Consider the following 60,869-nt stretch of genomic DNA (forward strand, 5'->3'; position numbering starts at 1 on the left):
CAGCACTTTGACTTTGGGCTTATTATGCCTTATTCTGTCCTTGCTTGGGCTTTGCTTTTGTTTCTTTTTTCCTTTCTTTTATTTTCTTGTTTTTTTTTCTCTACTCATGTCCTTTCTATCCTTATCGGGTATTTCTGATGTACTCTGTAGACGCAGCGAGGAATTGATTGGTAGCAACAGCTCCCCACTACAGCATCCGAATAGGCCTTGACACAGTGTCCATTCATGTATCTTAATGATCCAACATCAGCACGCCGAATAATCTCAGATTCCCTCTACGCACATGTCATGTTGATAAAAGTAGGAACATTCCTTTTCCACGCCAGCTTCATTGTTGGTGCGAGAAAACCATGACACCCTGCATTTTGGAGGGATCCGTGGGTAATATATATTAACAGGCTCAGGTCAACTGGAAACGGAACGGCTGAGATTAGCATGGCGAGATCTGCCACACGCTGAATCCTGCTCCCCCACTCTGCCGTTACTCTACTAACAGAGAAAACCACTTTCTTTTTTAAAAGAAGTAAACACGACACCAAGGAAGTAAACTACGTAGCACAATTTCAAATTGTATGTATAGTGTGGTCGCAGTTGATTGGTGAACCGTGGATGACTCATGCGGGAAAGACTTTCCCTTTCCAATTCCCACAATTCCCAAAAATCCCACCACGAATTTCCTTCCCTTCCCCGTCTCCAGACGCTCCAGGCCATTCGATTTTCTTTAATTCCTAGTAGGCCTCTTGGCGGCTTTTACAAATAACTCATCCCCATAATAATATGGCAGCCCAGATAACTCCACTGAGCGCATTTTTCAAACTGCGGTCCTGCGGGGCCCACGGGATTCCCGCGCGGGCCGCGGTGAGCGGTACCATGGGCGTGTTGCTTGGATTCCTTCGCGGCAAAGTCCACGATCCTTTCTCTGGGGACGTGCTTGCACCTGCTCGATAGTCTTGCAGCGAATGTGGAAACAAGTGCCGATTGGCAGCGGCAACTTCACCATGAAAGATCTGGCAGATCGGCGCGGATCCTCGGGCAACGTGTCAGTGCCCGAATCGAGCCTTTGGCCCGCCCTCGTGCGGATGCGAGTTGCAGGGAGTCCGTGCGGGCGCAAACACCCAGTGCCATCATCTTCCTTAGAAAACGGGCATTATTGAGGGCTCACTTGCTATGTTCGACATTGACTAACACGGAGTCATTTGTATTAGTTGCTTTCTGATATTTACAAGGAATCTTGATGTGTATTCTGAGCGGCGAGGGGAAAGGTCAAAACGGATGACTCACCTACTTATGACAGACTTTGCAAAAGAGTACATCAAAGAAGTCGGTATGCAGTAGGAAAGTACCCTGAAAATGGCATAACCCATCAGTGATTGATCGGATGCTGCAATTGTTAGTGTGACAACTTCCCCGCGAAACACGGTCTACCGGGAACTGACGATGCTTTAGCTTCGGCGAAGATCTCTACTCCTCCACAAACTTCCTCCTCGAGGGAATGGAATGCCGATGGTAATATATACGTCAATGATATCATACCAACCTTGGCCCTGTTATACCGCCATTGCCTCACGCAGTGGCTGTAATGAACTGGGATCACACCCGATCAAGTCGATCTGCCGCCTTCGATTCAATAGGAAGAGAAACCAGGCTGAATCAGCAGGAAAGAAGGGGGCGGGCTTGAATCGGTATGAGGTCTCGCAACCACGGTGTGGATAGCCTTGAGGCCTACACCACAAGTTCGCCCCATCGAGCCAGATGGGCATGATGATTCGGATATGAAAAGACCTCTGATGAAACACAGAAATGCCCCGATATATCTTCGCTTTCTAAAGAGTACCGCAGTCCGATCCAAATCACGTGCTTCACAGCTTGGATCTCGTGGGGAGCAGGGTTCTGGCGTTACTCCGTACATTGAAAGAGTCCCAGTTACACATAGATCTCCGGATCGCGATCAGTGTAATGTACAACGTTCCACGGCAGGATCTCACGGCAGGATCTTACGACAGGATCTCACGGCTATAGCCCGGCAGTCGTGTGACATGATCGTCGAGCGGCAAATCGTTTGGATCGGAGCTGGTAGGACAGCCGGGGCCTCGGAGACGGCTAGCTACCTTCGGGTATCTGAGCAGGCGAGCCAGCTATACTTTCCAGGAATGAATGGACCAGAGTCAGCACGCGGGCCCTGTGGGTGTTAGATGAGGGATGCGGCATTTGCCAAGCTTCTGGTGTCCACAGCCTATCTAAGGACCCTGACTCTACAGCCGCAATGCTGTAGGGAATGTCACCAAAGCTTGGATTGTCGGTTAAGGCCTATTTCGGCATCGGCGGCGGTGACAAATAAACTCCATCTGGTGCCTACGCTCGACCTTCGGAATATGGTGCATCCCGCAACTAGCCACAGCAAGTAATGGCCTAACTCCAGACATCCAATATGTCACTGACGCGGCTGCATCAATAGATTGGCTTCGCTTACTTGGCCCAATGTCATAGACCCAATACTCAATCTCGACAAGACGCGGCAGATATATCAAGGTAGAGAGGAGTACGAGCCATTGGAGCTATTCAAACTTTTCTAGCATGCAAAGTCTTGTCTCAGACGGGACAGCTTGTTCACGACGTTCACCATCGCAGCAGATGCGGAGGGATTTGACCAGAACTTCTGCGCAGGAGGGGACCAAGAAGCTGACATTTCAGTGGACCAAGGCACGTCAGTTCTACTGGTCACTGGGGCAATCCTCGAAAGCGTTGTAGGAAGCTGTCCCGCGCGGTTCAATGAGACGAAGCATTGCACTGCGGATATCATGGAGTTCATGGATTTGTCACCGTCGGGTTATCCCACCGAGGGAGCACGGGATGGTTTGGATTACGGATACCCATTGGTGACGCAGCACACGAGCTGTGGTGAATTGGAAAGGTTTGGAAATATCATTCCGACTGACCAGACCCTTCTCGACTTGCGGGAAACTCAGCCCTAAATTGCAGATGACACTAAGATTCTGCTGGAGGACACGGGAACCTTCCGAGTAGTTAGGGTCGGCTGTGTGTCAAACCGAACAGGGGTATGGTGGAGTGGTTCCCACGGGCGCAAAAGAAGGCGATGTCGTTGCTCGGAGATCTGGTGGGAAGGTTTCTTTCGGGCTGAGGAGTGACCATGAAACGTGGCATGTATCAGCTCGTCGAGGAGACTTACATTCATGGCGTTATGCATGGGGTGGCGTTTCAAGGATGCGAGGACCCTTTGTCTCTGTTGATAGATTTGATGGGAGACTATCGTTCTCACGGCTTGACCGCTTCTTGACTCGTATGCCTGCACAAGGCGGACGGGACGTCACTGGTTGTAGATTATATCTTCAATGACCTGTCAGAGCTCAAGAATCGAACCCCTGACCAAATGACCAGAAGGAGTTCTCGGATCCTGGTTGAGCTCTCGACCATTGATAAGATGGGGTCAGTGCTTATCGGACTACTCCAACGAGGGTCTCCAAAGGATGCGACGATCGGATCGCCTCCAACGGCGATAAGACGCAGATCAGCGCCCCGATTGGCGAGAGCTGACAGGGAATGCCTTCGTTATCGACTTCCCCCATTCCTGTCCAACAACGGCCGGGACATGCGTCAGATACCATCCGCTGCCATGATAAGCTTGTGCCGGGTTTATATCTGAGCCCTGGCCTTCTAGGATAGGATGCAGCCATATACCACGCTTTGGAATTCACCATGGCGAACGAGCTCCGGGTTCTTCCACCAGGTGCCGGTTATGGCATCGTCATCGGCATCGGGGGCATCTTTGCCCTGTTCATGCTCGGTATCTCCTGGCTACAGAATCGTTATACCCGGTTCTCCACCCATCGCGCAGAAGAGTTCAACACAGCATCACGATCTGTAAAGCCGGGCCTGATTTCCGCTGGCATTGTTTCATCCTGGACCTGGTCAGCTACACTCTTGACCAGTTCAACCTTTGCATACTCATATGGCGTGTGTGGGCCCATGTGGTATGGCGCCATCGGCACCCTGCAAATCTTACTCTTTGCTCTCATTGCCGTGAAGATCAAGGCCAACGCGCCCGGCGCACATACGATGCCCGAGATTGTCCTCGCTCGACACGGCAAAATTGCCCATCTCACATATTTGTATAATGGCTTCGCGACCAACATGTTGGTTAGTGCCTGCTTAGTCCTCGGTGGCGCGCAGGTGGTTGCAGCCTTGACCGGGATGAATGTCTATGCGGCCATCTTCCTCATCCCTGCTGTCGTTGCCGCATATGTCATTGTTGGAGGATTACGGGCAACCTTTATCGCCGACTATACCCACACGGTTATTCTGTTCGTCGCGATCTTGGTATTTGGCTTCTCAGTATCCGCGACGAGTGATCTGATCGGCAGCCCGGGCAAGCTGTATGACTTACTGCAGGAGGCATCGGAAAACATGCCCATCGATCGAAACACAGACGGATCTTATCTCGCATTCCGCTCTGTCGGCGGCCTCATATTCGCCGTGGACATCTTTGTCTCCGGTTTCAGCACCGTCTGGCTCGACCAAGCCTACTGGCAACGAGCGATTGCCTCGCGCCCCGAATCCTCCGTGAAAGCATACATCCTGGGCGGGATCGCATGGTACGGTGAGTATCACCTCATCCATCATCACCACCTCCAGCTAACATACAACCAGGCATCCCGTTCGGTTTCGCCACAGCAATGGGGCTAGGCTGCGCAGCCCTAACCAACAACCCATCGTTCCCGACATACCCCAATCCCCTCTCAGCCGAGCAAGTCGACGCCGGCCTTTCAGCCCCCGCCGCCGCAATCGCCCTACTCGGGAAAGGTGGCGCCGTCCTCATGCTCATCCTTCTCTTCATGGCCGTGACCAGCTCCACCTCTGCCGAACTCATCGCCGTCTCCAGCTTACTCACCTTCGATGTCTACAAGACCTATATCCGTCCCGACACTGACTCGGCCACCCTCGTCCGCGTCAGCCACTGGGGCATCGTCATCTACGCCCTCATCCTCGCCGCCTTCTGCTGCATTCTCAACGCCGCCGGAGTCAGCCTGACGTGGCTATTAACCGTCCTAGGCGTCATCGTCGGTGGAGCCGCCATTCCCGTGGGTCTCATCCTCCTCTGGGACCGCATGTCCACCGTCGCCGCCATCGCCGCACCCTGGATCGGATTCCTCCTCGGGGTCATCGTATGGTTCGTGACATCCTGGAAACGCTCAGGAGGAATCACCGTCGCAACGACAGGCGATGCAACCAACGCCGTAGCTGGGAACCTCGCCTCGTTTGGAATTGGCACCATCTCCGCCATCCTACTAAGTCTCCTCTTCCCGAGAAAGCACCCATCCAGACAAACATCCAACACCGAACGCCCACCCAGCATAACCGGCATTCCCATCACAAAAACCCCCACAAAAGACGCACCAACCAACAACGAAAAAGAACCCATCTCCTCAACCAACCCCACACAACCTCCTCCTCCTCCAGATCCCTCGCACCCGGAGAACGAAATAACATCCCCCCTCGAAACCGACACCATCGAACCCATGGACCCCGTTCAAGTCCACCAGGCAGAACGAATCGCCTGGACGGCGAATCTCATTTTCATTGCGATAGCGGTGATTCTCGTTCCGTTTACGTTGTTCGGGACGCGGTATGTATACACCAAGGAGTTTTTTACGGGGTGGGTGGTGGTTTCGTTGATTTGGGTTTGGGTCAGTGTGGGGGTTTGTGTGGTTTATCCGGTGGTGAGTATACAATCCTGGATTTAGAGAGGGGAGGTTACTGATGATGAGATAGGTCGAGAGTGCGGGTGCTTTGAATGAAATATGGCGGGGGGCGTGGAGGGACATTTGTGGGGGTGGGAGGAGTGAGGGGAAGGATGAAGGGGGAGAAAGGGGAGAGGTGGTTTGATAAGGATGTTGTCTTGGAATGCTAAATATAGACGATCCTGTATTGATCGGTTAGGACGCGCATAGGGTGATGGATAAAGCGTGTGACTTGGCCTGTTTATAGTGAAAGATGAGGCGGTCTTGGACATATCGTGTTTCTTTCTCGTTTACACAAAGACTGTTCCATGATGGCACTCACGAAGGTCAGAACAGGCCATACCGTTTGCTTGCGGTAATATGTGGCACGCTGCAATTGTCAACTGCCTACAGCACATAGCTGTGCGGTTAGCCGAGGATGGATCTAAGGATTCCGATAGGGAGGAATGTTAAATATAATTTATTCTGTCACTTAACAGAGGATCTAGAAACGTGACCCAAATGACATACATCTAAACCACAAGAGCAAGCTAAGAGAGGGTAGCTCGACCCCGAGATACTAAAGACAACGAGCAGGGCCTTCCTCTTGAGTGTGGATTTCCTTCGGAGAGGGAATGATATCTGCACTTGGCGTGGAGAATCTCGAGTACATTCACTCTGACAGGACCGGCTCACGGGATGGCTGCAGAACTTGTGACAGATGGCGATAGTGGGAGGGTGCCATTATGTATTCTTGTTCCTTTTGCAACAGTGTTGGAGGTCGGTTCCTACGAGACGGTGCACCGGGCTAGACAAAGAAATCCCGCGCTATTCCAAAAAAAAAAAAGAAAGAAAGAAAAGAAAAGAAAAGAAAAGAAAAGAAAAGAAAAGAAAAGAAAAGAAAAGAAAAGAAAAGAAAAAAGAAATTGTCGCAATTTCTTGCGAGGCAAAGACATTGGCTGTTAGGAGGTGGTGGAAGCCGCTGGTCGCCCGTTGTCCCTTCGCTGGTAAGACCCTTGTTGCAACCAGCATCAGGTCCCTCGGTCGCGGCAGCGATGTCATCTTCGAAGTAGCAGTTCCCAGTGATGCTACCGTCGCCACCACCCTAATCCCGTCGTATGATAACTGCCAGTTGTGTCGAACCGGGTTTTGTCTGCTGCGTTTCGGGTATCGGATATGGTGGAAGTGCTGGAGGCATTGAGCCACAAGGCTTCATCAAGTTCACCGGTGAGCATGGAGAGACAGCCATGGATGTGCCGACCTTGGCTTTTGGAGGAGATCAGTTGCGGTCAGAGGGTGGGGGGCACCTGCCATCGTCAGGGGGGTAGTCGAGCAATATGATGAACAAGTCTGAGCCATAACACTCACCGAAGCGAAGGCACTGCGGCATGAGTCCCTGGTCCGTGTGAGTTGAAGGTTTGATTGAAGGGTTGATTGAGGCTTGGCCCATGAAGTTAAATGGTTCTCGTGGGGGCGTCCCCTGTGACGTCGCCTGGGAGTTGTGGGAGGGGGGTCTCACGAAAATCATTGCAGCGTACAAGAGTCGTGCTGCATAAGAAGGCTGGCCATGCAAACGCTGTAGCGTCCGGCCTCGATCAGCGTCCGCTCCTACGCCGACGGACCAGACGTAACATGGCAACGCCTCTGTGTCCTGCGTGGCTGCTGTGAGTGACTGAGGGTCTCATGCACCCCCATTCCATGCAATCGCATTTGTTGAGGCTGGCCCTTGTGGGAGGCCTAGTTCCGTGGCCATTGCGGAGTAACCCGACACAACACATCCAGCTGAGCCTTCCGACAAGGGTTGAGCTAATAGGTACAACGCTGCGTGTCATACAAGGTCCCGACACTCCCAGAGGCGCGCAGCAAACAGAACCAACCGGGTTTTACCACCAGACATGAGACCTCAGTCTGTGTTGATGCAGCAGACATTCGGATGTCGTACTAGACTGTAGCTCAATGGTCTACCAGGGAGCTGATCCAACCGGGCGTTTTCCTGGTGGCACCAAGGCACGGCCCGAGGCTTACGCTCACCCTCGAGGCTACCATCCAGTATCACTCTCCAGCCTGTTGTACGGAGTACTATGTAGTACGGGTACTCCAGCGCGATTTTTCAGAGGCTGCTCGGTCGTCCCATTGACTGCAGCCACCGGGGGCTTCGCGGCAGTTTGCATCCACCCCCCACAGTGCAGAGTGCTGGACACTACCTAGATAGTAGTACCACGGTACTACTAGGAGGGTCCGTCAAACGGCCATCCCTCAGTTCGATCGCATCCTGCCGGTCCTCCGTCGGCACGTCAAGGAGGTCGTCCGTTGTAGTTACTGTTGAGGCGCCTGATTGGTCGGTAGGCGAGGATCACGTGCTCTGGTCACGTTGCCCACCATCACCACCATGCAAGCTGAATATTGATCGCCATCGACTGGGGAGATCATGGATCTCTGTAGATAAATTGGCTGCAAGGGCCCTCTGCGGACAGGCGAGACTGACCATTGCCTGTGCGTGGCATCTAGCACTAAATGGTAAGCCGCGGGACTACGTAAACCCGTATACTGACACCCCTCCCAGAACCAAGGGCCTGAACACAATCGGGTGCATCCGCATCCCTTCTGCCAAAGGGCCCAGCCCAGTGTACTCAACAAAAGTAGTCACTCATAAATGATGCATTTCACACTCACGCTCGGTTAACCGAGCTTATCTCCCAGATGTCCGGCGGGCAAGCTCACTCACGTTCTACCACGTGGGAGGTCACGTAAGGTTCTATCTTGTTGTGGTGGAGTCTTGCTCATTATGGCGCCTTGGAATATACAGGACCGGAGATTGAAGGAGCATGCAGTTCATCTCATACGAAATCACACTTCAGAAGACTTCCTCCACGTACCGGTCTCCTAGCCTCTCCTTCGGGTCTTCCCCGACAATCTCCCTGAGCTTGGCCCGAACTCCCTCCGTCATACTGGCACTTCCACATACATAGACATACCCCTCCTCCTCGACCAGTTTCGCCCGGATCTCATCGCGCTTGAGCCAGAGGAAGTCCTGAACTCTCTTCTTCTCCTTGTTACTGGGTACAAGGCACGATATGTCCAACACGCGGTGTGTCTCCGCCAGGGACGTTGTTGAACGGATAATATCCCCATCAATCGGTCGGAAGCCGGCAAATAGACTGATCGGAGACTTTTCGAACGGATGTGGCTTGCTGCTCTGCGTCGCTGACGTCTCTGCGATGTGGATGCGGTGTTGGAGGAGACTGCGGGCGGGTGCGAATCCGGAGCCGGTGGTGATAACAATGATCGGATTTTGCACACCTGGGAGTCCCGCAGCAGGGGCAGTGGGAACGAGAGAGTATCTGACCTTGTCGCCGGGTTGGACAGTGGCCAAATAGGTCTCACTGAAACGGCCTTGGCGGTGTGGTTTGATCAGGAGGTCGACTTTATTCGTCCCGACGTATTGAGAGGACGCAACAGAGAATGCTCGTGGTCGGAGCAGGGGCAGGTCGAGACAAATCGAGAGGCGGAGGACGTCGGAGAGTTGGGAAGGGTTGGCCACTGCTGCGAGTCGCTCCAGTGTTTCGAGGACAGTCTCGTCCTGTCGGCTTAGCTGAGTGGTCCAGCTTTGGGTCTTGAAACGATCCTCCAAGTCCACGAAACAGGTGAAGAACTCTTGGTAAGAGCACTGTTGCAGCTTCTCATCGCAAAACGGCACCGACTCTTGTGCATCCTCGATCCCCAAGGCGGCTAGTGCTCGAGCTACCTGTGACGAGGAATTGGTGGGTAAAAGCCGCAAGTGTTGCATCTCGGCATATTCGATGCCGTCAAGCGCCACAACAATGAGCCCTTCATTCTCTGCGGTTGTTGGTGATGACTTGGATATAAGAGTAGCGGCGTTGAACTGGCGTAGCATGACAGCATGCGCCATGAAGTCTTCCTCGGGATTCTCCCTCAACTCGCCAACTCCTCCCGTCAAAGAAGACTCGACCGCGTCCAACCAACGATTAAACAGACGCAATGGCAATGCCTCGGACGCTACGTCCGCCTTGATCAGGCCCCCAGCTATTGGCAAGATACCAAATTGCCTGAAGAAGTTGTACACGCCAATCGCCGCGGCGTTGAACCTTGGATAGGCGCTATCTCCTACGCCAAAGATGGAAACTCTCAGCCCCGAGAAATCAGCCGCCATGGTGTGGAGCATCTGGTCCATTGATCTCGCAAATTCATCACCGTTGGACGGGAAGGCACCGCTGCCAGTTGTCGCCGCTACCACAAGTATGACGTCCGACGGACCAACTTGATGCAGATCCAATGCATTCAACGACGTAAAACTAACATGGGACGTCTTCGCACATTTTTTCTTCACGCTGCGGTGCAATTTGTCGGCCAGAACGCGGGCTGTTGTCCCCTTGCTGCAATAACAGATGTGCACGGTGTTGGTCATTGCCTCTGGTAGTCGTTCATTCGCTGGATTGACATGGCGTTCGGACCAGCTTATTGGAAACGCACTCAAGATCTCTGTTGCCTGTACCGGGCCGACCCATCGATTAGCTGAATGAAGCAGGTCCCAGATTCTGGTCTTACCCAGCGATTCTCTCTGATCACAAGACGAACGGGCTCCGCGTCGGTGGCACTCTTCCGGCGTTGCCAGCACTTGACAGGATCGTAGCGATTCCGACAGATCATCGGTTTTGGTTGGTAATTTGGCGCACCCCCTCGGTGCCACACTGGAACGATGGACCCCTGGGGAGGGGAGATCCAGTAGGGGTCCGAATTTAGCCGGTAACCGTTTTTTGCAGCATGATCGTCGTCGTATTGGCACCAGTCCGATGATGCCGCGAGAGTTCCAACGCAAGTGACACCCTTCTTGAGGAACGACCACCGCACCGCGTAGTTTAGTTCTGCCTGGGCCCGGCTGAGCCAACGAAGCTGTTCATAATCGGGGAGATCCTCCATGGCTCGGACTTCGGAATATTCCTGCTTTTGGCGATACGAATCGATGTCGAACCCGATCGCCTTGGCCACGTCTGGCAAGGAGTCGTATCGAAACGTGTCGGCAAGGTTCCGCACGCCGATCTCTGCATCCATGTACCTGAGTGGTATGTCAGACCAAACTCCACCATGCGAGGGGGGAAAGGACTACCATCCCAAGAAGGGGGCAGCAGTGTACTGAACCCCTCCGATATCAAACCCCAGCCTGCTTAGAGCCGGAAACTGGTACCACTTGAGATTCAGCTTGCCAAAGCCTGGGTAGTCGGGATGCTCGATATCTATCAATCTGCGTAGCTTATCAGGGAGCTCCACCATTGCCGGGGCATCGTCCTCTGCCATCGCCACGACCGGGAGTAAATCCCACCGGGTCCTCGGGCTGGGAGGTGTCCAACCCAGGTCGATGATATCCTTGGTCAGCTGGACATTGCTCGGATCACCGAGGATTGAGCCATCATCGAGTTCATACTGTGTGCCGGTGGTTAGGTCTACCTGGGGTGGAAGATTCAGGGGACAAACGTACGGCAGCAAAGTTTAGTATCTGCTTGTTCCAGAACATGGGGCCATCACCATCCACGGATTTGGGCGGGAAGACAAACACTGCAAGAATCGCCTCAATCAGGGCCATCGTCCGATTCGGGTGAGTGGTGCCTACCTGTGGGCCTTATCTGACCGTCATTGAAGGACTTGGTGATCTCCTCGAGAAGTGCCGTGGCCATTCCAACGCTGGTTTGCACGTGTCGAAGATCGCACAACTCCAGCTCCTGGTACCGGGAGCGCATGATGCACTTGCGGGAATTCCGCCACGCCAGGCGCAGCCCATATTGGAGTTCCTCGAAGGTTTGCGTCCAGGTCGACGTTTTGCCAACTCTTTTGACCCCCTGGTTCCAGACGATTTTGTCCTTGGCCGACCGATCGATATCGGCCATGACTTGTGCCCGCCTTTCAGTGTAGTGGTCCTCCGTGTAGATTCCATCCTGCCAAAGCTGCCACAGGAATGCCGACGCCTCGTTCTGCACGATTTCGAGGGGACTGTTGTCTCCGATTTTTGGTTCATCGGTGTGGACCAGGCGCCCGGCTTGACAAAACTTGTCTGTGCAGCCGGTGGGGGCCAGGATTGGGTTCCTCTCGAGGATCTTCTCGTACTCGGCCAATGGACACCGTGATGACGGCACTGACTCTGCGTTAGGGCTGATCATGTTTGAAGGCATGTCGACTGTTCGGCCTGTTACACTGGTTCTGGGGTAGATCGCTGAGCCGCAGGGGAGTGAAGGAAGAATGAAGACACTGTGGCAGTCGAGCTTTTAAACCCATCTCTTCTCCCGACCGATGAGCACTTTATAGCAGTGAATTCACAGCACCGGCGGCCTGAACCCGCCAATTCACCTGGGAGCCAATTGTCCCTTTCCCATTAGTGACGGGACTTGCCATTGAAACTGGCTTACCTGGCCCGATTTCATGTTGGACCTGACCATTCTCAACCAGGTTTAGCGGCGGTCCCTATCCGTGAATGGGATGCACTTGACCGGACGGGCTGATCCTTCACTGCCATGGTAAGCAATGACAGTCGAGATTCCCGACCCAGTCACTAAGAAGTGAGCCTGGATCCTTCCGCGCTGCTGGCGTTGAGCCCATTCAGTCAGTTCAGCCTCCCCACTGGGCCAGGTATTTTACCGGGCCGTTGTTGCTTGTTGGCTGTCAGGCCCCCACAATGGTCTGATCCTGTGGCATCCGGCTTTCCTATCCCGGACTTTGTGAAGGGGACATCACTCTGGACCCCACAGAGGATAAGCACTAGCCGCGCGCTTGGAACCGCTGAGGGTAAATCAATAACCAACACCAACACCAACACCAACACCGACAACCTCGTCTCCTCACACGCCTTTGCTCCTTGTGCAGGGATGATTGGCTGAAATGGGTCGACTGAGGTCTTTGATCATGGCAGTGAGAAGATGGAGAGCTTTGCTTGCTTTGCACTTCAAGGTGATAACACAATTCAGCCCGATCAAATACTAGTGCCAACTAAGTTAAATGTCATCTTCCTCTTGGTTCTCCTGTTGGAGGCCTTATAATGAGTCCATCTCATGGAGCACAGTCCAGCGGTCAACCCCTGCAGCAGGGTCCTTTGATCTCTATATTTAGATCATGATGCCGCTCTCTTGGCTACACCCAGATATCTTCTGTAATAGCAACGTTGGCCTGACCAGGAAAGCGTCTCATTGATCATGATTCCTAAGGCTGGTGATCATGTCCGTGTGTTTTTCTTCATGAAGCTCACTGAATCCAACGTGATTGGACTGGTTGAGACTATGTCATCATCTTCTAGTGCGCTCCATGTATCTACGCACGTCCTTATGTGTTGGCCTCTTGTATCCGTCTCCTCCACTCCTCCTCGCCACACCCGAGCTCTATCAGAACCTGACTCAGGCGCTGGTCGAACCTCTGGACATATCGCAGGTTGAGTATGTTGCAATATGACCCTCACACTCAATAAATCAACATGCTCCCCCGATATGTCTTGCTACTGGCCCAGGAATCCCCCTATCCATCGGCCCTGGTCCCTACACACAGAGTGCAGCTGGACGGTGCCAATTGTATATTACTTCCGACCCATACAGCTTACCCCGATAACCCAAGGAGCAACTAACATTCAACGAGGGAGAGGTGCAGAGTTTATCCCCTATACAGACATTCTCCGTCAGCTGTTCGTCTCCCAAGTCAAGTATAGCCCGTTGGTCTGGGCTGGAAACCGCAAGTAGCCGGCCAAAACCTCTCGCGCGATACGCCTCCGTTACTTCCTCGGGCTGGGATTTGCTCCTGAGCTATCAGCCCCAGGAAGCGGGTCACTCAGATGGCACCTTGGGTCTAGTGCAGATGCTGCATGAGCGGAACGATATGACACGGGGTGGCTGGCTGCACAGAAGGCGACGACTTCCTCGTGGGCTTCGGCGCGCTTGGTGATATCGAAGACCACAGTTGTCCCAGCGAGTAAGTGGCCAGGGCAAAGGGCCTTTGGCAGGACCCGTGTCACGGGCTCGAAGGAGGAGGTGGCCATGTCGGCGATGCTACTGAAGGGTTGACGACCGTCAGGGGATACAGCGGGCGATCAGCCGCGGTGGGCGCCAGCAGGAGGAAGTTCCTCTCTTAGCTCCGCGCCGATCCGACCGTCGAGTTTTTACATTCTACTGCTCCGCCCAAGTACTCCTTCCTCGCATTCAAGATACCCCAGTCATCAGCTCTACGGCTGCAATTTCGAACAAGTGTTTATATCGGGTGGATTGGCTGTTCCGGCAGCAGGATCGTTTGGAGGCCACATTCGGGGTAGGTGATCTAGCCACGTTTGCATACGCCCGGGACGACTTGGAATTTCTCGGGGCTCGAAGGTCATACTTTGTATGCCGTTCCAGCATCGCTCTCACATGGGGATGTGACTCACGTGTAGCCGCGCGTCCGATCTGACCTTGCGTGATCAGCCTTCTAGCAGCATGCAGGCCTTGACAGGTTCCTTGTGTTGTATGGGCGGTCCAGGCGGACAGGGAGAGATTAATTGGCTTAGAACCCGCATGTATCAAGGTCTCAGGCCCGCCTTAGATAGTACACCCCCTGGCTAGTAAGTAAATCGAATCACTATCGACTAGTATCTCCCTGACCATCCGCTTTAACCTTGAAGATGAACTGGTGCACCCTACCATCCACCCTCCAGCATGCACCATTTCTCTCACACCTGGCTCTTATACACCTGCTTATACCTGTCGCCTGAATCTGTATTCCGTGGATCGTGACGCTGCACAACCAATAAGCACGTCATTGATGATTCGTACTGCACGTAATCTGATAGATGTATCCTCAACCCAATAGGCCCTACACAGACGCTCCAGAGACGTGGATAGTGATGGTGGAAGTAGCATGATTAACATCTCCGAGCCGAGGGTCTGTACCAGATGCAGATAAACATGAAGAACCACAACAGAAAATACCCATACCATCTATCACGGCTACAATGAACGAAGTTGAAACTACACAATAGATGAAAGAAAATAAAACTTCCACTGCATTCCATTCGTACGGGCACGTAAATATCGATTATCCATCCTTTCTCACCTTGGAATTACTATTGCTACAAGAACAGGACTAGATCAAGAAAATCACAATATTATATTAAGCAACTACCTAACGCGAACCCAGTGAACGGTGTTCGGGATCTATCTAGCCCATATACCTATCACATTCAACGACTAATCCAATAAGATGTCTGATCTACCAATCAGCACCTCGTACTCATCCTGAATCTAGACGCATCTTATACCCTGAGATATAGGACCACGTTCCCAGACGAAGCTCTAGTTGCTGGACCCAGAATCCGACCCATCAGTACCGCCGATCGCGACACACTATCATCATCGTAATCAGTTATTATTCCCCAAGCCGGAATAAATCCCAATAGAGAATCTCAATGCAAAACTCACAGTCGAATCCTTCCCCGGACAACAAGCGATGATATTCTGACACACCGGACCGTCAGGGGTATCTTTGACCAGGGCTATATCCCATTAGCATTCCCTCTCTCCCTCTCAGATAGCCCCATTCGAGCTAGAATGAATGGAGCTAAGACGGCAAGGTATACATACACAGCAGCCCCAACTCATCAATAAGATTCGTCGACGCACACGCCGACCCCTCATCATTCACCAGGCCGCTAATCACGCCCCATCCGAGGAGGCCATTCAACACGCCGTCGGTCTTGACGCTGTTGGACGGGTTGCAGCAGGAGATGTTCCCGACGTCGCATTTTCCGGCCGCGGCGTCTTTTAGGGCCGGCGAGTCGGAGAGGGTGGTTGCGGTGGCGGTGGCGGCCGCGAGGGCGAGGGTGAGGATGGTGAATTGCATTTTGGGGGTTGCTTGTTGGTTGGATGGTTTGGATGAGATGAGATGATGAGTGAATGGATGGGGATGGGGATGGAGTTGGGAGTGGTGATGTGTGCCCTTTTATAACTTCAAATGGAGCTCAGTTGTGCTTCTTGATTAACAAGGGTCTTGGGAAAGAGGATAGGACGATCCAACAATGCAACGTTCCTGAAGATGCGATGGATTTGCTTCTTCAGGAAACGATACCCTCATTCGATTCTATCTAAGAGTATGGGCTGGGCGCTGGGTGTTACCCCTGGAGAAGGGCAAAGTGGAACAGGTGGCTTCAGTAAGTCCGGAACCTGAACAGGAACTGGTTCAGTGTGAAGATCTTAGGAACGTAGGAGTGCTGGAATTCAGGTGGAAAATGGGACAAGGGCTTGAATCATCGAGTGGCCTGGATGTCAGCCGCAAACGGCATCTGTCTTGGTGGTGTAGTGCCATTCCCTCTCCTTCGGGGACAGTCCTCGAGGGATTCAGGAGATGTGGAGTAGTGGGCTTAGGTTGGAAGGGGGGGTGCTCAGGCATGGAAAGCAGGTGTCTTGAATGTAACCGGACATTGCAAGAGTAGTTAGACGGAGAGATGTAGGATTGGAGGTCCATTCCGGTAATGGGATGGCTATGTATGGTTGTTGTCAGGAGAATGGATGAACGATTGGTTTCGTAGACGCAGCGAAGTGTAGTAGTCAAGTAATCGGTTTTATTTTGGGTCAGTATGGGAACAGAAGGTCAGAAGCAGGGGAAAAACCCCCCCATTAGGTGCCGTAAGATGCACACGGCTGGCCAGTGGGTAACGAATACCCCATGGTAGGCATAGGGGCAAAGGCTCAGTAGGGATCATACAAGGGCACATTGTTGCCTACACTTAAACCTAGCTAAGATTGCACAATACCTTCAAGGAAAAAGTACGCAATGTGCGGAGTACACAATGCACTTGAGCCTGTCCACAGAAGCTAAGAAGGACGGGTATGGGGCGTAAACTCAAATGGCAGTTAGGGCACGCATGGACGGCGACATGACGGGGATGGATCTATCGGCGACATCGGCAAGGGCGTCACCAGCCCAATAAATGTAGTATTAGGCATGCTTCTGACCTGCAGGCCATCAAGGGAGAAGCCAACAGTTGTAAGCCCTAAGTCGCAGACAATGGACCAACCCAGGCCTTACCCTTTTGGACAGGACGCCTGACGGATCCAATCAGGGAGCTGCTGATTGGGGGGATACATCAGCCGGCTAGCAGCAGCCAATCAGAGCCGCAGACACACCTCGGTTATAGAGTTTCCCGCATTGTTCACATATTCCTTCCCCAAAACCCTATATTCAACCCTCCCATGTACTGCTCCAGGGCGACAAAACATCTAGCAGAGAAAATGAAGAGAAATCGGTGATTAAGAAAACTTAGTAGCATACAGGTTGAGGTCGAAATAAGTTTGTTACACTGCTGTCCGATCGTGTGGGGTGCCGATCTCGTCCCGGTGTGACAGTGACACATTCCATCTCCGCCAGGGGTGGATCCGGCCGTGCGCCGTGCGCCGTACACGCTGTGTAACCTGCATTTTTCAGAACCGGGAACGTACGGTAAATTACATGTCGCTCCAATGTACAGAGTACTTCGACTAATTAGATATAGAACATCGTGTCTTTGACGTTTTCGTGCAACGACAATTCCAACGGGTATGTATCTCCTCGGGATGGCTGACACAGCATCTCCTCCACATAGAACCGGGCGCGGAAGCACGCCAGGTCCGCGTAGACCACCGGGGGGCAGACGCTGGACGCTCTCATCGCTCGACCCGAGATGTAGCAGATGTTGTGGGTCAAGGCCTGGATGGCATTGGCCGGGTTGGGGTGCGCCTTGGACTGCGGAGGCTGGAAGATCTCATCGAGTAACACCACGTAATGACCAGGGCGAGCGATGCCCCGACTCGCCGTGTGGGACTGCAAGTAAAAGTCCCAGACCTTGCTGCTGTTGGCAGGACCTTGATCCACGACCGTGCCATTAGGAGGATTGGTATGTTGAGGACCGCCATGTCGCTGCCCTGGCCGAGGAGCTGTGAAGAACCGGGTATGATGTCGCTTGCCCACGACCACGATGGAAATCCGAGGCTCGGGTTGACCCATACTACCGTAGAGATCATTGCATGCTTCGCGCAGCCGAGGGAGCTCCACACTGAGGACGCTTCCATATTGAGTATCCGAAACCCCGTCTCGGTAGATGAGGATGTTTTCGGGAAGTTGTCCCCGGTTAAACCTGCGCCACACGTGCAACCTGGACGTGAGTAATGCGTCAATCTGGGTGACTAGCTCCTGGCGAGCGGGTTGGATACACAGCTCCGCCGGCCATTGCGCCAGAAAGCGGTCCACTGAGGCTACCATGGCCGCTACGCTGGGAGCCCGTGCAGGAAGGCTTCCGGATGTCGGATGCGTCACGTCCACTCCAACGACCATGGTCTTCCCGTTTCCTATGATGCCGAGGCTGTGGTCAGGCAACGTCTGGTTGATACCCCCCAGCTTCAGATTGAGCTTAAGGGCCACATTGGACAGGAACTGGTCATTGGAACGAAGAAATTTATCTTCAATGACGCAGACGTTCCGAATGCCTCTTTTGACGTCACAGAGATATTTGATTCGGCTATAGAGCCTCTCGGCCGCTTGCGGAAGGATGATCAGAAGAAATGATAACGATGCACCATCGATACTGTCAAGAGCATGAGCTAGACTGTCAGGGACACCTTCCATGGTTACAGAGCTATCCGTTAGAGATACTTTCATACCCGGCCGACGAGCATCGGGGATATTGATCCCAAGCATCTTCATACGGGTGCAAAATTTCTGGATAGCTTCCTCTATGCGGTATTTGTCCGGACGCGGTTGATGCGACTGACGGCCCATGGAAACCCACAAGTATGTCCACCGGGAAATACATGTGCTCTTTGCGAACCTCATCCCACGCAAGTTCCATCCGCCTCCTTGGACGGCAGCTTGTCGTCCTTGGCGATACTCGATAGAAGGGGGGTCCAGAACGCGGCCGGATACTTTTGCCATACCTGGAACAAGGGTAACACCAAAGGAGGTCTATTAATTCCCAAAGACAGGACTATCATCAGCGCTAGTCATTCGTATGAGATTTGAATACTTACCAAAGTCGCCCCGCCAGTCCTGGAGAGACCCAAGACGCTTGACAGCTCAGTCTCCATCGAGGCAAATCGGGAAGCGGGCGTGGCTTTTGGCCGTCGACGGTCTGGGCCACCGCGAGTGCCCTGTTGAAACTGAGCGGCACCGATGGCTGCAGGTACGGACTGACCCGGGAGCACCCGACAAACCTGAGCAGGCAGATACGAAGGATTCGCAACGGTTCCGACATTGACTACCGGGAGCCAAGAATCATCGATGGCGATGTTGTAGACTGGTTTAGCACCGATGTCATCAGTTCAAATTCCACGAATTCCAAGTCCTTAAATCCGGGTCCTTACCTGACTGGAAGTACTCCATGATGGTAACATATCCTTCTGACAAGGGCCGCTTTCTCTTCCGGCTTCCCAGAACAATCCCACTGTCAACCTCGTGGGCCGGAGACCGCGGCTCGCGGAAGAACTGGACATCTCTGGCCCCAGCCCCGAGCCACGGTATTCTGGGTGGGAATACCAGCCCATTCCCATCTCCGGGGGCGGCCAAACCACAGATCGTTTTGACCCGTGGGACAAAACTGCCTGCGCGTTTCCTCATGCCAAGGTGCGTCACTTGAACGCGGAGATTATGAACCAGTCCCGCGATTTTGTGCATGTCGGAGCCATTCTGACGCATGTACGCCAGGATGAGTCTGTCGAGAGGAACGTCGTCGTAACAGATTGCGATCTTGGGGGCTGCATTGACGAACAGTCGCCCTTGTGCCTCACGGGCAACGAGAAAGAGTCCGCGCAGCATATGTAACCCGGATCCCAGGCTCATGCGTGAGTCGAGGTCAAGGTAGGTTCCTGCCCCGGAGACTTTGATATCGGGCGAGAACTTGGGTTGATGTCCCAGGATGATGTTCAAGGCATGGATATGTGCCTCTGTTAGAGGATGATGTCGATTTTCAGCGGGTTCTTTTAGCAGCTGGTATATCTGAGAGAATTGCAGGACGCCCGCTGGCACCACCATGACTTGGTAGCAATGCTGCTGGTAGTCAACAAGATAAGGGGCGTCATGGAGAGGTAACTCGCAACGTGTGATCAGGTTCTTGTATCCGTCAGAGGCAATACCCCTCTGGTATACAGCAAGTTCGGTCCTCAATAGACGGAGGATGACCTGGGTCGCTACTTGTCTGCCCACAATCTCAAGGGTATCTTGGTTTGCATGCGTGATGCGCACTTCATACCAGTACAGAAGTAAGTCCGGATGAAACTTCAGCTCAAAGTAATTCGTGTGCAGGCTGATATGGCGACCCAGAGTGCCGTTGCCGGGTCGCTGACATGTTCTCATGCGTTGAAGGTCACTCATCCTGTCCATGTCAATGACAATTTGGGAAGGCACAGTGAAACTTCATCTTCTGCAGTCTTCGGAAGCAAAGGAGGGGCGATATGACAGTCACCCCAGATCGATCGGAGGCCCAGTGTTGGCTGCCTCCCATGCTTGGAGTTCGGGGCCTGTCACAAGCGTGTTGGGCAATTGCTTCTCCCAAGCATGGGGTATTCCCTTAATGGCATGCTAGGAGACGGCCTCTGCTGTGATCGATACAAGATTCAGTAATGATGGTAATACTAATGAGAAACGATACCGGTCGGGTTTGAAAGATTACCGCGTCCGAGCAAACCCCGACTGGTATGCAAGGCGTGGGGTGTGGCGGCGGCGGCGCATACGCCACATTGAAGCAGCCCTAATCGATTCTTTGTTCACCGACTGCAGGTCATTCCACAATTGAGACACAAATTTCGTATCAAAATTTCCAAGGGAGATACCTCTACAGACTACAGAGGTTGCTTTTTCGTCTCGGACGATAAATCTGGCTATGTTCATCGCCTCTTGATCCCAGACCTACTGCTTTCACCTCCATCTTAACATGCTACGACGGGCGATCGACTGACCTGCACACAGCTACAGTCACGTTCCTTATCCTTGATCCCAGGGGATAAACTTAATTTGATGCTGACCTGTCCAGAACATCGGGCTTTGAATCATTTGCCCCTGAGGCCTGAGGTCAGTGCACAATGTCCTGACATTCTGGTTGCGGCAGGAAACCTATCTGCTTGCGCTGTCATGTTAACAAGGTTTCTTCGCTATGCTTGGCATCCCTCTAGGTGATGTGAGGGTTTTTGGGCTGCATTAGGGCAAACAATGCCGAAATGTCGTTCAGAGGATACTGCTATGAAACCAGCCCCTTCTATTGTTGACTTTTTGCTGGGGGCATAATGGGGTGGAGGGAGGACAGGTAGACTTTGCTGCGCCCAATCTGTCTCTGTCCCTCATTTTCTTTCTTTCGTTTTTCTTTTTCCTAGTCCTTCACATGAAAGGAGGAATATTGGACAGCTACCACACGCAACTCCTCCCGACCGTAGCAATATGCCATAGTTTAACATGTGTACCAAAGGAACAATTGATAGCTCAACACGTATCTGCAGGATTAAAACAGTCTGCCTTTCCGTACCACATATGTAGATGCACTGTTCATTAAGCAGGTATAACACTTGCTAAAATGATCTTGCTGTCTCAACTATACATTAATGCATCCCGATCGCTTTGCATGATCCCTGTTTTTGCCGCTTTCGGTAACTCGTGTAGCTCCAATATCTGATACCTGGGTTTTCACACATGTATCTCCACGATATCAGTCATCACCACGTTCGTAGATATGACGACTTGATAGGGGTCATAATATCAAATACTACATGTGGTTGAGCTACCGCCCATACAATGTGACGCTTTGGATGACGGCAATGAGAAGTGGTCTTGTTGGCTGTATAGCTCCAGTGCTCTTTGGTTTCTCGTCTCCTAATCTTCCTCCTTCTTCATCTTTGTAGTTGTAATTGCTACATTGTCGTAAGAATGGTGAATGGTTATTGCTATTATTGCAATCGCGTTGTGATCAATAGGTCGACTGGTTTCCCTGCTGCCATTGCAGTGTTCGTGGGTGCTGTCTCACCCGCTCAGATATACATATCCGCTAGGGTAACCACATCAGCAGACAAGTAACAAAGACAACACCTTAAACCACACCAAATGAAACTCTGAGAACAAATACATCGAGACCATCTAACGGGATTTATATTTATCTAGCCCACCGTATATTTTCTTTTATGTGACGGCGTCGCGGAACATCTTGGACAGAGAAATAAGATCATGATGAATCAACCACTATCTCGATGATGATAATAGTATTAGCACTGGTTTATTATTAATCTTGATCTCTGTTCAATATATATGTCATGATCCATGATCTACAAAACCATAGAAGGTCGCGTGTCGTGCATAAACTCCTGCAGCCTAGCCACTTCATTAATTCAAAACTCTATACCATGTTACAGTAGACTTAAGTGCATTGAAAAACAAATTACAGAGTTCATAAAATAGACTCGTGATTGTAGTTAGATCCCTGAAAATATAGCGATAGTTGATGCCCTTGAACTAACAAAGCCAAAACAGCCAACTGGCACCCAAACAACTTCTACAATCCTTCCACCAATATCCCCTCCACAGAGCACAGCAAGCCCAGCATCATGAGCTTCACTGTGCTACTGTCTCAAGGATACCACCCAACCCCGACATCATCTTCTCCTGCAGCCCGGCCACAAAGTCACAATGAAGTATACCCGTCTGCTAGACGCAAGCCATGTAGACTTCGCCGTGTCCTTGTGGATGGGAAGAAGAAAAGCGACGGGCTATTGGAGTTAGGCGTTAACCACAACTCGCAGCCCAGGGAAGCTCTGGAGAGGAAAAAAACGGAAGAAGGTCTCAAGGGAAGGATAGTTTATATAGTTGCGGAGATGGTTACAGTGTTGTTCTCGTGAACTGGCTCACCTTGGAGCTAGGAGTGTGCTTTCATCCCCTGGGAGAATGTAGTACGTGTTCGTGGCTAGCGCATGATCGATCAAGGTATATCTCAAGGGCCATACAGGAATTTCAAGGGAGGGAATGGAGGATACTGAGTTCAGGAAGCCGCTTGGGCGTTGGTTGGCATCTCAAAGGACGGAGGGAGTGGGAAGTCTTGGCCCCGCCAAGGGGAGTGGCGAGAATCAACCATCGGTAGCAGTCAGGTACCCGAGGACAAAGAATATACCCAGGGATAATTGGCATTCACTTTGCGCTAGGGGCATTCCGGTTACTATTCAATCCCTGCTCAGAAATGACGGAAAGGCAAATAGGGAGATGAGTAGCAGTGTATCATTGTCCGATGCGACCTGTCTGAGTGTCTAACTTGGAAGGGAGACTCAAGTATCCTGGTAGGTCATATCGCTGCTGGATCAATACCGTGCTTATGCTCCACTGTACATTTGGGTTCGGCTTGAGAGCGTCATCGTAACTGTAACTTTTTTACCTGGCTTTCTCCTTGATGAATCGAGGGACGGTTTGCAACCATCCCAAGCGAAATCCTGCATTACGGAAGCAAGCTGTGAAGTAGCATTGTAAGTAACTTAGCTTACTATGAAGTTGCACCCGGTACCTTGATGAAAGCAGATAAACTGTCAATAGCTGATACCCTACCATCCATTGCAAACATAGAGAGTAGATCGCAGATTCCACCGTCGCCATAATACAAGCCCAATGATGACGACGAGAGCTAACATTGTCTTCGGTGATCCATACTTGGAGCAGAATGTACTGATGGCCTTCAACTGTTGGATTGAGCGCAGCTGCTTGCGCCTAGGCATGCGATTACATTCCCACCCGAACACGTAGGCGAATCCTTCTATCCTGGGGCGATCACCCTCACCTACAACTACGTCGAAGGGCACACTTGAGATGATCGCCCAAAGGTGGTATGGGATACTCAAGGGATTGTCTCAGAGCAGAATTCCATCGCTCGCAGTGTCTGTAGACATACGTATATCAAGCACAGATTCGAACACCAAGGAGAGGATTGAGTCTCCACCTCAAGTTATAAAATCTCGTCCACATCCTCTGCTCAATCCCTCCATCATCAAGCATCCACTGCATCTCAAGCATTACTTCCTCTTAACACTCCACTCTTTACAAACACCTCGTTGAACCATCCAACCATACAAAATGAAGTTCACTATCGTTGCTCTCGTTGGCTTCGCCATGACCGCCGCTGCTATTCCCGCAGTGGCACGCACCCAGCAGCAGAAGCTCTCCATCAGCGATGCCAAGGGCCAATGCTCGACCGGGGACATCTACTGCTGCAACCCCAACAACAGCGAGGAGACCGACGGCCTGCTGAACAACGTGGCGAAGAAGGGTCTTCTCATCGATTCTCTCATCGATGGGGAAAACTCTGCCTGCGCCAGCACCGATCTCATCAAGGATCTTGACCTTCTTGGTAGGCCTCGCTTCTTCCCTGTGGGAGTAATGGTTCGAAGCTAATACATTTCTAGCCTTTTTCGAGAAGGGAGACGATGACAAGAGCTACTGCAAGAACACCATTGCTTGCTGCCCTAACGGAAACGTATGTTTGCCCCTTAGGAGGATGAATACCCGCTAATTGGATCTTTCATTCTATATAGTGCGCCGCCATTGATGGTTACTAAGGTGGCTCATCGCCAGTGGCGCTGGCCCTGCCGCCAATGCCGATGTAATAGTACCGGCACGCAGTCGGTCAAGCTTCACGGACTTCCACATCATCCTATCGCTGTTGATGGACTTGGCAAGTTTTCAGACGCCGTGGGCTTGGCTGACAGCTGTACTTTGGATTTTTGGCTTTTAGAGTAGATTAGTTTAGATAATGGAGAAAATGGCATTGTTTTGTCCAGATAGCACTTCCAACCATTCTTTCCTTGCTGCTTTCTGATTGAACATAGGGAACCTCTACGCCAGGTACATTCGGAAGGCCCTTGACTGACTCGTTACTAGGAAATGATTGGCTAGAAGCCTTTAATATGACATGGTTAGTACGTGGCTGGAAAGCAAGGGATGACTAGCGCTGGTGGAACCTGACAGGAACACCCCGGATTGTCTCCTGTCGCCCTGATAAAGTTTGGGTGTTGTGCGACTAACAGCTCCTCATTCCAGGCTGAGTTGCAGAAATACCACCCCGCTTAATTTGTCATTTTATTCCTGTCATGACTCGTGCAAGCAGTCGTCCACAGCCAAACATACACCAGGGAACATGTACTGTATTTGGGTATTGTAATATTACCCCTCGGAGTCACACCACAATCACAGCTGAAGAGATCAAGGGGCCTGGATTTTGTTGTTTTCCTCTTTAGTCTGGTCAGGACATACTGTTTCAGTGGCACGGTGCTATCTTGCACATTTACACAGGAGTTGGCTGGGATCCTTGACCAGCTTCGCATGTACAACTCTTGTTGACAGAAAACGTTGTGCCGTCACTAGCCTTACTGCAGACTCATAGGTGAGGAGCTTAATTCTGGGATGGCAAAAGCGTGGTTTTCTGGTCGATTGCTATATTTATGTTCGAAACTATTGAGGGTTAAAGTGCATACAGAAATCATCTCACGGGATAAACATCACCTGGTATTTACTCGCCGCCTGTATATTCAGGCAGCAGTTCTTTCCGAAGACAGCAGGCATGGCTTACCATCACGTGCTCGTGCCTCGAGTCAGACTCATCGTGGACTAACTGACAATATCCAAGGTGAAGTCTGATCGGTGATTGGAATAGGCTGGGTGTTTAGGACAAAGCTATCTATGGAAGTTGAACTGAAGCTTCCTTGCCCCGAACAGACCAAAGAGTCATGCTTTTGCTTTTCCGACTCGCGATTCCTGGTTGAGGGAACACACAATTTCTTACACCAGTGAAGGAAACATGTCAACCGCAACAAACTGAACCCTAAAATACTAGGCAGCTATACAAGTTCTACGAGTTGATTTAGGTGTTGCGAGGTGTACGAGATCGACGATCTGAACCTCTGACAGGTCTTCTCCCTTCATATTCATCCTTCGCGGCCCACTTAGCCGGCCCCTCTTGCCCACCTCCGCATGGTCCGTGCGGAGTCAAATATAGGGCCTCGCGATGGACGCTAACCCGCTGCCGGTGTGGCGCGATCTCAACACCGTTGGGAGCGCTTGCACCGATCGAGACGACTCCGACGCTAATCCATTGCTAGTGGAAGAACTATTGGTCTGTTCAATTTGGAAATATGATCACTTATCGCCCGTGATTAGGGGAGGCTATGACAAACGCCGTCCGTGATAGGATTTTCAGGCGCCTCCCAGGGTCCAGCTAATAGACCTAATTGGTTTCAGGCCCCACGATAGAAGTCAAGGAGACTCGTACCCGACACCAGTCGTATCCGTCACGTCCGTGGCTACATATTGGTCATAAGGAAGGAATACGACAACATGGTGCCCCACACATTCCTCAATGGCGTTTCGCACGCGCTCATGCTCCTGACAGAGGTCTTCCCGGAGGAGCTGTGCCTCAGCCGCAGAGATAGGCCACCAGTCCGCGTGTTCCATTACGGATAGCACCAGCTCTGGGGGCAAGTGACGATCGAGATTGGCTGCCTGCCGTGCTGCAGCGGCCCACCAGTCATGCTGCTGCGGTGGTACATTGCGAGTCGAGCAGATGCGATAGTGGGGGTCGACCAGCCGGAGCTTGATGAGGGTCAAGTGTCCGGGCTGACTGGAGTCCACCAACCCAAAGGATTCTTGCTTAGACCGATAAGTATTGGGCCAGCTCAGAAGACGGCCCTCCGTGATCGGAACCGACCCGAAGGTGTGCAGTGCACGAGGTGGCCTCTCCTCGAATACCTCCCAGTCATCCACATCGAGCACAGTCGCTAGTGCCTGTGGGACCTTGCACTCGAGTTCACCCGCGTGAACCTTGTCCTCATGCTCGAACGCCATGCGGGCCTGGGTTACATTCTTGGCTTCCACCACATAGAGACTGGTGGCCGCGATATGGTCGTTGCGCAGCCCTTCCGTGTGGTAATGCGCCTCACCGGAATACGTCGGATTGTCCGGCGTTAATTCGATGCGGTTGATTTCCACCACGACCTGGAGACCGTCCTGCCGAAAGGTCTCCTGCAGATGCACGGGAGTATAGTCGTGATGCAGCGGATCCGGAAACTTCTCGAGCCGTTGTGGGCTCAGCGCGCGCCCAGTAAATTGACCCCGCTTCCATTGATCGTAAGTAAATGAGACGCCGGGCTCAGGGTGATCAAACCAGGCTCGCCGGATCCGCTTACACTTGAGAAGGTGGTGCACATCCCTTGGAATGTCCCACTGGTCTGGCATGAGCTCGTCCAACAGGTTGGCTGGCGTTCCGGTCATAGGGTTGGCCTGCTTCCATTTGGGTGGCTCAGGCCCTGTAATGTACTCGCGAGCAGCCTGACGCAGCTCCTGCCACTCTTCGTGGGAATCACACAGTGCATTCCAGCTAAGCATTGGTAGCAAGTCCTGGAATATCTTGTGCCTTTCCATGTAGTTGTGGATCTGACAGCCGTACGTGAGGATGCGTGGAGGATGGCGGCCACGGCTATTGCCGTAGAAGAGGATCTCGTTCCAAGAGGAGATTGAATCGGAGATTAAGCGCTCAAGATGTCTATACAACCCTCGGTGATTGTCTGGATGGAGGTTATTGACGTAGGAGGTGATCTGAACATCCGGAGGGTCATTGGGTGTTTTGGTGGGACTGAACTGGACTTCGCAGGGGAGCCATTGGAAGCGGTTCGACCAACAGCTCTCCGGCCCTCCTCCATACACCGGCATGCGAGCGACAGGGCCCCGGCGCGGTCTGCCGGCTAGATCGAGCGGATGAGGCGGCAGCCTTTCCGCGACCTCCCCGGCTAGGCCCCATAGATCGTCCAGGGAAACCTGTCCGCCGTGGACCAAGACCGGAGAGCGGTCGTAGACTAAAGGAAACAGCGACGGATCCACCAGAGGGTGGTCGTGGCTTGGCTGGGCCCCAAGTCGGGCCATCCCCTCTTGAATTCCCTCCAGGAACCCTGACGCCTCCGCCTGACACACGGCCGAAGAGGAGTCAAACACAAAGAGACGGCCTGTACGCTGCCACGTCTCCGCTTTGTCGCGCAGTTCCGCGAGGCACCAATTCCATACCGCGGGACTGATCAGAAACCCTTCCGATCCTTCCCTGGCGTCTCGATACCACTGCGCGAGTTGGGGTCCATCCCAGTCCAATACCACACGATCCCAGCCAGGCTGCTCCGTGATGTGTTGCATGAGTCGGAGCATGGCCATCTCGCGCATGGTCAATCGAGGCGAGTGGCGATACTCAACTAAACCATGCGCAAAACGGGCCTCTGGGGAGAGTTCAAAATGCAGGGGGATGGAGCCAAAGCCAGGGACCTGAAGGGGACCATCTCCCGTGTTGTCGAGGGTTGCCATTTGGTCCAGTTGTGTTATGGTTCTTGATTCTCGTTCGAAAGGGCGAGGGTCCAGTGGGCTTAAATAGTGGAGTTGCGGGGATCTATTATCGGTAAGCCCTATCGATGGGGCAGGCACTATCCTTCCCGAATCGGGTTGCAGCTCCGTATCATGTTACAGTTCAGATGCAGCACAAATGAATTGCCCGTCTCTCCATACTCCAATCAAGGTCATTATCGTCTATGTCCTATCTTTATCAATTATATTCACTTGATTGCTAGCGTAATGAAGCATGACCTTCGAGGTTCGCGTGTCGGGCATCATAGCAGCAAGCTTATCCGGAAGTGACTCATTAGCAAGGTATACCTGTGAACTAGGCGGGTTAGACTGAATGGAATAGATATTGCCATTGTTTGTCATCTTACAAAATATCCTAGCATCATTCCAATTCTATTGAGCGAGCTAACCAACGAAAAAGGGGCCACTTTCTAAGCAAGCGATATGAATTGCATACTACACTATTAACCCTACTATTAAAAAAGAAGGTCGAGGCGCCTCGGCTCAAGTAAATCATTACAACTTCCTAATATACACATCACTGACATCGGACCACTGAATCCAAACCAAGAGGACTTTTAACCCACTCCTAACTCATCAATAGCGACTTCTTCGATCGACGCTCTGACCTACTTGGTAGATGGATTCGGCATGGTCGTATTATGGGGCCACTTGCGAAACAGATCCGCTACATGATCAATCGGCGCCGTCATCAACCCCACAGCCGTCTCAAACGGCGGTTTATCCGGGGCACTGGGATGCGAGCGCGAGGGGACGAAGATTTTTGTCCGAGCAAACGATTTCGCGTAGCTCTCGCTGTCCTCCTGCGACAGGGCGGCTTCCAGCTGGGGCAAATCCTCCGCTTCCTCCTCCTTGATGTGCTGGGCGAGGTCGCTCATCAAGGCTTTCACAGTAGGGAGAAATTCGGGGTCGGCGGGCGTCATGTTTTGGAAAGCCTTGAGCTGTTCCTTGACCTATGATGGATCAGCTAAATGATCGATGTTCCGGTTGAGGCGAATGGATGCCTACCTTCTGATGTTCCTGGCGGTCTTTGTCGGCCAGTTTGTCACCCCCGGTAATATACCGCTCTATGGCGGGATAGACTACCAGCTCCTCGGCGATGGAGTGCCGGGCTAACTCCCAGGTAAATTGGTTCTGGTAGCGGGTTTGTTCATCGGGATTGGATGCCTTCAGGATCTGATTGTAGTAGGACTCGATCTCGCGGTGATCGTGCTTGATGGTGTCGACGATTCCCGCGGCCATTGCGATGGGAGAGCGATGAAATGTACGTTTTGGAATTGAGAATACCAGCTGGCGGGGGAAGATGGGACGAATGTGATGGAACATGGTCTACTGAATAATTATATGGGCTTGGGTAGTCCAACTGGGTGTTTGGCGTCACGCATCTTATACATTTTGTGATACTATGAGATACTTGGCTCATTCATCGTGACGACAAGCGTGTATTACCAATGTAGGCAGTCTCATTGGATCATTTGTTGGGACGTAATTTCCGTCGAGGGAACTGGGTCATCATGACGCATGTGGCAGTTGGCCGGGAATGGAAACTATATTCAATGGTTCGGTGGCATTCTTCCCGAGACATCAACAACAGACGGTGCAGCATGATAGAGGCAATGTGTGTCATGGTGATGCAACGGGTGACTAGCCCTACGTTCACTGTCTTGTGTAACTTGAAATGTACAATAAGGTGGCTTAGGATTTCGGGTTGTCATTTCCCAAAAGTTACACAGTGTAGTACTTACGCTAGCCCCTTGGACAAAGAATATGAAAATGCACTCAAAAGGAATACTTGTTGCGTCTGTGTCCGAAGCAGAGCCCTGCCCAAACGCTCTTTGTAGCCACGTATATCTCTTGACTTAGTAAGTCTGTTCCACTCTCGCCCGTTGTACTTGGGAGTCGTTCAATCGAATGGCATCGATATTGAACAGTAACCGTCATACTTTCTTCAGCTACTCGCTCTCCACCTTCCTCCTTAACCCACCACCAACGGAATCCCTGAACTTCACCAGCTCCTCTTCAGGAATCTCATAGCTATAATCAACGTCCGGAAAATCCCTGGCCTTGACCTGACGCTTATACTCCTCGATACCTCTCAGCGCCTCTCCCCAAACATTCGCAAAAGTCTTCACAAACTTCGGCATAAACCGTCCGGGTGGAAAGTTACCCGTCATATCGACCTGAACCAGCACCTGTCCTGAGCAACCATTCCCGGATCCAATCCCTATGGTCGGAACCCGAAGTCGTTTCGTGACAATGGCAGCAACCTCAGCCGGCACAGCCTCCACCAAGATCATAAACGCTCCAGCTTCCTGAACAGCGATCGCATCTCGCAGTACTTTGACCGCTCCCGCCGCAGACTTGCCCTGCACTCTAAACCCACTCAAAGAATGTTGTCGCTGCGGCGTTAGCCCTATATGCGCCATGACCGGGATTCCCGCCTCAGTGATCCTCCTGATAGTAGGTGCCATTTCCTCCCCGCCCTCCATTTTCACAGCGTTCACATGGCCCTCTTTGACCATTCGCATGACAGACTGAACAGCCTGCTCGGGTGATACTTCATAATAGCCCATCGGTAAATCTGCTATCTGTTTGATCACGCCCACGAACGGTACCTGTTAGTCTATCACATCAAACACCCAAGGGAGCAAAGAGACCGAACTGACCAAAAAAGCCCTCGTCACAGCCCTGGCCACACTCCGACAATGCACCAACATCTCCTCCATCGTAACCGAGTCGGTATCCTCCATCCCCAGCGCTACCATCGCCAAGCTATCCCCTACCAACACCACATCCATCCCTGCGGCATCCGCCACCAAGCCACTTGGAAAGTCATACGCCGTGAGTACCGCAATGGGTTCGTTTCCCCGATATAAGCTCTGCAGCTTGGAAATAGTCACCTTCTTCCCGGGGTTTACATGCGGTCGTGGCGGCGCGAAGTGCGAACTCCACCGGATGATAGGGTTTGCGGGTGGTGTCAGGCACTGTGGTGCGGTAGACAGGAACCGGGTGACGGGCCGATAAAGCATATTGCAAATGATGATATTGTCTCTGGATGCAGGGTACTGATCTGGGGAACCCGTGGAAGGTTGGAAATTCCTCGAGGATCGTCTAGGCCTCGGCTTGGAGGCACGTTCTGGTGTATACCGCGTATTTTCATTCCTTCTGTCTTTCGTTGGGAAGCTCAACGCTTCGACCTCGGTCATAAGGAACTTTCGTTGTCCAATCATAGGACTATATCTAGGCCTTTGCAGCAACGGAGATATGGTCTATAGTCTTATCCCTTCGAGTTCTGCCTCGTTTGTCACCCTAGCCTTTTCGTTTCCCGCACGCCCTAGGGAGTACAGCTGTGGGGCACGGCCGCTTTACTCTTCGGCAATGTGGTCGACTACTTTTTTTTTTTTTTTTCAAACAACCCCTTCCCTTCTGCTGGCTGTGAGCAGTGCTATAAATGGTGTATTTGAGAGTCTTACAATAATCTTGGGATGTTTGTCAGTGAGGGCAGACTCCCGCAGGACAGAGACAACAGGTCACAAGATAGCACGCAACACACGGTATGTTATATTTCGTGCGAAAGAGCGGGTCAAGGAAAAGAGGAGTATTTGTGCTTTGACCACAGTGGATGTTTGTTCAAAAAGGGCATCTTGAGATATAGCGTTGATGTTATTGTGTACATCGCTCGGTGGCCTAACGCCACCACCTGGATGCTTGAGCCTGGAAATCGGAGCCCGTACCCTAACTTGAGGTCTACAGGGGTGGCTGGATTAAGGGCTACAGCCCGCAGTATCGGCCATTCGAATGAACTCCGACAAAGACCATAGACTCCTTTGTTTCCTGCCACCAGAATCATAGTTACTTGTGATAATCTACAGTGAGAAGGACCCCATGTCCTTGGCATAGCTCTAGTTAGCCTCGGGAACCGCTCGCTGTCACACCTACCCACCTTGGCAGCGAGGATATCAGCAGATAAAAAATACAGCGGATCAAAGAGTCCTAAGGCCTGACAGTACCCTGAAAATGTAGATCAAGATGAGAAACATGGATTATGGTATGACTACGCATGCTACTCATTAACTAGAAACAGGTTGATCTTGGATTTTCCGACCGTTCTGAAAAGTCCTATACATGGCAACGGCTGCATCATAGTATGCAAACGCCAGGACTGATTTTCGACATGGTGGGAGGTAGTCAGACAAATTGATCTGAAGCTGAATACCAAATCGAATAGCCGCAAAACTAGTTGGTGGGGCTATCCGCGGGAGCTGGTAAAAGATTTATGAAGCAAAAAAGATGACCAGACTGGGGCTCGATCCCAGGACCTTATCGGTGTTAACGATATGTGATAACCAACTACACCATCCGGCCAGTTGTTGTGATTGGTCTACTTGGTTTAGTTACAGAATCCTAAAGAGAGCTGTTCAAGTGAAAGGGTATCGATCAAGGGAATTCTCAGGCCATTGCTTTCAATATCCAGGTTTCTCTGCTCTTGTCACCTCAATCATGATGTAGGCATGGATTATATTTATATGAGAGAGATATTTCGTACCCGTTCTTAGTTCCCTTAACTTCTAGGTTTGACTTGGGAAGTATATATATATACAGTTACTCCATGAGATCCAAAATTTAGATTTGCTTTTCTTTTTCCATGGCCCGACTGCGTGGGCGAACATTATATTTTCTTTCCCCTAATCTCAGCCATAAGAGTGCAGGGTTAGTCCTTGCCTTACACCCTGCCTATATATTTTTGATTCGTGTCCCATGGGAGCGACGCCGCCTCATGTTGTTCCCTTCTCCCAATGGCTGGTATTGCCGTTGACATAAGCTTCTCCGATGCGCGACGTGGCAATCTAAGACCAAGGAAAGATCCCCATGAAGATGGCCAAAATCATGGCATCCTCCTACCATCCTGGTGTGGGCTCCGATCATCATGTCGACATCAAGCCATATCAGGTACGGTAAGGGTCTGTAACATGTACGATCACTTGCAGGGATTGGAGATTAAAGCGCCAAAAGTCGCTAATTCATCTTGGATGCGACCGCCAGTCGTACCATAGCATGTAGTTACAATAATACTCTGGAAATGATATGGTTATTCGTTGTCCTCGCTGATACGATTATCAGAGCCCTACATGCAATTGGCGCCGTGACCTATCTCACCTAGTTTTATGAAAGCACAAAGCAAGTCACCAATCGCATGTAATGGTTGAACATGGCAAGGTTTTCGCTTTTCTGAACCTGGAGGTGCAGCCGACAATTGATATGGGCAATCATACAGCGTAGATGCTGCATGCATGAGAGCTCAAATACGGATCTTATCGAGCACCAAATATAGCTACGAATAGGATATAGGTCCTTTCAAAGGAGATGCCAGTACATACGACCACAGGGTGTGGAGAACAGGGCTTCCCGTCCGCTCAGCCGTACTTAAGCCACGCGCCGGGAGGTTAGTAGTTGGGTGGGTGACCACCAGCGAATCCCTTCTGTTGTATGTTTTTTTTTCTTCCCAATTAAAACGAAGGCTAGCATGGCTTTAACTTCAATTTTTTCTATTTATTTTTTGGCAAGCGCCCCGCTGTGGTAATGATCGATTTGTAAACCATTCAAAACTACCCCCCAGACTACCCTCCATACCTAGGTGTCTAATACCCACCATTGTTACCTCTGTAACTAGTCCACTGTAATTATGAGCTTACTGGTTTATAATACGCCTTACAACTGCACAAAATATGCACCTGATGAGATGCTGTATCCTTTTAGTCCTCCATCAAGCCGTGGGTACTCTTTATGAACTGCTGGGTTGAAACCTTCGACTTAAAAGCTGCAAGAAACGGGTGCAAGTTCAACCTGATATGTTTACCTGCGGTCTATGGCGAGATCCAACAAATAGAGGTCTGCATAGTGACTGAAGGGTCGAGCCCAAGCATCAGCCCATGCCGTGCGTTCTGTGTGTGAATATCTGCGTATACTTTCATTGTTGACATCCCACGGCAGCTTAGGGTCCAATTCACTCCCGCCCAGGTTGGGAAAACCCGGCAGCCTACAATAACTCAGATAGACGCAAATATAACTATGTCCCCTACGAGGCCCAGTAAGACGATGCTAGTTCCATTAAGGTGTAGGGCCGAGTCTATCAAGCAGCGAGCTAGTCTCCACTATCTTACGCAATCCCGGCGGGCCGTTGACAGCCCTCTGAGGCCTCGGCTTGTCCGGTGTCTCCGGAACCACAACCGGAAGACCAACCCTACTTGTAGTGGGTCTAGTATCCACGGTCTGGTATTCAGTCTCCGTTCCGCTCGAAACAGGGTATCTGTCGGGACAACCAACAGTATTTTAGCGAGATCCTTCACAGTAGTGCTGACTGAGTGGATCAAGGTTAACTATTGGCAAGCTGCAAGGCCCATGTGACTAAGCGGCGTTACGCTTAGCCCGTCAAAAGCAGTCTGGATCGAGGGTTTTTCACAACACACTCACCCGAATCAGTTCTTTAGCACGGGGTTATTAAAGCGTCGAGCGCAAGTCCTTCTGTTAACATGATACCCGACCCACCCAATAAGATTCAATGAGTGGAGGATGTCCTGCGTCTATCGATAAATGAGCTCCAATACTGACGAAAAAGGTCACCACCCACGTGAGATTCTATCGAGCGACTGGCGATTCGTTCCCAGCTCGGAGGGAAGCCGATAATCAGCCCTCATTCCTTTAGAATGTGTGGTGGAGAAGCACATGGCACGACAGGATCTGGTATGGGGAGTCGCTGAAGCTAAACAAACAAAACTTCAGAGAGCCCCGCTAGTGGAAACAGCTTGATCGCATGCAGTCCCTCAGGCGTCTTTTAAGTCATCTTTGCAAGAGGACTTGACACCCAGGCTAGTGCCTGATCTGGTATGAAAGGAAGCACTGCGACTTCGGGGCTTCCTATTGGTGGCCTCGGCTACAGCAGCTATCTGGTGGAGCGATCTGGGATTCTTTGGACATTCCATTGGGTATTTACTAACCACATCTAGAGATGGAGTAACCAGAGAGAGTGCTATTGACAAGATATCCTAGGGAAGTAAGCAAGAGAAGACAGAGAAAGGGAAAGAGACGATAGAGACAGGTATAAAAGGCCAGGGGCATCTTTCTTCTGATCATCATCCAGCTCAATCTACTCCGCTCTTCTTGATACAGAATTCCCAACCCATTCATTGCATCCTTTGATATTTGCTATCACAAGAACCTCATCAATATCCTCAAGTTCCATCATGTACGCTCTCAAGCTTTCCAGCATCGTCCTACTCGCCGCCTCCCTCGCCACGGCCTGGGAAATCCGAGGCTGGACTGGAGTAAAGTGCACGGGCTCCGAGATCTATGACGAGGCCACTACGGGTACCCAGGCCTGTGAAAACTTTGACACAGTCCAGGACCTGCATTCCATCAAGGTCACCTACGCCAAGAAGAATGTCAAGCCTCATCTTTTCTATGGAGACAACTGCGAAGGCACCGCCTATGTTCCTAGCAGCGGCGAATGCTTCTATATGTCGTCTGAGTCATTTAATTCCTACAAGATTGTGGCGGCTTAGACAGTGCTTCGGGGCAGGTGAGTCTATCTTGTCTAGAACCAGAAGTTATATTAATGAACTTTGATAGAGGTCACACGTGAATGTTGCTCTTTTACTTACCTTCCTGAGCGGACCATATTTGGTCAGAGAATAAATGGTCAATGCTTCAGCAGAACACCGTCTGCTGGAGAAGGCCGGAGCGGTTGCAGATGGTTACCCAGTGTTGAATTCATGAATCTCGAAATGACCAATGATGTCCTGAACAGTTAATCTTTGCCATTAAAGCACTTCGTAAATGTCTTGGCCATATGAGTTTTGACATGAACTGCTTGCTTTTAGACGTAATAATATAAATAGCTGGTCAAAGATGTACGCTTGGTAATACTACGTCATATAGGAAAGTTGATCTTTGTTCCATATTCGTTTACTAACTATTCATTGAAGCGTCTCTGTCAAACACAGAATCATAGCAGGCTGCTGTCCGCGTACAATCCAGCTGCCGGCAGTGTAGTAACTCGCATTTCAATGCCAGGCCTACAATTCATGCGGGGGCAAATATTCCATCATGAATGGTGTTACTCTACTTCTAGACAGAGTAGGCAAGGTGCAGTGCAACACAAGTATACCCACATTTCCCCGTTTCTACTGCATGAATCCTGAGATAATTCATGATACATAGTGGACACTATCCGTTCCCTAATTGGCCTTCAATCTTGTCGTACGTTACAATGACCATACAAAAGGCTTAGACGTTCAGCTGACGTAGGCCCTAATCCGCAATGAGACTGAGTCGAATCGATTTTGCCGGAGATCCCGAGAAGATTGGGCACCTCCTAATATCAACCTAGGGACTATCCGGTTTGCTTTAGCTTTGCGCTAGCACTTGAACTAGTTTACCGGCACATTGGTTCGAGATAGAGAGAGAGAGAGAAAGCCATTGTTTTCGACCTCAAATGTCTCTCATGGCTACTTCTAATGGCTGTGTCTGGAGCTGGATCCATACAATTTGATGTGAAGAAAATCCAATTTATATAACTATTGTTGATAGGGGTTGAGAGGACAAATTCTCCGGGTTCTGACATCACGAGGTGGCTGACAATTGCCTCATGATATTATCTTTAGATTACCACAGTACTAAGGTCAGTCATCCGACACGAGACAAAATTCAGCAAAGCTCTAAAGCTATGAGCCTCATGTATCGAATTATGGACCTCGCATTAGTGCTCAACCCTTCTTTCCACTATCCAGTTTGTCGATTCGGAAGCGCAGATGCGGCTAAAAGAAAAATTATGGGATTGGAACAATCTTCTCCTCCAATTTCAATTCGCAGCGGAATCTCTCTCCTACGAATAAGCAGCGTCTGCACTGACAGTTAGATTGATTTGGACTAGCTTAAGGTCCGGCCCTCGTTAGGCTTTTAAACTTAGCGGGCCAGGCTTACGTACCTCAGTGGGTCCCAGCTTGAAGGTTGAACCTGTTTCAGTGATCAGAACTTGTCGACAAAATGATCTTGACATCGTAAGTTTCGTTATAGCCTCCCGGGTTGCCACAATAGTGGCATACTAAGCTAAAACCGGGTAAGGGTCTTGTGAGGAGAAGGCTCAGCTCACAACCCCGGGCAAAGCCTAGTATCGCCCAACAGGGCAGATGACCCTGATTCCACCAATTGGAGCAACGAGATTTGAAGGTTTTTGCAGGCTGTACGGTGAGGTGAAGTGCATTACACGAGCAACTGTGTGCATAAGATCTTGTAGCCCTTCTTTTGCTACTAATACAGATCTGATAACTTGGTTTGTCAATACACCTTTCGAAATCGCTTGTATTATTTGACTGACTCAAACTGTTATTCGGCTATGGTATTCTATCACTTATTTTCTTACTATTTCATGTTTTGTATTGAGATACTTTTGATGAAAACAGATATCTAATAAGTTCCCTCCCTGAAGCGCGGTAGTCAGAATCACGCTTTTATTATGCATAAACTCTCACTTTCTCCAAGAAAAGAATTATTACAGGCATTAAAACTGTAATTAATAATTCATTGTACCCAGGGATTAAGTAGATACTAGGTTGTGCGGTCGTCCACAGTTGGAGGCATTCTAGCAGGCTACAAGGGCTCTACGGAGCACTCAAAGAGCCCTGTCAAGCTCCAAAAACGCAGTACCTGATCCAGTGCTATAGCCTGAATATACCTGCCTCTGACTCAGACCTACGGTCTGAAGCTATGTTCTAGGAGGTCCTGAACCTCACCAAACACCCACCTCTTGTGTGGTGGAAGCGGTGAATATAGACAATAGTTAAATTAGGCCAAGTTACTGACACTTAAAAGAATGAACCGAAAGTCTCCATTTATGACTTAACCCAAAATAAGCTTAATAGAGAAACTGGAGATAGTGTTGCTTGCCGCAAGATTTACAATTATATCAATAGGATGAAGAATGTGATCGTCAATACAATCATTTGTTCCATCTATTGCATATGTATTAACCGACATATACATTCGTCGGGACATTAGACTATTTTCCCAACGTGATGCCCAGACCCTAATTGAAAGCAAATATCATGGTCAATCCTTCCCATTCGTAATAACCACCCTCTGCGCCTCCAAACTACTACCATCCGTCTCCGTCTCCTCATCCCTCCCCCCCTCCAGCGGCGCCGAAGAAACATTCCAATTCCCAAACACCGCCAACAGGGTAAACGGAATCGTCCATCCCCACAACGCAAACCCCAGAATCATCTGATTCCGATTCGGCCAATGCGTCGCGCCAACCGCATAGGCAATCGTGCTCCCAATTGACTCCCACGACCGCAGAATCCCCGTGGTGCGCGCGATATCGCCGTCCCGCTGCGCACCCTTGATCTCAGCCATCAGCCAGTAGATGTAGGTCTGGAGGATTTCGTAGAAAAACTTGAAGCACATGTAGACGGTGAAGGCGGAGTTGAAGAAGGGTCCGTCGCCGAGGTCGAAGGTCGGGGGGTCGGCCATGCGGGAGAGTTTGGTCTGCACGACGGCGTTCCAGATCCAGGATCCGGTTAGGAAGATTAGGATGAAGATGTAGACGCTTTTGGATCGGGTTTCGCGGGACACCGACTTGAGGTCTAGGATTAGACCGGTTGAGATGTTGGCTAGGGCGCCGACGACGGCGGTGAGGAAGGATGCGAGGGCGCGGGATCGGACGGTGAAGTAGGCTGTTATTTAGTCAGTATTTATCTCATGGTGCTTAAGGGAGTACTGTGAGAATGCGTACTGGTCAGGTAGTTGCCCTGGTAAGTGGTGCCGAACTGTCCGGCGAGGAAGACCGGAATAAGTAGCAACATGTACTTGTTGTGTAGTTGTTTCCAGATCGCCCTGGCCTCGATCGCAAAGGTCGTTCTCCTCATGTAAGGAATGGCGGTGCCGTCGCTGCGAATGACCTTCTGTGGCTGGGAGAGCAGCAGTGCAAAGGGAGCGCCGAGAGACGAAATGGCCACAAGCCCTAAGTATGTGGTGTAGGTAACTTTGCCCGCATGCGCGGTGTTGATATTGAGAGCGAGGGAGATCGCCCCGCCCACAAGAGGGCCCATCTGTCGGATTCCCATCCAGATTCCAACATACCTGATCATCTCATTAGTGAACTGAGGGTGATGGCTTGGCCGGCAGGTGTCTTACCGTCCTCTTTTCTCCTGTTCCGGATACCCGACCGCAATGGCCGCTTCACTCGCCCAGAGAAGTGATGCCCCGATACCGCAGAGCGCGGCCCCGAGAAGCAGAAACCATTCATTTTCGTAGCGATTGTTGCAGTATAACGCTGCAGCGTAGGGAGTGTAGAAGGCAGCGCCGATGAACAAGGTCCATTTGGCCGTGATCTTGTTGGTGACGCCGCCAGCAAGGAAGCAGCCCACGGACATGAGCCCGTATGTTAGGGCATTGGCCGCATTGTTCAAGAAAGGCTGCCCATGTTGTCAATGATCAATGCAACAGAGCTTTGGATCTCGAGAAGCTTACACTGGCATTGCCGCCCGCTCCAAGATTATTCAGGGCCGTCCAGATGCCGGGCTCACAAAAGGCGACCAGCCCGACAATAATAATCTGAAAGAGACATGACCGGTAAATCTGGACCAAACGATTGGAAGCCATGATGGACAACTGTCTTCATGCTGTAACGTCTGGTTGCGGGGTATCTATTTATTTCTGCTGAGTGTATGAGGCACCAAAGCACGTCAGGACCCATTTTAATCGCGATGTCTTGTTGATCACATCTGCCAAGCTGCACGGGCAGTCTAGTGCATCCTTGTGATTTGATTAGATGCAACTAAACTCTTATCTCAATCGGCCGATAGAGACAGGCACGGGAGCCTATCCTATTCTAGATTAAATCGAGGAGCACGCCATGTGGCGTGCATATGATGTCCTCTCAATGCCACATCCGATGATAGCTGTACCTGACCCCCTCTCCCCGAGTTCTGCCCTTCTAAATGCTGCACGGTTCGGCCCATTATATACCATCTCTCACATTACTGTGTACAAGCGATCTGGGGTTAGAACATCTGCGGATGCAGATATTCGTGGTACAGATATGTAGATTGTGGAAATTTCACCTTGGTAGGCATTAGGGCTCCCTAGGCAACTACGGCAGACAAAAAACATTCCATGAATAGTCATTGTCCTATCTCCGGATACATGGAGGCAGTCGAAGAACTTGCAATGCAACGGAACGAGAATTCAGGGTCGAGGAAGTGCTCCATCAAGCGAAGTGACTACTTGCCAGTGAGGCCGATACTCTGCGTAATGGTGCCTAATCCCAACCCTTCGAGGAGCTTGTCGACGCCTAAGCCGCCGAGCAAACCACGAAGCAGCCCACCCAGCCCCAAGCCGTCCAGAAGATTGCCCACTAGGCCAAGAACGCCACTGAGCAAGAGACCTACGGCTGCGATAATCTGAAAGAGGGGCTCAGACAACAATGCCCACAAGGGATTGAGTTCCTTCTTTGCATGGGGCATGTCGGCAATCAGATTCTTTCCACGTTCAATCGTCTCGGTCACCAGCTGGGTCAAGTCCTTCAGCAGCTCCGCGAGATGGTGTTCCTGCGGGGTCGCTTCCTGGGATGCACTGTGTGCCTTCGCATTGGCGGTAATATGGCCATCTGGGTCCAATGCTCGGAGAGCTCCCTTGCACTCCTGGAGAGCACTGCCGGCCTCCTCAATGAGCGGTTTGACCTGCTTTACCAGCTCCTCTTCATCCAAGTCCTCCTTAGGCGTGCTGTTGGCTCGCTCAATATGCTATCCGGCTTCAGTCAGCAAGAAGGATCAATATCAGATGTATGGATGGGCAGTCCTACCTGGGTGATCATTCTACAGATCGGCTCCACCGCGTCCAGCGTCTGCTGCACAATGGAGCACATCTTCTTGGCCAGCTCGTTCTCTTCTGCCAGCCGGGCCTGCTCCTCGCGTTCTTCGGGAGACATCTCTGGCTCTGGCTCTGGCTCCGGTTCTGGTTCGGCCTCCGGCTCGGGGGGCAAATTCTCCAGCAAGGTGCACTCGCCAATCTTGTTACCGTCACTGTCCACGACATAGCCGTCCTTATTCACCGTTCGGCCGACCAGATTGGACAGATCGCCCTGGGTGAGCTTGCCGATTAGGTTGCCGTCTTCATCTCGGATCTCACCCTCGCGATTCACCTTACGACCAGCCATTGGACTGCCCAGTTCCTCGGGGGAAGCCCAAGGCTCAGCCCGGCCGATAACGTTCCCCGAGCCGTCAAGAACTTCTCCATCCTCATCGACGGCACGCCCGGAAAGGCGATGGACATCCCCTTCAACCAAACGGCCAACAGGCGTGCCAGTCACGTCGACCACCATGCCCTCCTTATCCACAGTCAGCCCATCGAGGCCGCAAAACGGGCCCTCTGGACGGTCTCGTTCAGCCGCAGGGAGAACCTCGGCCTGACCGACGACGTGTCCACTGGAGTCCCAGACTTGACCCTGCTCATCCACGGTCTTGCCGGCCAGCTTGCGCGGATTGCCTGCCACCAGCCGACCCAAGACCACGCCGTCTGTATCCACCACATTACCCATCTTGTTCACGAGTTTGCCCCCCAACACGGATAGATCGGGCTCCTCCACGGTCTCTTCAGGGGGCTCACACCGTTCAGCCCGGCCCAGCACCGTCCCATGTTGATCCACGATCTCTCCATCTTCGTCGACCTCGTAGCCCTGAAGTGCCTGGGGGTCGCCTTCCACCAGGCGGCCCACCACCTTGCCCTCATCATTCTCCACCCATCCCGACCCATTCACCATCAGGTCCATCTCGCCCTGGAATGGTCGCATGAGGTCTTTCCGTTCGTTCTCGGGGATGAGCTCTACCCGGCCAATGACCTCCCCTTGGTCTCCCCAGATTTGACCATCTGAGGCGACGGTCCTGCCAGCCAGGTGTCGTGCGTCTCCCTCAACAACCTTGCCGATAGGGACTTGATCTGGCCCTATCACAAGACCGAGTTTGGTTGTCGTGAGCCCAGACAAGCTGCTGAGATCCGGCTTTTCCTCTGCCACCTCTGGCTCCTCTGGCTCTTCTGCCTTGTCGGGTTCCTGCCATGGCTCTACACGGCCCAGCCGGTTACCATGCCGATCCAAGATATCGCCATCCTCGTCGACGGCGCGGCCTTGTAGGGCTTTGGCCTCCCCTTCGACCACCTGTCCAATCCGTTGGCCGTCCCCATCCAGCACCCATCCGTCCGGGCCTACATATAGGTCCTTCATCCCCTCAAAGGGGTGCGTCTCCTCCTCCTCCGGTGGAACTGGTCGTGCCTTGCCGATGATGTTTCCACGGTGATCCCAGAACTGACCCTTCGCGTCGAGCTCGAACCCTCCACGGAAGAGCTTTTTCGCATCCCCCTCGACCAGCTCGCCCACAAGCGTACCCTGGGCATTCAGGATACTGCCGAACTTGGTACACTTGAGGCCTTCGAGGGTAGAAATGTCTGGCAACAACGACTGGCTAGGGATTCCGTCAATGGCGGCCTCCATCTCTTCCTCCGGCAAGACGTCAACCCGTCCGATCAAGTCTCCATCTTCGTCCAAAATCTCACCATTCTCACCAACAACTTGACCGACGAGATCATCTGGGTCTCCTTGGACAACCTTACCAACAGCTTGTCCAGATGAATTGACTATCTTGCCTGATTCACCAACCGAGAGCCCTTTCAGGCCTTCCACGGTCCTCGTGGCCTGCTCGATGCCCGAAGTAGCTGGCTTCTGTACCATATCATCGAGACCTGCTTGGGGTTCCCCCATATCCTGCATTTGCCCCTCCGCCACTTCATCCCCAGCCTCCTGTGGGACTTGTTCCGCGGTTCTCTCCGGCAAGTGATCCCTCACAGACTGGACACCTTTGGCGAACTGGCCGATTCGACCGGCTGCGGCTTTGCCTTTTTCAACAAAGGACCGCTTCTGACTGGACCCTGAGCCTGTGCCTGTATCTTGGGGCATAGATTGTCTCTGTTCTGGGACTCCGCCTGCCTCCAGATCCGCCGGTCCAAGTTGTGCTTCATCCGTTTGTTTGACGTGCAGTTTTTCCTCGCCTTCGTCTAGAAGCGATCACAGTCAGACACTTGAGAGTAGAAACACCACCCTTCTTACTTACTCAAAGCATTATCTCCCATCGCTTCTGGGGGGCCAGCAGGAGCCTGCTTGCTCACAGGAGTCTGCTTCATAACATCTCCCTTCCCCAGCGAGCCCGCCTGCCTCATGGGTTGAGTAGTCGCCATTCTTGCGATTTTGACTGCTTCTTCAAGTTCTTTCTTATGCTGCTTCTTCTTTCTTCCCCTTTTTGCCTATTTTAACTCTGAAAATTCACGATATGATTAATCTCAGAATTAAAGATATGTAGTATACCACGGCAGTAGCATACCTCCATCCTGACGCCTCTGAACACGATCAATAATCTTATATCACCAACAGTACTACTCTCAACATCGTCATACCATCCATCACCGATACGTCATATCAAATCACCAGATAAGAAGCCAATACGAGATGTGCACGGACACTCCCCTCAAACTATCGGAAGCTATGGCCCTGCCCATTTCCACTTCCCGGACGGAGAATAGAAAACCATGGTGCTCTCGCCATGTACCGCAGCTATGGGAGGTTTATTATGAGATAGGATCATCTGATCGACTCTGCGGGAGTGATACCGGCCAGAGTGTATGCGGTGTTGACCATTGGAATGCTTCGGTCTATAATAGCTATGGTTTGGTGAGTCGTGCCCAGAGTGATATCCATGGGAGCATGCCCTGGAGAGTGTGGGGTATGGTTCGGTTGTATGTGCCGGGGATAGGTTTGAGGGGAGGGGAACGTGCGCTTATAGTGCCGTGGGACGGAAATGAAGAAAGGGGATTTGGGGGCTTGGTAGTCGAGGTTCGATATGTGATCTTATTGACTGAGTATTACGTAGCTGAGGGGGTTATGGTTGGCATAGTTTATTCATCTGTCCCAAAAGTTGATTTACTTTCATACTTCACCCGGGCTTCCTTTCTAGGGTACGTCGTCGACACAGGTATACGTACGATGCTGTCTAGGGTTATATGAATGAATGAGTGCTTCAATGAATGTACACAGCGGGACATGATATATACTATGGACAACAAGTAGGCTCTTATCCCCGCTGTCAACCTTTATACCCAAAATTCGACCTTAAGCACTATAAACCAAGCTTCGTAAGTATATCATCTAAACAAGTACTAAGACCTGAGGAACGTTAGCCGTCCTCAACCCAAATTGATAAAAGCAGTTCGCAAGGCAAAAGGAAAGACCACTCACAATAAAGCCAGCGTAATATCCCCATGAATCTTCGCCTTCAACTCGACCTCGACATCGAGATTCAGATCCAGCCGTAACTTCAGCCCCGTATCCTCCTGCTCCGGCATCTGGGTCATATCCTGTCCGGTGGCCTGTCTCGCGAGTTTCCCTCGAGCTCGTTCACTTGCGGTCTCCCCTATGTCTATTGCCTCATCTTCGGTGACGGAGGGTGAAGGGGACATGGTGCGCCGCACTGGTTGTAATGCGGTCGAGGTATTGGGAGCTGCATAGTCCCCGAGTGGATTTTGTTGCTTCTTTCGGGTTGCTTGACGGACGGAAGGGTATGCTTGCGTTTGCTGTTGAGTTTGGGGTTGATACGGGTTGGATGATTGTGCCATGATCGCTTGTCTCTGGTCTTCCTCACTGTGATGTTTGGTGGTGCAGAATCCAAGCCACTAAATCAGCGACGTATCTGGTGATAGATACTGCACGGTGCAGATGAGTTATAGTTGTAGAAGTCAAACGCCGCATAACAACGTGGGTGGCAAGCAATCCTCGGGTGCACGAACCTTACATAAGAACTCCATCATCGTATATTGTTTGGGGACAAAGCAACCGAGGGTGTTTCCATAGTATTGATATCTCGGAACCCTGGAACCATGGGATGGTTCCTCGTATCGTGTCGTAAGTGCCTTTGGGCCTGGGGAAATGACATCAGGCATTCGCCTTCCATCCGCCCGATGATGCATCTGAATATTTCCTTCTATCATATCTATTCTTGCGATAGCATTCCTAGTAGTTAGATATATATTCTTCTTCTTTACTGAGTCTACTGCACTCGATTACCCCATGGCCGACCCAATACCCTCCAGTTCGACCCCTGCTCGGAAACGACGCCCCCCCAAGCTCGAGCAACGAGCTATGCCATCCGGTATATCAAAACCACTAGACCCTCCCTCAGAACCCGCAGATCAGCCAGTCGAGTCCGTGGAAGTGCCGGAACCAGCCCCAAGTCCGCCCGAGACCCTATATTCATCTCCCAACACCGAAGAAATGCAAGTCTACCAAGAGACTCGATCCACGTCTTGGAGCGAAGGCGAGATGCAGCCACCTCCACAACCCCAGCCCCAACTCCAACCCCAACCCCAACCCCAGCCAGAGCAACATCAACGCCAGCGCCCCAATCCCCCAGTTCGAGAACGCACCCCAGCGCCATCATCCTCATCGCGCTCCTCCAACGCAGCCGCATCATATCGACAACTCCGCCGTCGCAGTCAACGAAACCGACCCCAGGAACGACCCCAAACCATGACCCTTCCCGCCGTGGGAAACATAGGCGACGTCCCGTCAAACCTGACCCAAGGCGTAGGAGAACTAGCCGAGAACACGGCCGGCCGGGCCGTCAGCACTCTCGGCAACACGGCCGGCAAAGCGCTCGGACGAAGCATCGTCGGCCAGAGACAGGGAAACGATACGCAACTGCAGCGGCAGGAACAAGAGGTCGGGGGCAAGAAGAAGGATGAACAGTTGCGGTTACGGCTGGATTTGAATCTGGATGTGGAGGTACAACTTAAGGCGAAGATTCATGGTGATCTTACGCTGCAGCTCTTGTATGTTGCTCCTTTCCGTGGCTTTGTTGTACGTGGTGGAAGTGGTTGCTAACTGATCATGATTTGAAGAAATTAGGGTGGGTTAAATTGTGGCCGTGTACGATATTGATGTTGATATGTGGAATTGAATATATGATTTTTCTTCTAGAGTGGTTGTTCTTGAATTTCTGAGCTTTAAGTAGAAGATAATCATGGGTAGGTCGTGTGTCGATGTATGCCTGCCTACATTGGGATATCAAGTTGCTGGAATGTGGCATACTCACTTTGTACTCATCAACAGCAGCCTAATACAATAGAACTCATTTTCAGTGGTATCCAATACATACGACCATAGGGTGTGGAGAACAGGGCTTCCCGTCCGCTCAGCCGTACTTAAGCCACACGCCGGGAGGTTAGTAGTTGGGTGGGTGACCACCAGCGAATCCCTTCTGTTGTATGTTTTTTTTTCTTCTACTTTGAGAAAGCTGTCTGCATCATCACACCCTCGTCAATGGAACTGTCAACAGGGTCCCAGTTGGGAAGGGGTCAGAGAATTCCTGACACCAGATGAGTCTTCCACATGATAAAACATATCTAGGATTAGAAATTCTCTGATTTCCTTTATGACTAGAACTCTAAGTTTATCTAGTATTCGCTATTATAGACTAAATTCCTAATACTACATAAGCTCTATTATATGTTGAGCTAATGCAATCCTAAAATAATTGATCTAGTATCAGGATTTATATTATATAAGAAACTAATTCAGTGTCAGACTTAAAGATATCAAATAACTGAGTTTATCCAGTATCAGGAACCCTCTAAAACCATTTGAGCTATTTCCTGGTATCAGTCTGACGCCATCGCACTAATTTCTGACCCCTTCAGAGCTGTATCCCCACCGTCAACGTAGACAACCCCCCAGTATATGTTCCATGCTAAAGAACCATGAGAGTCCCTCCCGCAGGGCATATGTCCCCCGGTGGGTATGGATCGATTGATGCACAGCTGGTTTGGAGCGGAGTGGTTTATGAATGTGATGTGGAGCTGTGGTTGACAAGTGGTGTTGTTGAAGAGGGGGTTAGTTTATTTTACAAGCCTCATTGGAGGATACGGAGCCAGGGGTAGGCTTGTTTAAGCATAACTTGCCGATTGACCGGTATGTGCAGATCAACAATCCCTGATTTCCATACCAACGAGTCTCTTTGTAGGCCTGCCGAGAAGTTCACTGGGAATTAATAGCATGCACTTCGATGGACAGGAGAACTACCTCCTGCTACCCGTGATCCCTTAGGGCGGAGGTCTTTTTCATCGCCCTTGAGCAGCATGGTAGCACATATTGTAGATCTAGATCTATCGGAGTGGGCATTTTCGAACAAGAAAACCCCCTACATGCCGAAGACCATCAGTCGAATGTGCAGTACCTTTTTCGTTTCTCTATAGCTACAAGGTTAAAGAGAATAGATTAGCTTTATATATAAAGTTACCACAGAACAATGACCCAAAGAACTCTGCCTCGTCGACGCTGTTTGAAACGACTGGGTCGTGGCGGACATCGCTTGGTATAAAGCTCCCCCTATGACATGGCGTGCAAGCGAAGCAGCGGCCTTGACGGCGAGTCCGAGCTCAGGACACAATGGGAATGGGGTCTTCAATTTTCTCCGCATCCGACGACGATTCCTCCCTCGGATCGACCTTAGCATTGGCCCCATTAAACAATCGATCCTTCTCCCCAACCGCATCCCAAGCCGGAAAGTTCGTCACCTGGTTCTCGGCCTTTTCCTGCCACTCTTTCCATTTCTCCGATTGAGGGATCACGGCAGCATGCTCGGCCCATTTCACGGACCCCGTGTGCTGAATCGCAAGCCACAACGTCTTAGTAAAATTGTCCCCTGGGGCTGTCATCACCTCTCGGATGTCATATCGACTCAAGTCCCACATGCTTTTCGGATCCACCAGAAGCGCCACTAGCCAGTATTGGATGTTCAGAAGAAAATATGCCGCGCCGATCGCGACCTGCATTTGCCAGCGGCAGTTGTTGAACAGGACTACCGAGACCATCAGGAGAAGTGTACTGATGCATAGCAGGAGATGATGCCAGTGCTCGGTGAAGCTGAAGTCGCAGACGTCCATGCCCACGTAGAGTTCGCGACTCACGGTTTCGTCGCATTTGACCACTACCATGGCACAGCCTCGCGTGATGATCACCAGGTCGGCCTGGGGAACGTTGCATTTGGCGGTGCGCGTGGACAGTTTCGGGGTCCACCATGCCGATGTACTCGCGGCACTGGAGGACAAAGCCATGAGGGAGAGTGCCAGCAGAGCCACACCATCGTGGACGACTCCGGCCGCGATGAAGAGACCGATGGTGATGAGGACGGAGAAGACGGTGGCTGCATTGGACCACGAGAGATGTTTGACCCGGATGCCTCGAATGCCCTGGATGTGGTTGTTTTCCACATCGCTCGTGCCTCGTAATTTGACGTCGTAGACCTTGAACTCGTACGGTTGGAGGGAGTCGACATCGTGGATCAGGTTCGCAAAGTAGTTCAGTTCCGATGTTAAGGTCCCAGAGTTGACGCCCACGACTTTGACGTTACCCTTTCCCGGCATGCGTTTCTTGCGGTCGGTTTCGAGGAAGGTCTCGGGTGCTGGCATGAGTCGTGGCAGGATGGAAAAGCTCGAGGCCGTGATGGCGGGGATGTGTTGGGCGATGGCAGATCCTCCGATGACGGCGAGCAAGATTAACACATCGAAGTGCCATCCTGAGTCGTCCGAGTCCACGGAGGAGGGAAACCAGGCCATGTCGGATCTCCAAGTAGAAAGGAGGGAGGGATGGTATAATCAGAATCTCGGAACCGAATGGGATTTCCCGGTTGAACTCACTCCGAGTAGGTTGGAAGGATGTGCAGTGTACTCCGTATAAATCAGGTCGGAAAGGTGGCCAAATGCAATGCTTGTTCCACTTTCGAGGCCAAGTCCCTCTGCAGCCCGCATGCTTGATAGCTTTGCAGAAACCCATAATCTACTGGCATCCCATCACGTCAACGCATCGCATTAGGTCCTGCAACATGCATGGATGACAAACTGCTATGCACCCACCCTATGGTGGCTAGTCTAGACCTCCGATCGGCGGATTTCGATTTTCCTGGGAAAAGGTCCCCGGGACCCCTGTAATCCCCGAATGCCTCCTGGCGGGGCCCTATTGGCGGATAGAACCGGAAGGGCAAACATTTGCATCGATCGTGATTTGTGAGGTTTCGGCTCAGCCAATCGAATTCCCGCCACGTCATCGGCTGACAGCGGCCCGGGCCAGCTTGGCCCGCGACTAGCAAGACGAAGCCAATGGGAGACACCATCTTAAAGAAGATCATCCTTGCTTAACTTCAATGTCCCGAAATGGATCGAAGGCAGTTGACTTGCTTTGACTAGCTGGTGCTGCGAGCCTCGGGTTGCTGGAAAGGTCAGACGGCGCAGCTCTAGCGTAGGGCTTCAACATAGTCAACCATCATCTACCAATCCCATTTCGGAAGCGCAGACAGATCTACAGCAGTTCCTCGGAGTTGGTCGCATAGGTACCCGATTTACTTTTTTGTACACAAAGCGATTGTAGCTCATTGTATGGTTCAACTATATGTATCGTGGAATAGCTCGCACCGCAAAGGAAAATCATTGCATGTAAGTAACATGCCTCGTTGCATGATGCTCCTAGAACTGGAATGTCGCTCTGACGGTGTCTCGAAGAATAAGTCCCCTACGGATAATCCGAACCACCATGTCAACCAAAGTCTAGACCATTCACATCGATGCCACGCTTCCCTCTTGCTCCACACACTACCCCAATCGTTACTCTGCAGGATCGCTCATCGCCATCGATTCACAGATAAGGCAACCAGTCTCGGAATCCCCATGCCTCAAGTTATGCTGTCCACCATAGGGCTTTGCTGCTGACATGACTCGTACGCCGTAGTACTGCGGCGAAGACCCACTTCGTGCCCTCGGCTCTTAATCCTATAGGTGAACTGATACTTGCCCTCCTCCGCTGACGGTCGGGCTGTCCTGAGGCGCCTGCGGCTGCAATCCAGCCATAAGGCTCTGAGACAGCAGACGGGGGATGGCTGGCTGACAAGGATCCTTGTCCAAGCTTGCGTTATCCTTGTCGTCCTATTCGGGGGTGGTCAGCCCGTTGAGACCTTGTCACCCATTGTTCTGTCTCTCAAAGTTTTGCAGCAACAAGTGTCATCTGGGAATGGCATTTCTTAGCCTGAGATAATAAGCAATAGAAAGTAATAAATAAATCTTGCCACGTATAATCTGGCAGTAATGAGCGATCTGGCGGATCTCGATGAAATATGGTTATCCCATTCCATCAATATATTACAGAAGTCCGGGTACCTATGTACATCGCAGGCGGAGACACGACACTCGCTCGGGGTCTTTCCGGGATCGCGGGGACCAGACCGGGTGGGTCGAGCTGAGGATTCGATCCTTATGCATTGACTAGGACTTTGTGCTCCGCAGCCAGATGACAGACACCGATAACAAAGGTGGATCAAATTTCAGCAATGACCTAAGGCCAGCAACCCTTGCAGCCTCAGGCAGTGACTACATTGATTGCGGGGAATAAAGACTCGGCGGGTAGCTAGGCGGTCTAGATGATGGTATGTGGCAGGCTCCCTTGCACGGCATCAACTTCTTGAACATATCAACGGTAAAGGGTTATCCGCCCATGGGTGCGTTCGGGTCACCCCACATAAGACAACCACGGGTCATATCACGGTCCAGAAGGGCGATTGCTATGAATGTCTTGCCTATGTCATAGGTGGAAGAATCTTCCGACCAGCAATAGTACCGATCATCAACGCAGTCAAAACTAACTTTAAGTGTACGGTCAGAGACTCGACAGGGCCCAAGAAATATCAAGAGTAAAAAAAAGTCTCCTAGTTTTCCATGATATCACGGCTAGCTCAGAGCTCTCCATAGTGTTGCTGATGTTACCGTAGGAAGGATTGTCACCTACTACGTGCCCGCAGAGGTTCTCTTCACGGCCGAGCACTGAACTTCGCCGTGAGCAGACTGCTCATCACCAACCACGCACTCTACCAATCTTATCCGTTGACAAATATCTTCCGCCCCAGCATACGGGCCATCAGAGAGATGTACACGAAACTCGACCCCGACAAGCGCCAGATCCGACTCGCATCGATACTCCCAGGACGATGGTCCGAGAGTGTCTCCTGCAATCTCAAGGTTGTCTCTCTTGACGATAAACCAAAGTATGAAGCGTTATCATATACCTGGGGCGACCTGTCAAACAAGATTCCCATCTGTCTGGAAGAGTCGCGGTTTCTCGTGACGAAGAACTTACATATGGCACTTCGACGGTTGCGACGGGCCGCTGGGACGAGGGATATATGGGTGGATGCGTTGTGTATTAATCAGGAAGATAGTCAGTTGTCTTACAACCCTCCCTTGCACCTTGCCTTCAGAGTATAAGATCCTAACGTTTGTAGAGCCCGAAAAAACAAGACAAATCCAACTCATGAAGGAGATCTATTCCTACGCCAGCGAAGTCCAAATCTATCTCGGCGAGAGCGGTGTACTGGAAACCATACCGGAAGAAGAGCAGTCAACCTGGGCGGATCCTCCACGCTTGTACTGGTGTGAAGAGAAAGACGTGCCCAGCTTTAATGATTACAAGACTTGGCAGACGATGAGTGACGACCAGCTTTCCCAACTAAACCCTACGACCCGATTGCGGCAGGCCATCTCCAGTGCGTATATTGTGTTGAGTATACTTGCTGACGCAGGATGTTTGAGCATGGCCCGTCTGGACGACGCGAATTCGGAGGTGTGGTCTGAGACACTTGCGGTGCTGGGACATATCGCAGACAGTCCGTGGTGGCAGCGGGTGTGGGTTGTTGAAGAGGCTATTCTATCACAAACCGCGACTGTGATCTATGGTGAAGTAGTGGCGCCATTGGATATTGTTGAAAGAGGAGGTTCGATGATCCATGTGCATATGGAGCGATGCTGCCGGGATTTTTATCGAAGCCTGCCCAATTCTCTGCAGTCACATTTACTGGCCATTGGGCAACATACGTCGGCCTTGGAAATCCTCCGAAAAGAATGGGGTTACTATGCGGATAAAGAGGCCGAGCGACTCCAGAGGTTTTTGGAAATGACCCGTACCAGAGGTGCATATGATGGTCGTGACAAGATTTATTCCCTTCTAGGTCTGACTAGAGATTGCTCCGAACGGCTGTTTATTGTACCTGATTACACGGTGCCGGTATCGGAGGTTTATATCCAAATGGCCTGGCAAATTATACGACAAGCCAATACCTTGGAGATATTAGCGACAGTTGAGAGGAAAGTCCCAAATTCGGAAATACCCACCTGGTGTCCCGACTGGCGGAGCAGGGGCAATGGTGAGGAACGTGACCTTTGGGTGCATTCGCGCTCCTGGAAGTTCAATGCTGGTCCATCAAATGGGAGGGTAGCAGACCTCCATAACCGAGTTCTAGCTGTCCGCGGTGTCCACGTTGATGTAGTTGCTAAGACAGCCCCACCTCTCTCGCAAGACGAGCCACTAGCCCCCCGACTAGACGAATTCGCCCACATGGCTCGCTACTACGCCGACGCCCTATGCCCGTATACCAGAGGGGGCGCAGTGAAAGAAGCGTTTTGGCGCACGATGCTGAATGATGCTCTTGAGACCAAGCCAAACGAACATATGCAGCTGATGGCCGAGGATGAAAGCTTCTTTGTGTGGTGGAGGAGGTTGAGAGACCGGGGAGGTGTCGGAGAAGTCTATGATCCCTTTCAGGAGCACTTGAGGGCTATTGCCCGATCGTTTTGGCTTCCGAATGATAATAGGGCCTTCTTTACTACGCAGAAAGGGTATATGGGATTTGGGCCGCCGGATATGAAGCCGGGGGATGTGGTGGCGGTATTGCTCGGGAGTAGGATGCCTTTTGTTCTTCGACAGATGCCAGCCACTTGCTGTGTGGGTGATGGTGGACAGGGCAGGAAATACTGTTCTGTTGTTGGGTATTGCTATCTGCATGGGGTGATGAATGGCCAGGCAGTTGGTAAGGATGCGACCATCTGTGGTATTAATCTTGTTTGAGGCACATGCTCGTTCATGCTCATCTGTCGCACACTGAATATGAAAGCACCCCCGATTCCCAAGGCACAGAAGCAGAATTTTCTTGAACTAGGTACGATCAGATGAGTAAGGAACTGTGCTACTGGAATTTGGTAACGAATTAAACGTACATCAAACACAATCGAATCTCAAGCAACGCCAGTGAAAGGAGGTACGTGACTAGTATTTACATCATGTTGGTTTTCTTCAGCATATCGTCGTCTTTCTTGCTCACGGGGTCATTGAGAAGCAGATATCGCGTGAATGCATTGACTCCTCTAAGAATCCGCATTATCACCCAAAAGGGCTCCAACGCGTCGTGTTCATTATCATAAGCAGCTTGCCTGCAGATGTCAGTTGTGTCTCAATCAAAATGGCAAGAAGCACATACGGGACAACGCTCTCAATCTCCGCTGGCATCTCTGGCGCTGGCAGGTTTGTCTCCGGCAGTTGAATCAAACGGAGACGTTCACCTCTTAAGATCCGGTCAACCTGGTCTTCCTCCAACCAGGTAGGCTTCCATCCCACGTCAGCCTCGTGCCGCCACGCACGAATATTATCCTGGATGAATCTTTTGAAAACGGCCTCGATTGCTCCACGATCTGTGCCTTTGGTGACGGAACTATTCTGAAAGCTCTCGGCAAAGAATGACATGGCGATCTCTCCCATTTTGGATGCCCGGATAGCCTCTGTCTCAGCAGTTGCTGACCTCGCTTCACGAACTCTCCGGTTTGGGATTACAGCAAGTTGATGTAGTGAGTGCATCCTATCATCTCGCTTCTCGTCGAGGATCAGACTTCCTTTGAAGGAGCTGATGAAGTATTCCATCAAGCACCAGCTTCGGGACATGTAGTCGTGGTCGTCAAGGATGACGACACGCGTATAGTAGAGAAAATTGTTCAAACCAAGGATTCCCAGTTTGAAGGTGTCGTTTTCTTCTGCCGTGCGAGGTTCTTGGGGGAGGGAGCAGAAGTCGTAGAAGATTAAAATATTGGATGCAGGGTCATGCTGTGCACTAGGGTCGGTGGCCTCTGCGACTGTTGACGTGGAGGAACTACCAGCATCACCTATAGATGATGAATCATGGCCCAGGGGTCGGGGAGGAAGCTGCTGCACCCTTCTCAACTGCGTTCCATCCGGATCCGGATGCACCTGGGTTAGCCAGCGATGTGAAATAAAATACATTTTTCTTCTTGTCTTGCCTTCTGCATCATTTGCGTCGACATTGAGCTGTTCTTCACTTCCTGTCTCGGGGTTGATGAATGCTGCACCCAGATCCAGCTCCAGACGGATAGGGTAATATTCCACATAGTCTGCGGGCTCTAAATCCTGGTATCTCTTCCATCGAGTCCATTTTCTGATCGCAGACAGGCGGACCAGCCGGTAGCGGATCAGAGATCCCACGCCGTGGTTTAGTTCCTCCTCTGCGTTGACATGGTCTGCTTCTTCAGCGGCGTTCCCTTCGGTCCTCTCGTTCTCAGACGTCGTGGATGGTGCCTGTCCCATTTTGTGGTATTGTGCTTGTTGTGTGCGCTGGGTATTGGTGGTATTCCAGGACCACCGATCTTCGGGCTCCGTCAACTGATATTCGCCTTGCATAAACTCGACGTGGGTATGACAACGATACGGAGTACACACCTCTTGGTATTCCTGTAACTCCTCGTACGACCATGGAAGGCAGTAAAGCGCTCGTATTCTGTTGTCCATCTGAGAGCAACCTGCTGTGCCTCAAGTCATGTCATTTGCCACTTGCTCTGCAGAGACACAAAAGATCCCAGGAAAGTGTCACGAAGTAGTTGCCATCACGAATGGTTGTTCCGATCATTTCGGTCTTGGCTCCTTGGGATCTGCGCAACCGAGTTTTTGGCGCATTCGGTCGCCCGCAAATCACCCGTGCCGGACCAGTGGTCCCATTAGAGTTATCACAGGATAACATCTAGATCACCGACTGGATCAAAGCGCAAGCCACCCCCAGTGGTAAATGTGTCATGGTATCCGAGCGCTTAAAGCTTATTTCAGATCAACACGCGCCGAGAAATAAGGTGCGGCAAGCTCAATTCGACAACCCATGGATCTGCTCGGGACTTACATTCGTGGCGCATGAATACGATGTTTTAGTTTTGGGGCAGTGCAGCGCCGAGTCTGGATTTCCAGCAGATGCCTAGTCTCTTCTGGAGCAGTCTAGGTCTCGGTTTAATTCAGTGACATCTTGAACAGAATACCAGATGATATCGTTTCTGTCCTGGTAAAGTTCATACCCCCCGAAGCCTTGCACAACTACTTTGTACCGCCAATCAATGTGATTTGTTGGACACTTTAACGTCAACAGCGATGAAGAGCGGTATGTGGCATCTTATGCCATCATTCCAATTCATGCGTGGATAGAATCAGCCGCCAACAGCCAGCAATACTGCGCATATAATCCCACAATCTTCGCAGCCCTTACCTCCAATCCTACGAATCTCCACTGCCCGGCATCATGACCAACACCACTGTAAAAACCGAACTCCGCTCCCAATGGACCAACCCGGGGGACGTCATGTCCCTCCTCATGCTAGTAGGCGGCGACATCGTGCAAAAAGCCCTAGCCCAGCTGGTCGGAGTCCGCTTTCGGATCCTCCCCCGAGTCCTCGACAACACATGGCTCTACCTCACCCCCGTCGCATTCTCCTTCGGCTGGGTGGCATACGCCTTTTCCTCGCTCGGGACCATCTTCGGTGATCGCCGACTCATGCCCAGTCCCGACACCGCCGTCCAAGTCATCAACCTGGATAACGGCTATGTCCGCGAGAACAATTCCTGGGTCTTGGGTCGTCTGGTACGCGATCGCGAAGGGAGCGTCGCTAAAGCAGATCGGTCAGCGGATCCGAACCTGGTTCCGGCGGATTCCACGGGCCAGGTGTCCATGAAGATTGATATCTTTGTGGCGGGTGCCGTGAATGATCATGGCCCTAGTGTGTCCTGCCCGTGGGTGTGGTGCTGGATCGCGATTATGGTGCAGCAGGTCATTGCCGCGATTCCGTGGATTCTGCATGGGGATTGGGGCATTTTTCTGGTAACGGTCACAGGGACGTTCTTTGCGGTTCTGACGGGCTCGTTGCCCCAGTGGGCAGGGGAGAAGTGGTCGGCTCCGAAGCTGTGGGAGGGAAAGACGAAGATGATGGCGCTCACTCGTGGTAACGGACATCAGTATGTGATGGTGATACTGGCTCACGGGGGAGCGTGGGATCTCGAGGCCATGTCTTCGGCTCGTCTCGATGTGCGGCCCGAGACACGGTGGGTGTTGCTGACGCTCGCTGTGCTGTGGTCGCTGTTGCTCATCACGGTGTCGGGGCTAACAAGCCATACGTGGTATCTTGTTGGTGTGGGGGGGTTAGGCATGGTACAGAATATCTGCGTCTCGGCATCCAAGGTCAGTCGTAAAGCGGCCAATATGAAACTGGATGAACATAAAGATCGGCCAAGTATCATTGCCTATAAACGGACCAAGGCTGCCAAGGATAGACTGAAGGAAACTGACCCAGCAGACTCGAATACCGACACGGAACTCGGCGATAAGCTTGGGGAAGACGACGTCCGAGATGTGATGGGTGCGTTGATGGAATTAGAGAAGTGGTTTACCAAGGCTGGGGCTGCTCTGGTGCCGGTGTTCTTTCCCGGCAGTGTCGAATATGATTCAGGGCTTCTGTACTCGAATCGGGAGAAAAAGTTCTGGAAACGCGCGACTGCGAAATCGAGGAAGGCAAAAGATGGTAAGCATCTCGGTCAGGTATCATCAGTTGACGGACACTATTAATATGCCGGGGGGGTAGACCGTCCGACTGTGACGTTCATCATGCCGGAAGCATCTCCTAGCGGTCTGATGGTCACCTTCCCGGTGTAGTCATGGCCTGTGGGCAGCAGATATATGTTTGTATCATCATCAATATGATCACCTCCATAGGATCATGGTATGACCAGCGGATAAGGCGAAAGTCGAAAAGCAGCGATCCCGTAAATACGAGTGCGTGCATGCGGCTGGAGGACCCAACCTTTGCTTGATCGTGCGGGAATCACTTCATCCAAACCTGCGTGGAGATACAGAGGCAGGCGTGTGCATATGAAACGAACCGGTCCCACCATTTGGCCCCCACAATCGGGGGCCGTCGGGGCTGAGGCGATTCGACGAAGCTAACCAACGCCAGCAAATGCAGTGGCATGAGCATCAGGCATGATGCAGCCCAATTAGCAACGAGGCTTAGTAGTAGCCCATCGCCGATCCGGCTCAGCCCCAGACGGGCCACCACAGCTTGTTTTTTTCTTCCTCGCCCACTCCCCGTAGTTAAGATCCTTCCTCGCCGACCTTATTCTTCCCCCCCCCCCCCCCCACCCACACACACTCACTCATCATGGTTTCCGCGGCCGTCCTCGCGGTCGTCGCCCTGCTCATCGGCGTGTACGTGCTGACACGGCCCAAGTCAACCTCGTCGTTGCCCCTACCCCCTGGCCCCAAACCCTTGCCCATTATTGGCAATATCCACCAAGCCCCCAAGTCGTACGGCTGGCGGACGTATCGCGAATGGAGTGAGCAATATGGCCCAATTGTGCACGTCAACATGCTGGGCCAGCCCGTGATCATCCTCTCCACGTCCGAAGCCGCCCATGAGCTGCTCGCCAAGCGGGGAGCCACCTTTTCCGACCGTCCTCGTCTGTTTGTAAGTCCCCCCCATTCTCTCCACCTGGTCCGTGCCGCGGCTAAACCATCCCACCAGTTGGCCACGGAGTTGGCCTTGAAAGGGCTCAACATTCTGATGATGAACTACACCGAGCAATTCCGCCACCACCAGCGACTCCAAGTCTCCGTGTTGAACGCCACCCCGGCGGCGGCCTATCTTCCCGTGCAGACGCTAGAATCCCAGCAATTGCTGTACGATCTGCTGCAGAATGCCGGGGGCGCGGGGACGGATGTCCAGGCGCCGTTCCAACGCACCACCGCCAGCATCATCCACACCTTGCTCTACGGGTACCGGATCCAAGACGCCCAGGACCCGGTGCTGCGCGCCGTGGTGAAATTTAACGAGGAATTCTCCGAGTTTATCCAAGTCGGCGCGCACATTGTCGACCAGTTCCCCATCCTGAACCATCTCCCCAGCTGTCTGGCCCCCTGGAAGGAAAAGGCCGAGCATCACTACAAGACCAAGTATGCCCTGCGCGCGGAGAACTTTCGACGGGGTCTGGAGTCGGAGGCGTGGAATATCTCCCAGCAGCTGAAGCAGACGGTCGAGAAAGATGGGAATGATATGCCTTTGGACGAGCTCGCCTTCGAGCTGGGGACCATGATTGATGCGGCGCTGGACGGTACCACCGACAGCTTGGTCTGGTTCATCGTCGCCTGCATCACCCAAGATCAGGGCTTCATTGCCAAGGCCCGCGCCGAGCTGGACGCCGTGGTCGGACGCGACCGTCTCCCCGGTCCGGAGGACAAGGCCAACCTGCCGTACATCAGCGCCATCGTGGAGGAAGTCTTCCGGTGGCGGCCCGCCGGCCCGGAAGGCGTGCCACACCTGAACCGCGAGGAAACCACCTACCACGGTTACACGATCCCCAAGGGCTCGGTGATCATCGCCAACGTGTGGACCATCGCCCGGGAAGAAGCCGTCTTCGGCCCCAACCCGGACGACTTCATCCCGGATCGCTGGCTCTGCGAGGACGGGAAAACCCTGCAGACGTTCCCGGCGCCGGCCTTTGGCTACGGCCGACGGACGTGCCCGGGCCGGTACTTTGCGCGGAATGTTATCTGGACGGTGGTCGCTCGGCTGATCTGGGCGTTTGATATCAAGGCGGGTTTGTCGGAGACGGGTGAGCCGATCCCCGTGGACCCGATTGCGTGCACGTATGGATTGGTGATGCGCGCGCTGCCGTTCAAGGCGGCGTTTCATCCGCGCGGGCCGTGGGTGCGCGAGGTGATTCAGCGTGAGGGTGAGACGTATACGAAGGATCATGGGGCGTTGTTGCGTCAGATTGGGGCGGAGTTTGCTAAGCTGTAATGCCTCATATACCGCGGACTCTCGGGTGTGGCGATGTATAGTGGATCATAGTAAAAAACAAGAGATAATCAAATGCCATCCATGGCCCTCGAGAGGAGTGGGGGCGAAGGATTCCGTCAACGATTGCAGATGGTGCCAATCCTGCACTAGCATAGCCCTGGCCGGATATAAATACGAGGCCTGCAGCTCGTCTGTCTGTCTGTCAATTCATCAAGACGAAGTGACCCATTCACCATGTCCCACTCATGGACCGTTTCCCCTCTCGACAACACCACCAGTGCCACCTCCCATCATGACTCCTACCCCCTAACACTCACCCTACCCATCGGCCTCCTCCCGCTTCTTCTCCTCCTCTTCATCACCTACTATTTCACCACCACCACCACCACCACCCCCTCTCCACCTAAATCCCGCATCATCCCCCCCATCGACCGCACCATCACCACCGCCGAACACACCAACCGCCACAACCACCACGAAAATGCCGGCTTCCTCTCGCACACCGCGGGCTTCTCCCCGTTGCACCCCACCACCCAGCTCCCCCCCTCCCACTCCGCCTGGGACACCCTCGCCACCTCCCTCCCCCACCTCATCCAAACCCAAACCGTCCGCTCGACCATCACCGCCCTGCCCCTCCTCGACGCCTCCCCGGCCGCCCTCCCAGACAAATACCTCCAACGCGCCGCGACCATCCTCGGCATGGCGGCCCACGTGTACGTTCGCATGGAGGGCAGCGAACCATTAACCCTCAAGTACCCCTCCCATGGGGCGATCCTGCCGCCCGCGCTGCATCTCCCCTGGGGCGTGGTCTGTAGTCGTCTCGGGCGAGAGACTCCCATTCCATCCTTGACGTACGTGGACGGGGTCGTGGCAAATTATACATCGACGAGCGTGGATCCGCGCCGGGTCGGGGTGACGAATCTCTCCCTCCTCGTGCCCACGGTAGGAAACCTAGAGGAGAAGATGTTCGTGGGCGTGATGATCGAAATCAATGCCAAGACGATCCCGATGATCGCGGGGATCGGGGAGGCGCAGCGGGCGGTCTTGGCCCGAGATATTGGGGCGTTAAAAGGCACCATTCGGAGGCTGCATACCGGGCTGAAGGAGGTGGGTCGGACGCTGGGAAAACTGACGGCGAATCGGGCCGTGCAAGGCCATCTGGATCCCGTGGTGTGGACGCTGACGGTGGCGAATCTGGGCATTCCGTGGGTGGAGGGCGCCGTGGGGGCGGCCGGGACGGCACATCCGTTTTTTCATCTCATGGATGAGTTTACGGGGCGGAGGGAGTATGGGAGTGGGATTGGGAGGGAGGCGCAGGTGGTGAGGGCGATGTATCCGGTGCATTGGCGGGGGGTGTTGGCGGCGGTGCGGGAGGTGGACGTCGGCGGGTGGGTCGGGGAGGGGGGGGATGAGGAGTTGGCAGGGTTGTGGAAGCGCTTCCTGGAGGCGTATCAGGGGGATCAGGGGTTGTTGGGGGTGCATCGGAGGAAGGTGTTTGGGTTTTTGGCCGTGTCGTTTCGGATTGGGAGGAGTACGACGATTAATGGGTTGGGGAGGAAGCGGAGGGCCGAGCCGTGGTTGGAGGCCGATCAGGCGTTGGAGATGGCTCGGTTGGAGAGGGGGGGGGGGGGAGGGGGGAACCGATGAGCAGCAGAGGGG

General features: G+C 52.1%; 19 protein-coding genes and 1 non-coding gene across 20 annotated transcripts; 8 read left to right on the plus strand and 12 right to left on the minus strand.

The window, feature by feature from the left end:
- Positions 1-3,714: 3,714 nt before the first annotated feature.
- Positions 3,715-5,901, plus strand: BO80DRAFT_467272 (sodium:solute symporter family protein; the record flags this gene model as incomplete). The annotated part of the gene is made up of 3 exons (XM_025722842.1): positions 3,715-4,615; positions 4,666-5,735; positions 5,788-5,901. 3 exons carry the CDS (start codon positions 3,715-3,717, stop codon positions 5,899-5,901), a joined length of 2,085 nt encoding a protein of 694 aa, XP_025572502.1.
- A 2,534-nt stretch (positions 5,902-8,435) lies between these two features.
- BO80DRAFT_495816 (nitric-oxide synthase) lies at positions 8,436-12,074 on the minus strand. The gene is made up of 6 exons (XM_025723972.1): positions 11,362-12,074; positions 11,230-11,306; positions 10,888-11,198; positions 10,302-10,809; positions 9,389-10,242; positions 8,436-8,893 (listed from the first exon to the last, which is right to left on the minus strand). Exons 1-6 carry the CDS (start codon positions 11,915-11,917, stop codon positions 8,590-8,592), a joined length of 2,610 nt encoding a protein of 869 aa, XP_025572503.1. The 5' UTR covers positions 11,918-12,074; the 3' UTR covers positions 8,436-8,589.
- A 2,972-nt stretch (positions 12,075-15,046) lies between these two features.
- On the minus strand, positions 15,047-15,593 carry BO80DRAFT_437267 (uncharacterized protein; the record flags this gene model as incomplete). The annotated part of the gene is made up of 3 exons (XM_025720997.1): positions 15,047-15,097; positions 15,173-15,246; positions 15,335-15,593. 3 exons carry the CDS (start codon positions 15,591-15,593, stop codon positions 15,047-15,049), a joined length of 384 nt encoding a protein of 127 aa, XP_025572504.1.
- A 1,638-nt stretch (positions 15,594-17,231) lies between these two features.
- On the minus strand, positions 17,232-20,072 carry BO80DRAFT_362230 (argonaute/piwi family protein; the record flags this gene model as incomplete). The annotated part of the gene is made up of 3 exons (XM_025716048.1): positions 17,232-18,686; positions 18,752-19,017; positions 19,085-20,072. The coding sequence occupies 3 exons, from the start codon at positions 20,070-20,072 to the stop codon at positions 17,232-17,234; spliced, it is 2,709 nt and encodes a 902-aa protein (XP_025572505.1).
- Positions 20,073-23,755: 3,683 nt separating this feature from the next.
- BO80DRAFT_480621 (uncharacterized protein) lies at positions 23,756-24,388 on the plus strand. Its single transcript, XM_025723356.1, has 3 exons — positions 23,756-24,084; positions 24,140-24,210; positions 24,269-24,388. Exons 1-3 carry the CDS (start codon positions 23,811-23,813, stop codon positions 24,290-24,292), a joined length of 369 nt encoding a protein of 122 aa, XP_025572506.1. The 5' UTR covers positions 23,756-23,810; the 3' UTR covers positions 24,293-24,388.
- A 1,597-nt stretch (positions 24,389-25,985) lies between these two features.
- On the minus strand, positions 25,986-28,080 carry BO80DRAFT_467274 (DUF4246 domain-containing protein; the record flags this gene model as incomplete). Its single annotated transcript, XM_025722843.1, has 1 exon — positions 25,986-28,080. Exon 1 carries the CDS (start codon positions 28,071-28,073, stop codon positions 25,986-25,988), a length of 2,088 nt encoding a protein of 695 aa, XP_025572507.1. The 5' UTR covers positions 28,074-28,080.
- A 527-nt stretch (positions 28,081-28,607) lies between these two features.
- Positions 28,608-29,469, minus strand: BO80DRAFT_413265 (uncharacterized protein). The gene is made up of 2 exons (XM_025718054.1): positions 29,139-29,469; positions 28,608-29,083 (listed from the first exon to the last, which is right to left on the minus strand). The coding sequence occupies exons 1-2, from the start codon at positions 29,454-29,456 to the stop codon at positions 28,739-28,741; spliced, it is 663 nt and encodes a 220-aa protein (XP_025572508.1). The 5' UTR covers positions 29,457-29,469; the 3' UTR covers positions 28,608-28,738.
- Positions 29,470-30,082: 613 nt separating this feature from the next.
- BO80DRAFT_495819 (3-methyl-2-oxobutanoate hydroxymethyltransferase) lies at positions 30,083-31,203 on the minus strand (the record flags this gene model as incomplete). Its single annotated transcript, XM_025723973.1, has 2 exons — positions 30,797-31,203; positions 30,083-30,718 (listed from the first exon to the last, which is right to left on the minus strand). The coding sequence occupies exons 1-2, from the start codon at positions 31,157-31,159 to the stop codon at positions 30,083-30,085; spliced, it is 999 nt and encodes a 332-aa protein (XP_025572509.1). The 5' UTR covers positions 31,160-31,203.
- Positions 31,204-32,421: 1,218 nt separating this feature from the next.
- On the minus strand, positions 32,422-32,495 carry BO80DRAFT_t239. Its single transcript has one exon. It is a non-coding gene; the product is annotated as a tRNA-Val (tRNA).
- A 2,876-nt stretch (positions 32,496-35,371) lies between these two features.
- BO80DRAFT_437273 (uncharacterized protein) lies at positions 35,372-35,689 on the plus strand (the record flags this gene model as incomplete). Its single annotated transcript, XM_025720998.1, has 1 exon — positions 35,372-35,689. One exon carries the CDS (start codon positions 35,372-35,374, stop codon positions 35,687-35,689), a length of 318 nt encoding a protein of 105 aa, XP_025572510.1.
- A 2,545-nt stretch (positions 35,690-38,234) lies between these two features.
- Positions 38,235-39,788, minus strand: BO80DRAFT_480632 (MFS general substrate transporter; the record flags this gene model as incomplete). The annotated part of the gene is made up of 4 exons (XM_025723357.1): positions 38,235-38,860; positions 38,920-39,266; positions 39,321-39,601; positions 39,657-39,788. 4 exons carry the CDS (start codon positions 39,786-39,788, stop codon positions 38,235-38,237), a joined length of 1,386 nt encoding a protein of 461 aa, XP_025572511.1.
- A 620-nt stretch (positions 39,789-40,408) lies between these two features.
- Positions 40,409-43,412, minus strand: BO80DRAFT_480633 (DUF3659 domain-containing protein; the record flags this gene model as incomplete). The annotated part of the gene is made up of 3 exons (XM_025723358.1): positions 40,409-40,930; positions 40,990-43,164; positions 43,344-43,412. The coding sequence occupies 3 exons, from the start codon at positions 43,410-43,412 to the stop codon at positions 40,409-40,411; spliced, it is 2,766 nt and encodes a 921-aa protein (XP_025572512.1).
- Positions 43,413-44,462: 1,050 nt separating this feature from the next.
- BO80DRAFT_447790 (uncharacterized protein) lies at positions 44,463-44,843 on the minus strand (the record flags this gene model as incomplete). Its single annotated transcript, XM_025721630.1, has 1 exon — positions 44,463-44,843. The coding sequence occupies one exon, from the start codon at positions 44,841-44,843 to the stop codon at positions 44,463-44,465; it is 381 nt and encodes a 126-aa protein (XP_025572513.1).
- A 451-nt stretch (positions 44,844-45,294) lies between these two features.
- BO80DRAFT_447791 (uncharacterized protein) lies at positions 45,295-46,141 on the plus strand (the record flags this gene model as incomplete). The annotated part of the gene is made up of 2 exons (XM_025721631.1): positions 45,295-46,055; positions 46,132-46,141. 2 exons carry the CDS (start codon positions 45,295-45,297, stop codon positions 46,139-46,141), a joined length of 771 nt encoding a protein of 256 aa, XP_025572514.1.
- A 1,213-nt stretch (positions 46,142-47,354) lies between these two features.
- BO80DRAFT_427666 (uncharacterized protein) lies at positions 47,355-48,994 on the minus strand. Its single transcript, XM_025720069.1, has one exon. The coding sequence runs from the start codon at positions 48,837-48,839 to the stop codon at positions 47,661-47,663; it is 1,179 nt and encodes a 392-aa protein (XP_025572515.1). The 5' UTR covers positions 48,840-48,994; the 3' UTR covers positions 47,355-47,660.
- Positions 48,995-50,729: 1,735 nt separating this feature from the next.
- On the plus strand, positions 50,730-53,166 carry BO80DRAFT_504294 (HET domain-containing protein; the record flags this gene model as incomplete). The annotated part of the gene is made up of 3 exons (XM_025724418.1): positions 50,730-50,959; positions 51,038-51,483; positions 51,548-53,166. Exons 2-3 carry the CDS (start codon positions 51,192-51,194, stop codon positions 53,164-53,166), a joined length of 1,911 nt encoding a protein of 636 aa, XP_025572516.1. The 5' UTR covers positions 50,730-50,959; positions 51,038-51,191.
- Positions 53,167-53,371: 205 nt separating this feature from the next.
- Positions 53,372-55,286, minus strand: BO80DRAFT_437280 (uncharacterized protein; the record flags this gene model as incomplete). Its single annotated transcript, XM_025720999.1, has 3 exons — positions 53,372-53,528; positions 53,576-54,902; positions 55,274-55,286. The coding sequence occupies 3 exons, from the start codon at positions 55,284-55,286 to the stop codon at positions 53,372-53,374; spliced, it is 1,497 nt and encodes a 498-aa protein (XP_025572517.1).
- A 187-nt stretch (positions 55,287-55,473) lies between these two features.
- BO80DRAFT_427667 (uncharacterized protein) lies at positions 55,474-57,098 on the plus strand. Its single transcript, XM_025720070.1, has 2 exons — positions 55,474-56,577; positions 56,705-57,098. The coding sequence occupies exons 1-2, from the start codon at positions 55,664-55,666 to the stop codon at positions 56,769-56,771; spliced, it is 981 nt and encodes a 326-aa protein (XP_025572518.1). The 5' UTR covers positions 55,474-55,663; the 3' UTR covers positions 56,772-57,098.
- Positions 57,099-57,572: 474 nt separating this feature from the next.
- On the plus strand, positions 57,573-59,210 carry BO80DRAFT_447796 (cytochrome P450; the record flags this gene model as incomplete). Its single annotated transcript, XM_025721632.1, has 2 exons — positions 57,573-57,878; positions 57,936-59,210. 2 exons carry the CDS (start codon positions 57,573-57,575, stop codon positions 59,208-59,210), a joined length of 1,581 nt encoding a protein of 526 aa, XP_025572519.1.
- Positions 59,211-59,630: 420 nt separating this feature from the next.
- Positions 59,631-60,830, plus strand: BO80DRAFT_319529 (uncharacterized protein; the record flags this gene model as incomplete). Its single annotated transcript, XM_025715111.1, has 1 exon — positions 59,631-60,830. A coding segment is annotated over one exon (1,200 nt), but the record flags the coding sequence as incomplete, so codon positions are not given.
- Between the last annotated feature and the right edge of the window lie 39 nt (positions 60,831-60,869).

Source organism: Aspergillus ibericus (assembly GCF_003184845.1).
Source record: "Aspergillus ibericus CBS 121593 unplaced genomic scaffold BO80scaffold_38, whole genome shotgun sequence".
Lineage (NCBI taxonomy): Eukaryota > Fungi > Ascomycota > Eurotiomycetes > Eurotiales > Aspergillaceae > Aspergillus > Aspergillus ibericus.

Coding starts and splice junctions, on each gene's coding strand:
- BO80DRAFT_495816 (XM_025723972.1), bottom strand. CDS start 11,917: ATGCCTTCAAACATGATCAGCCCTAACGCAGAGTCAGTGCCGTCATCA. Junction 11,307..11,361: donor CGGTCAGATAAGGCCCACAG/GTAGGCACCACT, acceptor CGATTCTTGCAG/TGTTTGTCTTCCCGCCCAAA. Junction 11,199..11,229: donor AGATACTAAACTTTGCTGCC/GTACGTTTGTCC, acceptor CTTCCACCCCAG/GTAGACCTAACCACCGGCAC.
- BO80DRAFT_480621 (XM_025723356.1), top strand. CDS start 23,811: ATGAAGTTCACTATCGTTGCTCTCGTTGGCTTCGCCATGACCGCCGCT. Junction 24,085..24,139: donor CAAGGATCTTGACCTTCTTG/GTAGGCCTCGCT, acceptor ATACATTTCTAG/CCTTTTTCGAGAAGGGAGAC. Junction 24,211..24,268: donor CTTGCTGCCCTAACGGAAAC/GTATGTTTGCCC, acceptor CATTCTATATAG/TGCGCCGCCATTGATGGTTA.
- BO80DRAFT_413265 (XM_025718054.1), bottom strand. CDS start 29,456: ATGTTCCATCACATTCGTCCCATCTTCCCCCGCCAGCTGGTATTCTCA. Junction 29,084..29,138: donor ACCGCCAGGAACATCAGAAG/GTAGGCATCCAT, acceptor GATCCATCATAG/GTCAAGGAACAGCTCAAGGC.
- BO80DRAFT_427666 (XM_025720069.1), bottom strand. CDS start 48,839: ATGGCCTGGTTTCCCTCCTCCGTGGACTCGGACGACTCAGGATGGCAC.
- BO80DRAFT_427667 (XM_025720070.1), top strand. CDS start 55,664: ATGACCAACACCACTGTAAAAACCGAACTCCGCTCCCAATGGACCAAC. Junction 56,578..56,704: donor TTAGGCATGGTACAGAATAT/CTGCGTCTCGGC, acceptor AAGGAAACTGAC/CCAGCAGACTCGAATACCGA.